The 72089-nt window shown below is 41.7% G+C and overlaps 1 protein-coding gene across 1 annotated transcript; it reads left to right on the top strand.

Annotated features, from left to right (window-relative positions):
- Nucleotides 1–27464: 27464 nt before the first annotated feature.
- LOC110732137 lies at nt 27465–46046 on the top strand. Its single transcript, XM_021912055.1, has 8 exons — nt 27465–28068; nt 28925–29061; nt 29148–29421; nt 29498–29628; nt 29731–30287; nt 38806–39233; nt 42852–42973; nt 45660–46046. The coding sequence occupies exons 1-8, from the start codon at nt 27465–27467 to the stop codon at nt 46044–46046; spliced, it is 2640 nt and encodes an 879-aa protein (XP_021767747.1).
- Nucleotides 46047–72089: the final 26043 nt, after the last annotated feature.

A 72089-nucleotide genomic window follows, 5' to 3' on the forward strand; every position in this document is an offset into this window, starting at 1 on the left:
AGGAGTTTGATTATGGAGGAACAGGGCAAAGAGAGAGATAGAGAGAGTAAAAGGGAGGGAATTCAAATAGGATCGAAGAGAGAGAAAGAAGAAAGAGAGGGAAGGTTGGTAACTGGGACCCAATAACGGAAAATATGACAGAAGCTTAACGGAGGTACTGATATCTACAGTTTTGATGTTTTTGAGGTACCAATTTAAAATAAAATTTTAGATGGGTACTTAATTCAATTATCCCTATATTTGAGGTACCAAAATCCAAATTTTCGTTTAATTAAAGAATGGTTCTTGGGAATTATTTTGGTTACATGCACTTTAAAAATTTTATTTAAGTTAGACTTGTTTAAATTTTTTTTTTGCTCAAACGAATTATTTCTAAAATTAATTTAGAATAAATAATTATGTCATGCAAAATTGGGATCAAAATCCCTAGGCTGTGGCACGAATAACGAGGCAACACATCACTTGACTAGCCGAGCTGCATAGCAGCCCGCATGTGGCTGCCAAGGATGCAGCCCCGAGCTTGCGTGCGAGCCGATGCATGGCTACTGCTTGCTGCCAGCAGCATGGAGCTCCAGCACCACGGCGCAGCAGCAGCAAGGTGCTGTGCACGCCTGTGCGTGCTGCCTTGCGTGGCTGGCCGTGGCTAGTGCAAGCACGAGCATATCGTGCATCGCTTGGGACTTGGTGCATGCATCGTGTAATTAGGGGTATGCGTAGACGTTGCTAGAGAAGCAATGTAGTGCAATGAATTCGTTCAACATGGTCATTAAGGGCCACGTTATTGATGTGTGAAATTTCGGTGATGTGGGCGGTGTAACGCTTGGCGACATCGGGCTTACTCCCACGTTCATTGAGCATCTAACGGTTGTGCGAAATGTGAGCACTCCATGCGAAATGTGAGCACTCCATGCTTAAAAATTGTCGTTTTAATTATTTTATTAATCTAATTTTTTTTAATTATTTTACTAAATTTTGGAGGCTAGGCCTCGGTTTTGAGCGGCATTGGCAAAATTTATTTTGACAAATTTTGGGAAATACCGCCTTAATTAATTGGATTAATTAAGTTGGATGCGGAATTTAGTGGGAGCTTCAAATGTTAATTGCGCTTATTTACATAATCGGTTAAAACAACTTTGACTAGTTTTAATTAGGCGTGTTAATTGGATTAACCACCTAGATTAATTACTAGTTCACGGGTGTTTATGCATTGTTACTTGTTTATCATTGTAAAATGCATGGGCCATTCACAAACAATGAATGGATGAATGGAATGTTTATTCTCTCACAGGTTTTATGAAATGGCAACTAGTGGTGCCCGATTAGGATAGAAAATACGGACTGTGCTTCGTGATGCATTTTTGTAAATCTAAATACGGTCTGCATACCATTGAGTATTTTTGTACCTTAATATTTAGATTAGTCCTAATCGTAGATACTAGTAGTTGCAGTTAATTATGGTCAAGTCTTGAAGATGGAGGTTCTTGAAAGACGTAGCCATGAAAGTTACAATGAAGACCTTTTGAAGATTAGAAGATCTCAAGGGGTCATGCAGGTTCTTGAAAGACGTAGCCATGAAAGTTTCAATGAAGAACTTTTGAAGATTTGAAGATCTCAAGGGGTCATGCTAGTTGCCAAATACATCTTTATTTTTGTTTTTCAATATATATATATATATATATATATATATATATATCTATATATATATATATATATATATATATATATATATATGTTGATGTATATGAATTATATGTTAGATGCATGTTTAGGATTTCGAATGTTGTGATGATTAATTAAGTTCACTTAAATCAACCAACATAGAAACCCTAGGTCCCTAAATATTGAGTAAAAACTTGTCATTCCAAAACAACACTTACCAGCCGAACGAGGGTTGTGGTGGGCTATGACAAAGCGAGGCATCACTACCTCTCCTAGTAGCGTAAGGCATACCGGGTATGCAAGTTGGTTTTGGTTGTACTCAACGATATGAGTGATGGAGTCCTAACATGTCGTGGTAAAGTGAATAAATTGTTCAACCAAGAGCATTAGATGCGACGATTTATTCAACCAAGAGTGGCTTGGAGCCATTAGCAAAGCGTTGCTTACCTTAGGAGATTGAGTGTTAAGACAAGCCAAAGCATGCTTAACCACTCTTTGTTTCTTTGGATCTTGGAATCGACTTATTCTCACCAAATTGGGGGCAACTTTAAATGTGTGAATAAGACGTTTTAAATAAGTTTGATTAAAAAGCATGAATTCAATCTTATTTTAATTTCATGAATGGTTTTTCATTTTCAAAATTATTTCAAATGTAGAATCATGTCTTCAACTATCGACAACAATCTAATGTTACTAGAACTTCCTGAGAAATTATCATTTAGCTTGAATTTGGTAAACTTCAAGGAATGGGAATAGGAACTCCGTTTGACGCACCGCAATTGCTACCTAGAGCATATCTTGGATACGCCCATCCCGAGTTTCTACTTAAAAGGGATTATGAGCGATATGGCTCATGAGGAGTGGAGTTATGATTGCAAGAGAGTCTCTCAACTCATGAAAAACTCCATTCTGGAACAGTGGAAGAATAAACTCTCTAACTACCTTCCGGATGTACTTCTCAAGGCTCTAGAAGATGTGGTCAATTTGAGGGTAACAAAGAGAGATAAGGGCAACTATGATGGACTCGTGGAAGAAGTTACTATGTCATTGTCTAACATGAGAATCAAGCCACCGCAAGATGGATGTCTTAGCAAAGAAAGGCAAGAAGTATGGGCTAGGGTCTATAGTGCAAGACTTAGACCCGAGATGCCACTTCAAGCCCATGTGCAAAAGATGACAAGGTTATTTAACCATCTGGAACTGATTGGTAAACCGGTTAAGGATGAGCAAGCGACTTATATTCTTTTAAGCTCACTCCACTCGGGGTATGTTACAATTAAGATGCGACTTAACAAAAATTGGAACAAACTGTCCTACAAGGAAGTTGTCCAAGAGCTCCAGAAAACCTATTCTTGCAAGGCGGCTACGTTTTCTCTAAGGCTCAAGAAAAAGGAGTTCAAAAACAAGGCAAAGATGCGCTGCTTCTATTGTAGTAAGCGAGGCCACTACAAAAGAGAATGTAGCGAGTATCTGGAAGATGAGGCAGGAGGAAAGATGGCCTCAATCTCAGATATCATCCACACACTTGAAAATAAGCAATTTATAAGGTATTTGATACCGGAAAATTGACTCATTTTATGCACTTATTTTAGGAACGAAATGAGCGGTGTTTTTTCAAGTGGTCGTGAGTACACAAGTGGATGAAGAAGTAAATCTACCATACTTGTTAAGTTTTATCTACCATACTTTGATCTTGCGACGTTGCATGTCATTTTAAACCTTGATCAGAAGACCTTTTGTTTAAATTTCTTTTTTATATTGATGGAAATTACACATTCTGTGTGTTTAGACAAAATTGTTTATGATAATACCAAAAGAGCTAAGACCATATAGTCAAACCAAACTTACTTGTGGCATTGTCATCTTGGCCACATTAACATCAAACGCATCAATAGACTTCTTTAAGAAGGTGTTCTTGACTCTTTCGATTTAGAATCGTTTGAGAACTGCGAGGGACGTTTATTATGCAAGATGATTAAGCAGCCATTCTCCAAGCTAGGAGAAAGGGCAGGATACTTATTAGGTCTTATACACACTGATGTGTGTGGACCAATGAGCTCAACCACAAGAAATGGACACCGATATTTTATCACCTTCACAGATAACTATAGTAGATATGGTTATGTCTACCTAATGTCGCATAAATCTGAATCGTTGAAAAGTTAAAAGAATTTCAGAGTGAAGTTGAAAATCAGCTTGGCAAGAAAATCAAAGCCCTTCGATCGGATCAAGGTGGTGAATAGTTGAGCCAAGAATTCGATGACCATCTAAAAGAAAAAGGTATACTTTCAGAATTGACACCTCCAGGAACTCTACATTGTAACGGAGTATCCGAAAGGTGAAATCAAACCTTGTTAGACATGGTATGATCAACAATGGGTCGTAGTGATCTTCCTATCTCTTTCTTGGGACACACACTTCTAACTGCAACACTAAAACTGAACCGTGCACCATCAAAAGCTGTAGAAAAGACTCCATATGAATTATGAACAAAGAAACCTCGTAGGTTGTCTTTTCTAAGGATATTGGAATGCGAAGCATATGTCAAGAAATTGATTTCTAACAAACTTCATCCCAAGTCAGACAAGGTTTACTTTGTGAGCTACCCAAAAGAAACCAAAGGGTATTACTTCTACAACAAATCGGAGAACAAAGTGTTTGTTGCTGGCGATGGTGAATTTTTGGAGAAGGAACACCTTTCCAAAATGACAAGTGGGAGCAAAATCGAACTCGACGAAGTTCGTGAGGATGAGCAACAAAATCAGAATGATAGTCAAAGTGCTCAAACAGCATCTGTTGACGCAGGTCAAAATGATCAAAATTTGTAAAGTCAAACCGACAATGCAAATGCTTAATCCATTACCCTACGCAGGTCTCAGAGGCTGAGATCTTAACCTGATAGATATCTTGGTTTAGTATTAACCGAGATCTCAGTGGAAATCCTGATTATTAATGGAGATGAACCGGCAACCTACAAACAAGCGATGGCAAGCACCGACTCTACTAAGTGGCATGAGGCCATGAGATTTGAAATGGATTCTACGTTTGAAAATAAAGTCTGGGACTTGGTTGACTTACCCAAAGGTTATACACCTATCGGATGTAAGTGGATTTTCAAGATGAAAACGACAAAGATGGAAATGTATTCATTTACAAAGCTAGATTGGTTGCAAAAGGTTATAGACAAGTTCATGGTATTGATTACGATGAAACCTTTTCACCAGTCGCAATGCTTAAATCCGTTTGGATCCTTCTAGCGATTGCTGCATGTTATAACTATGAAATATGGCAGATGGACGTGAAAACCACCTTCTTAAATTATATTTTGGAAGAAATTGTGTACATGACATAGCCAGAAGGTTTTGTTGACCAAAACAATGCTGGGAAGTTTTGTAAGCTTAAGAAGTCCATTTATGGACTAAAGAAAGCTAGCAGAAGTTGGAATCTGCGATTCGATGAAGCCATCGGTAAGTTTGGTTTTATCAAGAATCCAGATGAATCTTGTGTTTACAAGAAGGTCAGTGGGAGTGACATTGCCTTCTTAGTCTTATAAGTCGATGACATATTTCTCATTGGAAAAAGCATATCATTGTTAGAGTCTGTAAAGGCCTGGCTTGGAAAATGTTTCTTAATGAAAGACTTAGGAGAATCTTAGTACATACTAGGCATCAAGATCTATAGGGATAGATCAAAAAGGATGATTGGATTGAGTCAAAGTACTTATATTGAAAAGGTACTTGCTTGATTTAGCATGGAAGAGGCCAAGAAAGGTCACCTGCCAATGTCACATGGCATAATCCTGAGCAAGAAGAAGTGTCCACAGACACATGATGAGCAGGAAAGAATGAATCTGATTCCATATGCTTCGCTTATTGGATCGATCATGTATGTCATGATATGTACCAGGCCAAATGTATCGTATGCCTTGAGTGCTATGAACCGTTACCAATCAGATCCAGGAGAGGCCCATTGCAATGCGGCCAAGAATATCCTAAAGTACCTGAAAAGGAACAAGGATAAATTCCTGGTGTATGGTGGTTCGGAGGAATTAGTTGTTGATGGTTATACCGACGCGAGCTTCTAGACAGACAGAGACGATTTCAAATCGCAATCTGGATATGTGTTCTGTCTAAATGGAGGATCTTTCAGTTGGAAGAGTGCCAAGCAGAGTACAACTACAGATTCTACAACTGAAGTCGAGTACTTAGCAGCTGCTGAAGCAGCTAAGGAGGCTGTTTGGATTCGTAAGTTCATTGGTGAACTTGATGATGTACCCTCCATAAAGGGTCCAATAGCCCTCTATTGTGACAACAATAGAGCTATTTCTCAGGAAAGAGAGCCAAGGGAACATAAGAAATTCAAACATGTCAAACGACGGTTTCACATGATTCGAGAATTGGAAATCAGAAGGTGAAATTAGAATTCGCAAATTTGGAACGGATGACAATGTAGCCGATCCACTGACTAAACCTTTGCCTCAAGTGAAGCACAACAAGCACATTTAGGCAATGGGAACCAGGCATGTAGGAGACTAGCTTTGATTTCCTTATTTAGTGTTTTAGTTAAACTTTTGAAGATTTAATGTAAGACACTAAGAAAAATCATTCAAGTTTTGGAGTAATATAAATTTTATGCAATATTTTATTACTCCGTTTTCTATTTAATTGTTGTTTAGGATTAAATAATGAGTCCATTTGAATCTCAGAATATTCAAAATAGGGTATCAAGACCAATCTTGGTAAGGAAACACCTATTAAGTGAATGTTGAATATTATAATTGAAAATTGTCCTTAATCGAGGTCATTTAAACAATGGACGATTAATGACCAATTGAGTTTAGTGTGTAGTCTGATTTATAGCACCGTTTCTTGTCTACGAGGACATGATTGTCATAAATCATTTGCACAAGTATTGGTTTAGAACCATACTTGATCGACCTATGAGAATACTTTAAGAGATTAAAAATCGTCATAAGTATACTTCTCATTATGGTTATCGGAACCTATTACCTTGACCATGAGTATTATGAGTTCTCTTGTTTGAGTACTAGTCCGTTTTGATGTTGTCAAACATCTACCGTAATAGGGGATTATAACGGCAACACTCGGGCGGCTAGATCCTCTTAGTAAGAGGAGCTACATTACAAGACTGGGAATGTCCCCCTACTAAAATAGGGAAGATGTCTTTGTTGTATACAATGCCTCTCGTAGAGCGAGACTGTAAAAATGCATGGCCGTGCTCGGATGGATTTTAGAAATCATTTGTTTATTGACAGTCGGACTTGGAATCGAGAAACACTTCTGGACGTAATAAGGATGACAAAATAATCTTACCTTATAGTTCATGAAGAGACATGAAGTGACATAGGAAAGGGGTTATACACTAAATGCTCACTTGTCTGGAAGGACGAGAGGGAGATTAAAAGGAATGGTGTCCTTCGAACATGTGTATTATTCTGATAGCGGGTTCAGAATTATTAAAAAGCTAATATATTCAGTAAGGTCAAGTGATCGGAATGCCTTGGTGGAGGCCGCTTCCGATCAGTAATATTAATGTATAATTAATATTAAAGCTTAATCTTGACTGAACCCTTCAGGTCATACCCAAGAAAATATACGAATCGACTCGACAAATTAATTAAGAAGAAATTAATTCGTCGCCCGAGTGTTAAATATTTAGACGTCGAAAATTCGATCTTTGAGCGTCGAAACTGAGCATCGGAAGTCGAGTAAAAAATAGTAAAAGACGAGACAACAAAATTAGTAATAAATCAACAATGACTAAAATACCCCTAGCATCAGAATCCCGAGTGCTAGGGGATTAGGCAAGCTCGCATCCCGCACCATGTACGAGGCTTGCTAGTGAGCCACGGCCAGCAGCCCGCAAGCGTTAAGTGGCTTGCTAGCGCGCGCTACTGCTAATAGCCCGTAAATGTGCGTGGCTAGCTAGCAGCGCCCATCGGCAGCAGCAGCCCGCACATATATGCGTGGGCGTGTTGGGCCGAGAAGGCAGTAGCTAGTAGCCCGCGTATGTGGAGCTAGACTGGGCCGAGTGCTAGGGATAGTCATTGGGGATGCATGTGAAGGGAGTGTGTTTGTGTGAGGACAAGTGGCACAAGGAAAGGAAGGATTGGGGAGCAAGTATGGTCCCCTCCTCTCCAAGTGGTCCTCACTTCTCTTTACATACAACATGGACACTTGTTGATTTATTACTTGCTTGCCTATTTAATTTATTTTAGCTTTAAATTAAATGGTGGAATTTCATGATCCCGCATTGATGGGATTGAAATTCTCACTCCCACTTTTCCCTATAAATACCCATGTTGAGTTTTGGAGAAAAGTGCTTGAGTGGGAGTTAGAACGAGCATTGCATTTTGGCAAAAACTCTTAAACTCCATTAACACTTGGGTTTTGGTCGGACCTTGCTAACTCTATGGTAGCGGACCTAAAAAGTCAGTGTTTGTTCTTTGTGGATGGATACCGTTGGAGACTCGGTATTTTTAGAGCTAAAAGTTTTCAAGTAAGAGCCCATTGGGTCAGGCGAAGCACGTGTCAAAGGTAAATTCCGATTTTATCCTTTTATGTTTATTTGTTATGCTTAATGGTTCTTTGGGTCGGGGTTGTTTCCGCGGTAAGTTGGTCTTACAAAACCCCAACTCATATTAGTGTGCGCTTTATATGGTGAGTGCAAGTGACATGCTTTGACTCTTGTGTAAGACCATGGGACTTAGTGCCTAGAGTCGATTAAGGACTTAACGAGGTATTATTATTAATAAAATAATCGAATTGATTAGCAATTTTTTTAATTAGACACATAGTGATGACTCAAGCAATATACCGAACTGACGCCAAAGCAACAGGACTGTCACCGCACTTTGCAGTGTAGCGCCAGACGACAGAGCTGTCGCCAGGTGCTGCACAACACAGTGTGGCGCTGCAGTCCAAATCGTGGCGCCATTGCTGGAACTTTGATCAGGGACTGCTTTTGGTATTATTATTCTACAGGGTATGCCTAATGTCGTACTAAGTCAATTCTTATTAATTTATTAGACTTTATGTACTCAAATTAATTATTTAATTAATTAGGCAAAGTTCTTTTAGTCATTAATCAGTTTATTTATCCTTAACACAAGTCAATCAAACGGTTAGGAAAAACTCATAGAGTGTGCACAACAAATAATGCACAATTTGTCAAGTAGGCACAATATGATGCAATGAGTTCGCAACCTAACCATAGCTCTAGTTCTCTAAAGTTCGGGATATGGGTTAGTCAAAGAGGGTCCATGGTTAATTATCCGGATGCATCGCGCGGAACTTACCTTTTGAAGGGTTGACGCGAGTGGATGGGACATTGCGAGTTAAAAACTCGCTTCCATGGTATTGTGAATTTAACATTCTTGGATGTACCCTTTGTTTCACAAAGCGTTCAATCAGGTAGATGGAGCATGAGTTCCCAAAGGGTTATGTCCATATGTAGAACACATATGGGTTTCAGAAAAGTGAGAAAAATTCAATCAGGAAGTAGGATCGAGCAAATAGTGCTAAAAACTGGTTAAAATTAGAACTCATATTTGTGGCTCGGTATTGGAAGAACTTGGCGCCAGCGAACAGAGGCCGACGCCGCGATTTAGCTCTAGCGCCTGGCAATAGGAGTATCGCCTGGGGCTAGAGTTCAATTCTCGATGACATACTCTGTTTTCTGACGCAAGTTCCTACATGCCGTAGCAGCTTTTTGTGCTCGATAAAATTTTCCAGTTTCGCAGCATTATTTCGATCCTAATTGTGAAAGACATTCCTCAATTTCCTACATGTAAAATTCCTAGTTTTTAACTCATTACGGATGGTCTTTCTAATGAGATCTTTTTTATGCATATGACAATAATGTTAATCAAAATTATGCACATGAAATACTTAGATCTTTTCGAGTCTCATCCACTCATTTTAAATTATTACCAATATAAATTTTAGGAATTAAAATAGAAATCCTCCCCAGTGGAGTCGCCAAAAACTGTAGGGAATATTTCAAGCATTACCCCAATCTTGAACCTCACTATTATCATACACTTAAGCATAGTGACGTCAAAAGGGAAGGAAGCTAGAGCAAAAGAGTCGCCAACAAGTTTTAGAAACTTCTAAACCGTTCACGAGGTGAAGGTTACACCGCTTAACGATCCAGGAGATCGTTAACTCCAATAGGTCTGGAACCATGATAGGAAGCTTGGGGATAAAGGTACAAATCAAACCTAAAAGAGATTGAACCTGCCCTAATAATAGGCCTCTACTTTATTCTGATTGTATTCATGTGCGCTTTCTGACTAACATGCAATTCAATAGGTTTAACCCTAAACCTGTTTATCTATGTTGGTTAAATATTAATGCACAACAAACTATTATTGGCGGTCACTTGAAGTATAATCAAATTAACCTTAAACAAGATTAATAATTATCTTATTAGGCGTGATAAAAAGTATCAATTCCCTTTAAACATGCATAAAAGGTGTGATCAAGCAACAACAAATAAAATATACATCAAGCAACATAATATTTATCATAATAATAATAATCATGAAAATAATCATGTTAAAGCATAATAATAGCAAGATCCTATGCATGATACTAACAAGATTAATAACAAACCCTAGCATGTCACTAAGCATTAAAGATCAATAATATAGCCCTAACATGATACTAACATGCTATTAGGAAAGAAAATAGGAAGCATCGCAGGAATCTTAATAAGCATATTTGATATTAGAAATTATAGTTATTATCCTAAACATGATATTAGGAATCAAAACATCCTAACATGACACTAGGAATCAAAATAACAATTTAGACATGATTTCTATATCATAATACCAATAAAATCAATTAAAGCACGTACTTGGATGCCTCATACCTCTTTCTAATAACAAAATACACGCGTTAGTAACTTCAAGGAAAATAATAAAAACAAGCAATTAATTAAATAATTGAAATAGAGATTTGGGACCAAACCCTCAGAAATTAAAACCTTTCACGTCTTGTGAATGCATAATTTTGTATGCAAAAAGGCTAGTTTAGAAAACAGAGAGAGAGCGAGAGAGTAATCAAGAAATTCTTGATGAGATGTGGTGATGGAAAATGGAGGTTTTAGGTAGCTATTTATAGAGAAAATCAGCTGGATGTGATAAAAAAGAATCAGAGTTTCGAAAAGAATAAAACACGATCGCAGCGCCAAACATGCGCGTGGTGCCAAACGCTGGATTCTAGCGCCAGACGCCACGTATGGCGCCAGGCGCTGGTCCTGTTGTCGGAGCTGGAAATAAATTTCTACGCGTTTTCTTAATTTGATAAAATTTAGCCGTACGAGAGGGCAAAATCGTTTTTTCCTTAAAAACACTTCTTTTATTCTGATTAAAACTCTTAAAAGTCTACTAAAGTCAGTTTATCAATGCTAATTAAATTAGGAATGAAAAGAACATTCTAGAAGAATCTAGAAGACTATAATCAATTCTAATTGCATTAGGAATGATAAATAAATATTAAGCCCTCTTCCAGATCATTGGGTCGCATATTGTAGGAAATAATTTCAAGCCTTTAAAAATCCCCTAGCTTGAACCCCACTGTGATCATACACTAAAGTACGGTGGCGTCCAAAAGGGAAGAAGATAGAGCAAAAGAGTCGCTAACAAGTTTTTAAGGAACTTGTAAACCGTTCATAGAATGAAGGTTACACCCCTTAACGATCCAAGAGATCGTCAACTCCATAAGGTCATGAACCAAATAAAGGTTCGGGGATGATGGTTTAAATCCAACCTAAAAGAGATCGAACCTGCCCTAATAATAGGCCTCTACTTTATTCTGCTCGTATTCATGTGCGCTTTCTGACTAACATACAATCAATAGGATTAACCCTAAACCTGTTTAATCTATGTTGGTTGAATATTAATGCACAAACAAATCTATTATTGGCGATCGCTTGAAATTATAATCACAATTAACCTAACAAGATTATTAAATTATCTTATTAAGCGTGGTTGCAAATACAAATTCCCTTTAAACATGCAATAAAAGGTGATCAAGCAATAACAATATAAAATAATATGCATATCAAGCAACATAATAAATAATCAATAATTAATCATAATCATAATAATCATAAATATTAGGAAGAGTATAGGAAGCATCGTACTTTTAATCATACTTAATATTAAAGATACCCTAGACATGATACTAGGAATCATAAATAACAATCTAAGCATGATATCTACATCATGATATCAATTAAACCATTAAAGTACTTACTTGGATGCCTCGTACCTCTTTCTAATTACAAAATACACGCGTTAGTAACTTCAAGGAAAATAATAAATCAAGGCAATTAAATTAAATAATTGAAAGAGAGATTTGGGACCAAAACCTCAGAAATTAAAACCTTTCACGTCTAGGGCGAAGGCAACTTCGAATATGGCTAGGTGTTTCTAGATCTTGTGAATGCGGAATTTTGTATTTTAAAGCAAAGTATTAAAGGAAGAATGAATGTTAATGAAAGTTGATGAAAAGAGATGAATGAATTCAAAGAATTTGATGAATGATTGAGAGTTGACGAAGACTTAAGAATAAAGAGAATTGGTGAATGATAGATGTAGATGATGAATTTTGTGAATGAAGAGAGTTGATTATTGGCAATTCATAAAGTGATTGTTGATGAATGAAACCGAAGTTTTTGATACGATATTTATAGAGAAAATCATCCAAAAAAGATAATTTATCAAAACTGAGTCTGAAGATCGCAAAACCACCTTGGCGCCAGCCCTGGCTCATTGGTGCCAAGACTAGTGGCTAGCGCCAGGTGCCAATGGCTGGCGTCTGACGTTATTCCTGATTCCAGGCGCCAAGGCCAGGGGTTGGACGCCAATTTGGATTTCAACGCGTTTTCGAAAATCTGATAATTTTACTGTACTGGAAGATAAAATAATATAATTTCAGTCGAAAATGCTATTAAATCTAATTAAAACTCTAAAGAATCCTAATTGAATTAAGAATTATAAGACCTTCTAGAATGTTCTAGAAGACCAAAACCATTCCTAATTACATTAGGAATGATAAATCATATTAGGCGCTCCCCTAGATCATTGGGCCGTACTTAAAGCTCAAACCGGGCCCAGTTTAGTAAATTGGCCATAACTTCCTCAATATTCATCTGAATTGGGCTTATAATATATCGTTGGAAAGGTCTATGCAAGCCCCATCCAACTACACCACTATTGGACCCATATCATGGATCAACCAAACTGGATTGGCTGTTTTCTTAAAATAAAGTTTTCAAAAACAGGGAGAAGAGAAAAGAAAAGAAAAGAAATAAAACTTTCCGCAACACTAGACCTTTCCACACTTTCGTTTCATTCAATTATGATTCGACGTGAAAGGCACTCATCACTGGGTTTGGTTTTGGGGAGACACAAATGGGTGTCTACAGAAGCCCCCACTTTGACTGAGTTTTGAGAAACGCAAGTTTCGAAAACGAAAGTCAAAGTAGCGATAGGGACGGAGAATGATTCAGAATGTTCTGCGATCCTAAATCAATCTTATAACGCCGATACCTGTAAAACTAGCATTAGTTAAACAGATAGAAGAGTTAAGAAACGCGTATCTTTCACCATCGAGCACACGTCTCTGAAAGTAACTGATTGTTGCTGTTGCTGTTGCTGTTGTTTTGACGACCTCCTGCAAGCCAGAGAATGCCATCCCGCTTGAAAACCGCTATGCCTTGTAACTGCTTCCAAATTAGAAGATTGCTTCGCCTGAAACTACCTTCCTCCGCAATGATAATATTCCACATCCTAGGGAACATCATCGAAGATTATTTCTCTTGAAACAATCCTCATCCGCATTGATAACATTCCACGTCCAAGGGAATACTATCGAAGATTGCTTCACTTGAAACAATCCTTAGTTTTTTTTTTGTGACAACCCTCCAAAATCTAGGGAACGCCATCTTGCTGTTTGTTTTGACGATCTTCCATAATCTAGGGAACGCCGTCGATCAACGTTGCTACATCTTGAGCCTTTTCTTGAATCATAGTGACAACCTTTCCAATCATAGCAAAAGTCGTCGAAGACTGCCCATCTCGTGCTATCTTCTCAAATCTCGGGTGACATCCTCCACAATCTTAGCGAATGCCGTCGAAGACCGCCCATCTTGTGCTACCTTCTCAAATCTTTGGTGACAACCTCCACAATCTTAGCGAATGCCGGCGAAGACCTCCCATCTCGTGTTATCTTCTCAAATCTTTGGTGACAACCTCCAGAATCTTAGCGAATGCCGTCGAAGACCGCCCATCTCGTGCTATCTTCTCAAATCTTTGGTGATAACTTCCACAATCTTAGCAAACGCTGTCGAAAATAACCTTACTTGAAGTCATCCTCAAATGTTGCGATAATATTCCAAAGAAAATTACCGAAGACCAACACTTGTCGATCTTTAAAGCTCGCTCGAAATTTGCTTCCGCTATGCCTGTACGTCGGCGCTTTCGTTGCTTTGAACCTATACGTCGGTGCCTTTTCTGCTTTTGTGCCAATGCCTAGGCGCTTTAAGCTAAGTGAGACGATCTTCCATCAGGTCAATCACTTACTACGATTCTAATCGAGCCGACTACTAATCATGTCAAATTGCTTATAGGGGCTAACTGGCGTACCAAGGAACCCAAAATACATTGCAGAAAACTAGCACAACCCCAACAGGTGGCTGGCTGCTTTGGCGTCGCTGAAAATCAATCAGCGCCAAACATATGGCATTAGCGCCAGGCGCTGGAATTGGCGTCTGGCGCCAAGCACAAAAAGTGACGCCAATGCCTAGGGACTGGCGCCAGCACGGATTCTTCTTTAAATTCAATTTTCCGTTTTATTTCTTGCTTTGTTTGTCGCGAACGCTGCGATAGGGTCTTCCCTGTTCTGCTGCACCTGTATTTATTTTGACCATAGAACTTTGCCAATCTTTTTAATCATCTTAGGGTTGACCTAAGGCTTAACGTTCCTTGACTCATTGACTTGACACGACTCAAGGTGTAACTTGATTCATGTGATTGACTGACTCGAGGTTGACTCGACTCAAAGTTTAATGACACATGTGTTAGACTCAAATCAAAGTGATATGGCACGACATGACTCAATGTGTACACGACTCGTGTGTGTATTGTAATGTGATCGTGCGACTCGAAAATGCAAAAAGCAAAAAATTTCCGTCAATTTTGTGGAGAGTACCGACTTTCTCCCGAAAAAGAAAGACGCGAAAAAGAAAATCAAAAGTTTGAAGATACATGTTGAATGAGCTTAGTCAAATGTTGTTCGATACTATCTCTCAAGGTTCAAGGATTAATTCATCCTAGGCTGTCTCAATGGTTGACTCAATGATGAAAGTATTTGGGTATCTTAGGCACGGAGGCTAAGCACTTCATACTTTGTGATGCAATGATGATAATGATTGATTTTGACGAAGCATGCTTCAGTGTTAAGATTTCATGACAAAGGGTTCCTAAGGGAAATATATTTGGTCATGTATGTGTGCAGTGTGTGATGGTGACACTAAAGCTTCGCCGCAAGAGCTAAATGTGTGGAAAAATATATTGAAAAGAGTCAAATGGTGGTAACTCTTAGGCTAGGTAAGCTAATAATGTAGGGATCAAGCCCCCAAGTCTAGCTCTAGATGAATAGGGATGAGCATTGGAGATCCCTTGATATGATCATGGTGCAAGTGTGTGAATGTGAATATGAATGCATGTTTATTACGGCCGCACCTCGATGTGAGGTTGCCTACGTATCCGTTAGGAATCAGGCCGAACGTAGCTCTAGCCAAACCTCGCACAAGTGTGTATACCTCAAAAAGGACTTTTTAAGGGTTGTAACGTGGTTAGGCTAAAGGCTGAAGAAGAAGGGGATAAAGGCTCAAGACCCTAGATAAGCCCCCAAGGTGTGCAACCTCGCTTTTGAATATTTGTATTTTTATGCTTGAGGTTTTCTACTTTTTTTTTTAGCTCTTTTTGCTTTAGCATTTATTTATTTTTATAAGTGTGGGCAATCCCGATCATGCGGTCTATCACTCACTTGCCATTCATGTTTCTCAGGCACGGTACCGAGCACTCGATAAGAGACGTAATCTGAGACATGTTCTTATCGAAGATATTTTCATATCAAAGACATTGGAACACTTACCCTTTTGTACACTTGTTTTGTTTTTTTTTTTATTATTGCTTATTTTTTGCTATTGCTTTCTTTTGAATTTGCTCAAGCTCTCTTTAGAATTGCATAAGTTGCACGCCATCCCATCCCAAGGTTAGGTAGATGTAGGTTGAAAAAAGAAGGGTCTATCGTTAGACGAGGCTCAAAGTGGTTTATGAAGAAAGGATGTGTAAATTTAAAGACGAAAGGAGATATGACGTGGCTGGAAGGGGTGCCTCAAATCATTGGTATACCTTGTGCTTAGTTCGACATGGATTATTTTTTTATTTTTTTAATTTTTTTTGAATGCAATGTAATGAAATGATCATATACAAGGAATTAAATGCTCATTTTATTAAGGGAAAAAGGAAAAATCTACAAAATTAATCTAAAGGAAAAAAAAATGTGCCTATGCTAGACTTATTGGGGAAAGAAAAGATGAAAATAGAAAAAGAGGCCATGAAATCTTGTCGTTGAAGCTCGCCTCTTGTCTTGTGTTGTTTGCTTTATCATCACTCGCTCTTCTTGTTAACTGGAGGCATGGGAAGCTTGTTATTATCAAACAAATGTTGGATAGCCTCCTTTAGCTTCCAACAACTCTCAGTAGTATGACCCCTACCTTGATGGTACTTGCAGTGTTCGTCTGGATTCCAACTAGGCAATCTCTTTTCAGGTGCGGGATCTTGAATAGGTCCAATGGGAGTAATAAGTCCTTTGGCATGGAGTCGATCGAAGGCAGTATCGTAACTTATCCCAATGGGGGTGAAGTCTTTCCTTAGTTGCTTCTTAGATCCTTGGTTATCTATGGCTAAAACTTCACTGAGATCAAAGGTACTGACATTGTTACTAGAGTGGGCGTTTTCGGAAGAAGAAGGATTGTCGTTCTTCTTTCCTTTCCAGACACCGTGGTTACTATTGTTCGTAGCTTTTTGCTTTGCCAGGTCATCTTCGATTTCAATTCCGATGTCATAAACGACCTTGAAAGTATTCAAATTGTGTTGATATTTTAGGTGTTGCGAATAATTTTCTTGGAGATTCTTGATAAACATCCTCACAAATTCCTTTTCGGTGGGGACTTCAATCATCTTAGCGGAAGTTTCCCTCCACTTATTAAAGAAAGAAGTAAAGCCTTCATTTTCTTTTTGTCTTAGCATCTCAAGTTGTCTATGATTGGTTTCAACTTGGATATTGCACTTGTACCTATCAATTAAAGCGTTTACTATCGATTCCCAGGTAGAGGTTTTTTCCTTGTCAAGGGAGAAGAACCATTGTTGGCAAACGGTTTCAAGAGATAGTGGGAACAAAGAGGGGAAAACCTTCTTATCGATACCCTTAATGGTCATTATAGTTTAAAAAGCTCTTAGATGGAAGTAAGGGTAATCTGTTGCCTTGAATTTACGGATGTCAGTGGCGTTGAACTTATGCGGAAGAAGTTCTTTGTCCAGCGAGATCCCTTGCGAACTCATGCCCTGAAATTTATAGTCACTAGATAGCTTGCTTAGACTCTCTTGCATGAGATCCATCCGTTATTGCTTCATGGGATCATCGACCTTAAGGGTAAGTAGCTTCAGTGTTTCAGTCATGGTTACTAATTGGTTCCTAAGCTCATTGACTTCTTCTTGAGTTGCCATTATCTTTTTAGCCTTCCTCTTTTGAAGAATCGGTTTATCAAAAAGCAAAACTTGAATAAAGAGGTTGTCCTTGATTAATCTCCCTTCTCTCCTCGACCAAGTACTGTGGGAAAGGAATTTGGGGATACTTATTGTTAATTATTTGACTCTAACTTTATTCAACATGCAATGGATGGAGGAGGTGAAGAAAGATGAAAGAATGTGAAGAAAGATTTAGATGGAGATGGAGGGATATGAAGAATTAGGAGTAGAATGTACCCCAACTCAAATGACGGAAAAGACCAACTCATGCATGAACCTAAGACATGGCCATGGTGATGCGTACTCAAAGTGTGTGGTAAGACTAGTGAGTGTAGATGGTGCGTTAACACTCGTGTCATGACCATGTGGCTAGACTATGTGACCAAGACTCGATTAATGACTCGACAAGGTTTTATTGACAGCGGAAATTAACCGAACTAATTAGCAAACTGGTTAATTAGACCCTACGTGATGACTCGACAAATAATCCGAACTGTCGGCCAAGCGACAGGACTAGCGTCACAATATGGTGATTGGCGCCAGACTTTTTAGTGAACGTCTGGCGCTACACACTATAATGTGGCGCTACAGCTTAGACTTTGGCACCAATATTGGGGCTTCGGTCCATGACTGTTTTCAATATTATTAGTCAACTGGGGTATGCCTAAAGTCGTACTAGGTCAATTCCGATTAAAAAGAAACTTTATTGACTCAAATTAATTAATTAATTAATTAATTAGGCAAAGTTCTTTAAGTCATTAATTATAATCTCAACACAAATCAACAAACGGTTAAGAGGAACATAGAATATATATGCACAACAAATAATGCACAATTAGTCAAGTAGGCACAATATGATGCAGTGAGTTCGCAACCTAACCATGGCTCTAGTTCTCTAGAGTTCGGGATATGGTTTAGTTAAATAGGGTCCATGGTTAATTGTCCAGATGCACCGCGTAGAAGCCTAACCGTGAAGGGTTAACGCGTGTGGATAGAACACCGCGAGTTTTTCGAAAAAACTCGCTTCCATGGTTTGGTGAATTCAACCTCTCAGATGTACCCTTTGTTGCCTGGAGCGTTCAATCGGGTAGATAAAGCATGAATTCCCAGAGGGTTATGTCCATATGTAGAACACATATAGGTTTTAGAAAAGTGAGAAAAAATTCAATCAGGAAGTAGGATCGAGCAAACAATACGAAAAACCGGTCGAAATTAGAACGCATATTTCTAGCTCGGTATTGGGGGAAATTGGCGCCAGCAAACAGAGACTGGAGCCAACTTTTAACTGTAGCGCCTGGCACCAATACTAGCGTCTGGTGCTACGGCTAAAATTTTGGCGCCAAGCTCTTGCCCCTGACGCTACTTCCCACATGCCTCAGCAGCTTTCTGTGCTTAATAAAATCATCCAGTTTTGCGCGGTGTTATTTCAGTCCTAGTTGTGAAAGACATTTCTCAAATTTACTACGTGTAAAATCCTATGTTTTTAACTCATTACGTATGGTCTTTCCAATGAGAACCTTTTTATGCACATGAAAATAATGTTAATCAAAATTACGCACATGAAATACTTAGAACTTTTCGAGTCTCATCCACTCATTCTAAATCATTGCCGAAACAAATTCAGGAATTAAAATAGAAATCGTCCCCAGTGGAGTCGCCAAAAAACTGTAGGGAATAATTTCAAGCCCTTAAAAATCCCACTAGCTTGAACCCCACTGTGATCATACACTAAAGTACGGTCGCGTCCAAAAGGGAAGAAGATAGAGCAAAAGAGTCGCCAACAAGGTTTTAAGGAACTTGTAAACCGTTCATAGAATGAAGGTTACACCCCTTAACGATCCAAGAGATCGTCAACTCCATAAGGTCATGAACCAAATAAGGGTTCGGGGATGATGGTACAAATCCAACCTAAAAGGGATCGAACCTGCCCTAATAATAGGCCTCTACTTTATTCTGCTCGTATTCATGTGCGCTTTCTGACTAACATACAATCAATGGGATTAACCCTAAACTTGTTTAATCTATGTTGGTTGAATATTAATGCACAAACAAATCTATTATTGGCGATCACTTGAAATTATAATCACAATTAACCTAACAAGATTATTATTGGCAATTTTGTGAATGAAGAGAGTTGATTATTGGCAATTCATAAAGTGATTGTTGATGAATGAAACCGGAGTTTTTGATACGATATTTATAGAGAAAATCATCCAAAACAAATAATTTATCAAAACAGAGTCTGAAGATCGCAAAACCACCTTGGCGCCAGCCCTGGCTCATTGGTGCCAAGACTAGTAGCTAGCGCCAGGCGCCAATGGCTGGCGTCTGGTGCCATTCCTGATTCGAGGCGCCAAGGCCAGGGGTTGGACGCCAATTTGGATTTCAATGCGTTTTCGAAAATCTGATAATTTTACTGTATTGGAAGATAAAATAATATAATTTCAGTCGAAAATGCTATTTGATCTAATTAAAACTCTAAAGAATCCTAATTGAATTAAGAATGATAAGACCTTCTAGAATGTTCTAGAAGACCAAAACCATTCCTAATTACATTAGGAATGATAAATCATATTAGGCCCTCCCCTAGATCATTGGGCCGTACTTAAAGCTCAAACCGGGCCTAGTTTAGTAAATTGGCCATAACTTCCTCAATATTCATCTGAATTGGGCTTATAATATATCGTTGGAAAGGTCTATGCAAGCCCCATCCAACTACACCACTATTGGACCCATATCATGGACCAACCAAACTGGATTGGCTGTTTTCTTAAAATAAAGTTTTCAAAAACAGGGAGAAGAGAAAAGAAAAGAAAAGAAATAAAACTTTCCGCAACACTAGACCTTTCCACACTTTCGTTTCATTCGATTATGATTCGACGTGAAAGGCACTCATCACTGGGTTTGGTTTTGGGGAGACACAAATGGGTGTCTACACATATAAATATCAAACTGGGCACAGTTTAGTAATTTGGCCATAACTTACTCATTATTCATCGGAATTGGGCTTATAATTTATCGTTGGAAAGCTCTTTTCGAACCTAACCTAACTACACTATTGTGGAACCCTTGCTATGGAAAGAAACAAACTGGATTGGATGTTTTCTTATAATAGGTTTTCAAAAACAGGGAGAAAAAAAAGAAATAAAAACTAAACGCAACACTAGACTTTCCACACTTTCACTTTATTCGATTATGATTCGACGTGAAAGGTACCCATCACTGGGTTTGGTTTTGTGGAGACACTAATGGGTGTCTACACTTAGGAATAAATTAGTGAATTGATATGTTATGAGGAAGAAATAGTACATGTTTCAGGTGTACTTCGATGGGAATATCCAAACCACTAACTGCATTGCTGGAGTCTCGGGCTGCCTGCTGGGGTCTCAGAGTGCCTGTTGGGACCTCTGGCTGAACCTCGAGAAACTCCGTCAGCACCACTCGAGGTCCTTCAAGAGAGAGAACGTAATATGCCCTCGGGGGTGGTTTTGAGGAAACCCCCTCCGATGGCTAAGTAAATGTTTGCCTTTTAGGAGAGAATAAAGCTTAATATGCTTAGAGATAGAGAGAGAGATTGATCAACCCCCTTTATGTGGCATATGTGGGTGTATTAATAGTGTATGATAACCGTAATTTTAGTGGTCAGCCTGTGGCCGACTTACTATGTCGGGCTGGCAGCCGGGAGCCTGTGACTGACTTACTCTGGTCGGGCTGGCAGCAAGGAGCCTGGAGCCGACTCACCCTGGTCGGGCTGGCAACTAGGAGCTTGGAGCTGACTCATCCTAGTCGAGATGGCATCCAGGAGCCTAGAGCTGACTCATCCTAGTCGAGCTGGCTCACCTTGGTCGGGCTGGAAATCAGGAGCCTGGAGCTCACTTACCCTGGTTGAGCTAGCAGCCGGGAGCCAAGAGCTTGGAGCCGACTTACCTTGGTCGAGCTGACAGCCGGGAGCCTGGAGCAGACTCAATGGGCTCAAATGGTACTCGAGGTGCGCCATGCCTAGAGGGGTGGAGAGCCGAAAATTGTTCAGCAGGAACTACCATATACAATTAGCCCCCTAGAGATGGTATGAGGTGACTCATGCCAATTTTCTTTGTCGTCCTCCGCCCCTTGAGTGAGGCCGGAAGCGAAGGAATAGCTCAGCAGGAGCTATCCCGTACAACTAGCCCACCAAGTGGTGCTATGAGGTTTCTCATGCAACTTGTTTTGAGGTTGTAACCTTATCGGTAATTACTCAATAGGTCGTTTGACGAAGGTCCTTCCATACAACTAGCCCCCCCAAGTCTTAGGAGTGTTTTCGCGGTTCTAAGACTTATAGAGATGTGTTGCCAAATGATAAAGTTGTCGTTGTTTACACAAAGAACTGTAATTACCAGCTTAAGCAAGGAATTTCTGTTACTCCGGTTGAAAACCGAGAAGTTACGGGTTGAATCAAGAAGCTTTGATTACTCTCACAGAAGTTTGAGAAATTACGAGCTTAAGCGAGGAATTTCGATTACTCCCGCTAAAGATTGAAAAATTATGAGCTCGAGCAAGGAATTTCGATTACTTCCGCTGAATCTTGAGAAATTAGGAGCTTGAGCAAGGAATTTCAATTACTTCCGCTGAAGCTTGAGAAATTATGAGCTTCAGCAAGGAACTTTGATCACTCTTCGCTACACGTTGAAAAATTACGAGCTGAACTTAGGCGAGGAATATTTATTACTCCTTAGTGAATGCTAAAAAAATACAAGCTAAGCTTAGGCGAGGAATTTTTATCACTCCCCGCTGAATGCTGAAAAATTACGAGCTAAGCTTTGGCGAGGAATATCTTCACTCCCCGCTGAATATTGAAAAAATTATGAGCTAAGCTTAGGAGAGGAATTTTGATCATTCCCCGCTGAATGCTTAAAAAATCACGAGCTGAGCTTAGGCGTGGAATTTTTATCACTCCCTGCTGAATGCTAAAAAATTACGAGATGAGCTTAGGAGAGGAATTTTGATCATTCCCCGCTACATGCTGAAAAAATCACGAGCTGAACTTAGGCAAGGAATTTTTATCACTCCCCGCTGAATGTTGAAAAATTACGAGCTAAGCTTAGGCGAGGAATTTTTATCACTCCCCGCTGAACGCCGAAAAAATTACGAGCTGAGCTTAGGCGAGGAATTTTGATCATTCCCCGCTGAATGCTGAAAATATCACGAGGAATTTTGTCTTGGCCATGACTTTTTGCGTATGCTCCTTACTTAACTTATGTAAGGGCTTATGCAATGGTCTTCTTTCAACTTGTTTTGGTTGTGACCTTTTTCTTGTGCTCCTTACTTAATTTCTTTAGGGGCTTAGGCAATGGTCTTCCTTCAGCCTGTTTTGGCTGACGTGCTGAGGAATCGAGTGGAGCAGAAGCAAGAGTGCCTTGGTGCAATTCAACTATATCCTTTTTTTCCTGCAAGAGTGTCAAAGAGATGTACCTAAAAGATCCTTGGTACCCCTCATTGATTCTTTGCGATGTGGAACGAATAGCTATCTTCCTGCTCACACTTAGTTTAGGGAGCGAACTTTAAACTAGAGCTGACAAAACTAACAAGACAAGATAGCTGGACATGACCCATACATGAAAAATCGGGTTAATTTTAAACATAGCTACGAACATGACACGACACGACACTGTTGACAGCTCTAGAAAATACATGTCGTCCCCTTTACAGAAGAGAGAACAGTGAGGAATTGTTGCTGCTTGTTGTTGTAGACTTCAATCAGCTGAACCTGATTAAGACCAAGTCTTGGCTGCTGCTTTTAGTGTGACATGGTTAAGACCATGTCTTGGCTGAATTTTGACATGCTCATGCTGGACTTGGTTAAGACGAAGGCTTGAATGCTTTCTTCATTTTTAGCCTTACATTGAGCTGTAAATTCATTGGATCCCCACTTTGATGAGTAAGAATTGATATCATGTTTCTCACTTTGATGTGTAGGGGTTCCCTATCTGTTGTCACTTGACTTGGTTCTATTTTCTGCACTATGTCACCCAGTAATCCTTTATGTCTGTTATACACAGATATTTGGCATAAAAGAGCATTAGTGTAAATAAATAAATTATAGAGAAGTCAATGAGCTCCTCTTTGAAGGAACTTTAAAAGGGAAGAAGCAGTTTTGTGTAGCTTAAGTCATTCTTTTTCGGAGCAGAAGTAGTGTTTTGGAACATAATTGATTGTTGTAAAACTTGATTTGTTAGTGATATGACTCGGAGGGAGTCATTCCACATAACAAAATCCCCAAAAGATGGAGCCCTGCTAAGTTGCTCCCCTACATCTAGCCCCCCATGTCTTAGAGATGCTACAACGGTTCTAAGACTTAAAGGGGACTTATGATTTGTAGCAGCCTGGAGGTGCATTACTCTCTTTTTGCTAGTGCTGAGTTAGATGGCTTGGCGTACTTGAAAAATTTTGACTACCTTGCTGAAAACTTTAGTTTTTTGCTGAAAAGTCTAATTGGCTTGCTGAAGATTTTAACTTTCCAGTTGAGACACCAAGTTACTCTGCTGAAAATTTTCATTTATCTGCTTAGAAAATCCGGCTAACTTGCTGAAAAATCTGATTCTTCTTGCTGTGGAACTTTGTTTCCTTGCAAAAATTTCAAATCCTCTTCTGAGCAGATTACTAACTTAGCTTGCTGAAATTCTTATTAAATGTTGGAAAATCTGGCTGCTTCTTGCTGAGATTTTGATTTTTCTTCTGGAAAATCTTATTGTCTTACTGAGAATATTGAATTTTCTACTGAAAGTTCTGATTTTCTCGCTAAGGATCAAGTTTATCCTTTTGGGAATTTTGATTTATATACTGAAAAAATCATAATTGCTCCGATGAAGATTTTATGTTCTTATCAAAACATCTGAGTATCCCTCCATAAAATTCCAATATCTCGACTGAATAATCTGGCTGCAGAATTCAAAGTTGTACTTTTTCTGTGCGAGAATCAAACTACCATGATGAAAAAATCTTGGTTTTTCTGACTAGAATTTTCAATTACCTCGCTGAAAGTTTTGACTCTCCTACCGAAAAATCTTACTATTGTGGCAGATGGATATTCAAATTGGAGAATGATTTTATGCACAGCTATGATGCTGCTATAACAGTTGTTGTGCGGCTTCATTTACTGCTGCTGCTGTGCATTCGACTCTTGATTACTTGGATATAACTTGTTTAGGCGGATACGCTTATTATCCTGAGCTTTTTATTGAGTATTCCATCTGTTGCAGGTTTACAAGGTAATTCCTTGATGTGATTGTAATCTTTACTCTTACCTGAGCTGCTGCAACGCCTGCTGTTAGGTGCTCTGTAAAATTGGGAATTATTTGTGTTGCCCTTATTATTTTTGTTGCACCAAGATAAACCAATTTAATTAAAGAATGGTTCTTGGGAATTATTTTGGTTACATACACTTTAAAAATTTTGTTTAAGTTAGACTTGTTTAAATTTTTTTTTGCTCAAATGAATTAGTTCTAATATTAATTTAGAATTAATAATTATGTCATGCAAAATTGGGATCCAAATACCGAGGCTGTGGCACAAAAAACGAGGCAACACATCACTTGGCTAGCCCCAAGCTTGCATACGAGCCGATGCGTGGCTGCTGCTTGCTGCCAGCAGCATGGCGCGCCAGCAGCATGGCGCGCCAGCAGCATGGCGCGCCAGCAGCACGTCGCAGCAGAAGCAAGGTGCTGTGCGCGCTAGTGCGTGCTGCCTTGCGTGGTTGGCCGCGGCTAGTGCAAGCACAAGCACATTGTGCATTGCTTGGGACTTTGTGCATGCATCGTGTAATTAGGGGTATGCGTAGACGTTGCTAGCGAAGCAATTTAGTGTAATGAATTCGTTCAACATGGTCATTAAGGGCCACGTTATTGATGTGTGAAAGTTCGGTGATGTAGGCGGTGTAACGCTTGGCGACACCGGGCCTACTCCCACGTTCGTTGAGCATCAAACGGTGTGCGAAATGTGAGCAATCCATGTTTTAGTGCTAGGCACTTAGACACTTAGGACTATGTATTTTTGCTTAAAAATTGTCGTTTTAATTATTTTATTAATCTAATTTATTTTAATTATTTTAATAAATTTTGGAGGCTAGGCCTCGGTTTTGAGCGGCATTGGAAAAATTTATTAACAAATTTTGGGAAATACCGGCTTAATTAATTGGATTAATTAAGTTGGATGCGGAATTTAGTGGGAGCTTCAAATGTTAATTGTGCTTATTTACATAACCGGTTAAAACAACTTTGACTAGTTTTAATTCGACGTGTTAATTGGATTAACCACCTAGATTAATTACTAATTCACGCATGTTTATGCATTGTTACTTGTTTATCGTTGTAAAATGCATGGGCCATTCACAAACAATGAATGGATGAATGAAATGTATATTCTCTCAAAGGTTTTATGAAATGACAACTAGCGGGGCACGATTAAAATAGAAAATCCGGACTACGATCCGTGATGAATTTTTGTAAATCTAAATACGGTCTGCGTACCGTTGAGTATTTTTGTACCTTAATATTTCGATTAGTCCTAATCGTAGATACTAGTTGTTTTGGGTGTTTTTGTCTCTCGGGAGAGTTACGACACGAAGACTGATCCGGGATGACCTGTACCTGCAAAACAAACGGAGACACCGGTTGGGTGGTGCTCCGCCTACGACGCACAAGTTAGAATCTTGAAGGGAGGAAAAAAGGTGCGGAAATTTAGGTAGGGATCTGCTCGGATTCCAAGCTCAAGATATCTCTATCAAAGAGTAAAATGTGTAATAAATGATCAAAACGTGTCCTCAAAATGAGGGACATCTCCCTATTTATAGGGTCTTTGGAAATTGTGCCCCTGATTAGGTTACGGAACCCTAATCATTGGTGGGCTGCGCCGTTTTACGGCGTCCTCGGGATTTGGGCCTGAAGGCCTCCATTTTTCTTTTATTTCTGAAGTGACACGTGTCAAGCAAGGATTGGTCCACTTTGGGCCATCCTGAGGTGACACGTGTTGTTTCGGGGTTTTTTGTCCCTCGGGAGAGTTACAACACTGAAACTGGATTCAACTGAGGACGCCTGTACCTGCAAAGCAAATGGACCTCCAGATGGTTGGGGGTCCGCCTCCGAAGATTAAGTCAGCAAACGTTCGGAAATAAAACGTGCGGAAGTAAAGTTATCTGCTTGGATTCCAAGCTCAGGTAAAGTGAGATAAGTGAAGTATTTTCTCGTATTGCGTGTCAAAAATTCTCTCCCTGTCATAAATGACATAATGTCCCTATTTATAGGGTCCTTTTGAAAAGTATGCCTTCCTAGGATCTGGTGGCCTAGTAATTAGGTCACGCCGTTTTGCGGCGCCTCGGGATTTGGGCCTTAGAAGGCCGCCATCCCAGGGCCAATGCCTGAGTGACACGTGTCACTGTGCCCAATGGATTTTGAAGCACTTTTTGTGTGACACGTGTCGCCACCTAAATGGTCCCTGCTGGACCTTCAGTCCACGTAGGACGGAGAAGAGTCCACCCTCAACGTGCCATCATTCCATAGGTCCAAATGGCACCTATACGGAGGACACGTTGCACTTTCTGATTGGGCCACCTGGCCGGGTATAAAATACCCAAATCATTTGCCTCTCACAGGGGTCACGTGCATTGCACGTGACTCCTGTGACAGGTGTCAGTATCTGAGTGGTCAGATTCGAAAATTTACTGGAGGGAAAAAATTAGGGTTTTACCCCCCTATAAATAGTGAGGTTTGACCCCCCCTCTTGGATTCACACCTTGGCGAATCTCTGGAGAATCTTGGACTTTTTGACTTAAAGAATCTCAAAATTCCCTAAGCGTTTTTCAAGCATCCGACAGTCGGCTACCAGTCCGACCGTTCTTTAGTCAACCAGGCGTCTTTCTCCCTTCTTCTAAAGGTAACGCCTGTATTTTCTTTTTACTCTTCATTTTTTCTTTGTTTTCGAAAAAATGGCTCCCCAATTGCATGCAACACGGCGTAGGATAATGATCAGCCGGTCACCGGGGACGGTTGAATCTAGAACTAGCAGTGCCGAATGCTTGGCCAAAGACCCTGCTTTGCGAACTTCTCCGAATCCGACCGTTTCCGTGTCTGTACAGGACACTATGGCCAGAATCAGAAGAACATCAAGGCAGTGTAGCTCCAAAGGAGTTTTCTACCATTCGGATGGGTCGACTGTTTTTTCAGACGGCTCAATAAGAGTGCCTCGAAGTGAGCTGTCGGAACACCCTGACAGCCCTTCCTATCTTCCTCCTACCCCCACTTATTACCATTCGCCCACATCTAGTGGAACTCCCAGTGATGGAATCCTGGGGGAGGCGGATGAAGAATATCAACCCTGGCCTTCTGGACAGGCGCCGGAAGAGAGTCTAGGGGAGGACCCCGCTGGCACCAGTCAGCGGTCCCCTAGTTCTGATGAGAGCTCTGGTGACGAGTCGGCCTCGTCATCTTCTACAGAGAATGCCTCCGTAACTTCAGAGGAGGCTAGATCAAACATAGATTCCGCCAAAGAGTCCCTGGCAGTGGATAGGGGGGAAAGCTGGGCCGAGCCGAGTGCTTCCAGGCGCTTGGAGAGAGCCCCCTACTATCAGCATGTTTCGCCAGGCAGGCAGAGCGCCATAGCATCCGGCCTTGCCAATTTTAGGCGCAAGGTCGTCCTAGGCTATGGCTACACTTTGTCGGTCCATAACGAGGGCGACACCATATTCTGGCGGAGCCTGGCCAGCTATCAAGACAAAGCATTCAGCTGCTATGAAGTGGCCTTCCAGGCTGGCCTCCGCTTCCCTCTCTATCCGGTCGTGGAGAGGATTTTGGACGAATACCAACTAGGTATCTGGCAACTTGTACCCAACTCCTAGATCAATATTCTGGGGTACGTTTCCGCCTATGAGATGCTGCAGGTGGAGGCGAGCTTTGAAGCGTTCGCCCAAATGCACTATCTGAGCAGGGCGCCTGCTAGAGGCGGTGAAGGCTGGTACACCTTGACCACTTGCAAGGGGTACATGATGGATGTTGGCAAAGAGAACAAGTGGAAAGACTAGAGGACTAAGTTTTACATAGTCAAGTCTACCGACAGCCGCCTGAACCAAAAGTATAACAGGTGGAATAAGGATCCAACTCTCCTAGCAGGCAGGAGCGCATTGCCGCCAGTTCCCAGGCGGGCAAAGGAGGAGATCATGGACGCGGGGTTGTTTACCGTGTTCGTGTGGACGAATGATGAGGGGGACAAGGAGGTCACCCCTCAATGCTATCTCCCTTTGTACAAGTGGTTTGAAGAAGGGACATTCTTAGCCGCCTGTGGGCTAAGTTCTGAGATGCCGAGTGGTAGTCGGCCGTCTGTTTTATATGCAATTTACTTTTGCTTTTCAGTACTTGTTTAATGACGCTAATCACTTGTTCATTTTTGCAGACAAAGCAATGGAAAAGCTCTCGGCCACAAGGAAGCCGGCTTTATCTGCTACTCGATACAGTTCGAATGTCCTAAACAGGGCAGAAGTAACCACTCACACCAAAGTGGACGAGCAGAAAACTGGCGGCACCTCTAAGGTAGAAAATTGTTATACTTTCATTTCTGACCAATATTAAATTTGCCCGAATGATTTCTAACTTGCGTTTATCTTGTGTTGATGTAGGGTGCGCCTTCCAAATCTCCTTCAAAACAATCTGACCCTAAAATCCAAAACACCAGGGTGGGTGATGTGAGCGCATCCGGCAAGGGCGGCCGGAAGCACATTGCTCATAAGCCCAAGAAGGGCCCAGACGCCTCTTCTCTGGAAGCTGAAAAGGAGATCAGCAAACCGGATGCCCAGAGGACATCTAAGGGTGGCTTTAAGCAACCCACCACTACTGTCGGCTCAGCAGGAGAGAAGAGGAGCCTGGGGAGAGAAGAGGAAAAGAAGGACGACGGTAAAATCCATTCGCCTGTATTGTTCTTCCATTTATATGTACTTGAGTTATTTTTCTAACTTTGTCTCCTTCTCAGTTCCTGTGCAGAGGTCGACTGTAGTCCAGATGGCCAAGTCCATGCTGAGGGCGGTTTATCCTGACGACAAGGCGTCTGTCAGAGGAGTCGGCACCCTTGACTTGGATGGCATCTTGGGGAACCTTTGCGAGGTATGAGTCTTAGCTCAAAAATTTATTTATTTTTTTATTTATTTTTTTTGCTAAGTATTATTTCTTTTTCCTCCTGGTTTTAACCATTCGGCTCTTTTGCAGGCCATGCTGCGCGTCCAAGGGCTCAGGCAACCCCTCAAGGAGAAATCCAAAGAGGTAATAGTCGCTAAAGCTCGGGCCGAGTCCGCCTTGGATCAGGCTCAATTTGATATTGCTCAGAATGAGTATCTGACGCTTGATATGATGTATTCGCAGGCGGAAGCCAATATGCAGGTGAAGAAGGACCTGGACTCGGCCCGCCTACGCATCCCTTCCCTTAAGAAAGAGATTAAAACTCTTAAGGAGAAGATCGAGCCTCTTCAAGATGCCAAAGAAGAGGCCGAGAGAGCCAAGCAGAAGGTGGGCCGCCTTGAGCAGCGCCTCAGCAACCAGGAGCATCAGCTGAAGTCCAAGTTTGAGTCCGTGGCTGATCAAGAGAGAGAGGCTCTTGTTAAGAAAATGATGAGCGATTATGAAGCCATCATGCGGGACACTTGGGCGGCTGTACAGCCGGACTCGGACTATCAGATTTGGAAATCCAAATTTGACAAAGCCAGCAAAGCATTTGACGCTCGCCTTATTGAAGAGGCTGAGAATGCTGAGGCCGAGGAAAGTTCTGGGTCCGACTCTTCTGGGAGCCGTCCTCTGGTGGAAAGGAGGAGGATCAGGCGGAGGAGCAAGAGAAAAAGGATGAAGAGCAGCCGAAGGACGACAGGCCTGGTGCCACTAAAGAGGCTCTCCCCTGATCACTTAAGCTTTTATGCTTTTCTGCGGCAGAATGGCCATGTACTTTTCTTTTCCGGCCTGCGTGCCGAGTATTTGTATCTTTGCCGACCAAGGGGTCGGGTAATTTGACAATCTTTCTGGCTTTGCCAGATGACAATCTTAACCAATCGTCAGTTGGCGATTGGTCTTTTTTAATTTGAATCATTCGTCCATTTGGCTGAAGTTATCCATATTCTGTCCTTTGAACTGCTTGAATTTTTATTTTTCATTGCATGTTTTTGGCTAAGTATTATAACCTGTATACCATGCGAATGTTCTTGCCCCTGGACGGATGTCGAGTGGTTTCGGTTTATTGGATTGATTGACTTAGAAATTTTTGATACTTAGAAGAGTATGCATGGTTTCTAAGTCAATCAATCACTATGGTGATTGCCCCAAACCACGCGGTAGACGTCCATCCAGAATTGGCAAACATAAGTGTTCATTCGGCCTTTGGCTCGAACTAACTCAAATTTCCAACTTAGCTAATTTGCTAAGGGTAAACCTCCGCCTGTTCTGCCCCATAAGCAAAAACAAGCGCCTCCGGCCATAGGCGTCTTTGAGATAAAATGCTAAGTTTGTAACTTAACCAATTTTCTCTTAAAAATAATTGTCCGCCTGTCTTGCCCCATAGGCAAGGATCAGGCGTCATCCGGCCAATAGCCTCAATAAGTGCCAAGTAGTTAACTTAGCTTGTAAATATTCCGCCTGTTTTTCCCCTGAGTAATAACAGCCACATCCGGCTTTATGCCTCGCTTAGCCTCTACTTATGAAACAGTGACCATTTCTGAACTGCTCTAGATAGAAAATTCAGGTTTTTTAGATTTCACTTTCGATTAAAACAAACGATTGTGAATGCTGCCTTAGCTTGATATATTTGTAGAGCAATGTGCCACCCAAATGGGAGATGCTTCTCCTCGACGAATTCGCCCAAATGGACGTCGCCGGTTATCTAACTCATGTTGGAGCAGACTGTGACCGTTCGGTCTCTTTTTGTTTATTAACATCCGGCCATGGGCCTCATCATGATTTTATCTGGCCTTAGGCTTCTTACATGGTTACGTAAATATTCGTCAAGTGTAAACTTGATGAATTTCGTAAGAACGACTGTTCTAAAACAATCGGTTCCTTCAAAATGATTGGAGCGTCTGCGGTTGAGACAAACGCTCTACAAACGTATTGGCTGTATGTATTGTATACAAGCGACACAAAGAGCTTAAATAAAAAGACAAGTTGGGAAATGAAGGCATATTCTCATTAACAATACGTGAGATTTACAAAATTGAGGTTTTTACATTCGTACTTAGAAGTAGTACTTTTTCAAGTTGTCTACATTCCAAGTTCTAGGCAGCTGCCTGCCGTCTAGGTCTTCCAGGCGGTAGGTGCCGTCTCTTACTTTCTCATATATTCGGTAGGGGCCTTCCCAGTTAGGGGTTAGCTTTCCCTGTTCGTTCGCCCTACCGACTGCCTCCATTTTCCGTAGCACAAAGTCCCCCACTTTGAGAGGACGCTTGTGTACTCTTTTGTTGTATGCCCGAGTCATTCTCAGACGGTATATCTAATGACGCAAGGCAGCATTGCCCCTGCGCTCTGGAAGTGAGTCCAATGCTAGGCGCATGGCCTCCCAATTCGCCTCTTCATCATACAACATGATTTGAAGGGTCGGCTCATAGTGCTCATTGGGCAGAACAACTTCTGCACCATACACCATTAGGAATGGGGTTTCTCCCGTTGCCCCTTTAGCAGTCGTTCTGATGGACCAAAGGACGTGTGGTAATTCATCCGCCCAAAGGCCACCAGCCCGCTCACTTTTCTTTTTAATCTCGTCTGAGATTAACTTGTTGAAGGCTTCGACCTGGACGTTTGCTTGCGGCCGGCCGACTGATGCGAAGAAGCTTGAGACCCCCTGGTCTCCGAGCCAAGTCTTGAGTTGAGGCGTCTCAAATTGAGGACCATTGTCAAAAACCATAGACATGGGCACCCCGAAACGAGTGATTATGTTCCTCCAGATAAAGGAAATGACGTCTTTAGTCTTGATGTTTTTTACTGCCTCAGCCTCTACCCACTTGGTAAAGTAATCCACAGCCACCAATATATAGCGCTTGCCGCCTGGTGCAGTTGTATATGGCCCCAGAATGTCCATGCCCCATTTGGCAAAGGGTATTGGGCTGTGGATGGTCGTCAGGACTGTAGCCGAACGATGGATGAGCTTGCCAAACTTTTGGCACTTGTCACATTTTTTCACCATTTCCATGGCATCCGACTCCAGAGTTGGCCAAAAGTAAAGCCGCCTGGCCTTGGCCGCGAGGGATCTGCCGCCTATATGGGAGCCGCAGAATGCCGAATGAAACTCTTCGAGGACTTCCTTCCCCTTTTCAGGGGTAACACACTTCAACAGGGGTTTCAAAAAGCCAGCCCTGAAGAGCTCTCCTTGTCGCAACTTGAAGTTAGCTGCTCGTTTTTTTAGAACAGTCGCCTCCCGTGGTGAGTCTGGGAGCGTGCCGTCTGCAAGATAGGCCCGGATGCTGTCCATCCAGGTTGAGCTCCGGTCAAGAATTCCAATGTGGTCTTCCTTAGATATACTTCTTTTTTCCATGACCTCCCAGAAAACTGACCGAGGCGTTTCACAGGAGGCGGATGATGCCAACTTGGACAGAGCATCCGCCTGATTGTTTGAAGACCTGGGCACCTGAGTTAGATGAAATTCTTCAAGTGACCCAACTTCACTCTTGACCGCCTGCAAATATTTTATCATGGCCGAATGAGTGGCCTCGTACATTCCATTAACCTGGAGTACAACCAGTTGAGAATCAGAGCAGGCGGATATCTTCTTCGCCCCTGCCGCCTTGCAATACCGGATGCCGGCCAGCAAGGCCTCATACTCGGCCTCATTATTAGGACCTGAAACTTGAAACGTAGTGCGTATTCATACTTATCTCCTTCAGGAGATTGACAGATAATCCCCGCGCCACAGCCGTTTACAGTGGAGCTCCCATCCACATACACTTTCCAAACCTGGTCTGTATTGTCCGGAACAACCGGCCTTGTCATTTCGACAATAAAGTCAGCGAATGCTTGTCCCTTTATTGCCTTCCTTGGTTCGTAAGTGATTTCTAATCCTTGCATTTCAATCGCCCATTTGAGCATTCGTCCAGAAGACTCCAAGGTTGTGAGTGGCCGCTTGATCGGTTGGTTAGTATAGACCTCTACCGCATGCGCCAAGATGTAAGGTTTAAGCTTCTTGATGGCCATGTAAAGGGAAAGGCCGAATTTCTCAACCATGGGGTACCGAAGCTCCGCGTTTCTCAAAACATGGCTTATGAAATACACCGGGAGCTGGATGTCGTCTCTTTCATCTAAGAGGACAGCACTGAGGGCATGATCAGAGACAACTAAGTACATGAAAAGCTTCTCTTTAGGCAAAGGGCTGACAAGCCTCGGCAAAGAGTGCAGATGAGTTTTTAGCCTTTGAAAGGCCGCCTCTGCATCATCCCCCCATTCAAAGTTTGTCTTCTTTTTGATTGCCTGGAAAAAGTAGAGACACTTGTCGCCTGAACGGCTGAGGAATCTCCCCAGGGCCGGCAGACAACCTGTTAGCTTTTGCACTTCCTTCACAGTACGGGGCGACTGCATGTCGGTTACCGCCTGTATTTTCTCAGGGTTGGCCTCTATTCCCCTTTGGTCAATCAAAAATCCGAGAAACTTCCCAGACTCAACACCAAAGACACACTTTTTTGGGTTAAGCATGACCTTGTGCCGCCTGAGTGTGGCGAATGTTTCTCGGAGATCAGCAAGGTTATCCGCCTGCTGTTTGGATTTGACTATCATATCGTCAATGTACGCCTCTACATTCCTTCCGATTTGATTAATGAAGACCGTATTAATCATTTGTTGGAAGGTAGCAAGCGCATTCTTCAAACCAAATGGCATCACTGTATAACAGAACAACCCCTGATAAGTGACGAATGCCGTCTTTTTCTTGATCTTTTTTCCACAGGGGGATCTGATGGAAACCTGAATAGGCGTCCATGAAACTCATCAGGGCATGTCCGGCTGTTGAGTCGACTAGACTGTCGATCTTAGGCAGTGGATAGCTATCCTTTGGACATGCCTTGTTGAGGTCTGTGTTATCAACACACATTCGCCAAGTTCCATTCGGCTTTTTTACTAACACAACGTTAGCTACCCACTCAGGGAAGTTGCAAGGCCAAATGAACTTGGCATCTAACAACTTTTTTACTTCGGCAGCTGCCACCTGACTTCTTTCTTCGCCGTGGTTTCTTTTCTTTTACCGGATGGGCTTCTTTTTAGGATCCAGGGCGAGTTTGTGGACAGCGAGATCCGGGCTGATGCCTGGCATCTCCTCCACTTCAAAGGCAAAGATGTCTTTGAATTCCCTGAGCAGCTGGTGAAGGTTTTCACCCAACTTTGCAAAGGCAATCGTCCCCACCTTAACAGTCCGCTCTGGACGGCTATCATCCAGAGGGATATCAATGTGCTCACTAGTTGGCTGGGGACGAAGATCATCCGACCTTTCCCCGGCTGGTGATTGCTATTGCTTTTCTTTTTTGACCACCACCAGCTGATCAGTCTTTCTTTTCTTTCCGGCTGGTGGAGCCGACTGTTCTTCCTCGACATCGTCGAGGTCAATCATTTGCTTGCCCCGGCCGGATGCTGCGGCCGCAAGCTTGACGTCCGAGAGATAACACTCTCGAGCCGTCTTTTGGTCCCCATTAAGGGAACCAACTGTTCCATCATCCTTCTCATACTTAAGTAGCATGAGAGCAGGGATGATGACGGCCTTACACTCATTAAGAGTTGGTCGGCCAAAGATGAGGTTGTAAGACGTGAGCTCTTCAACCACTAGGAAACGGATGGTCATGTGCCGACCGTCTCCCCTGCTTCCCAGGCGGACAGGTAGGTCAATTCGTCCGACTGGGTGCACAAGTCCTCCCCAAACCCGACTAAGGTGTGGGTGACCTCCATCATGCTATCCGGTTTGTACTTGAGATTGGACAAGCATTTGAGGCTGATGAGATCAGAGGAACTTCATGTGTCAATCAGAATTCGGCCAACCAGTTGGTTGGCGACTTTACACTCAATGACAACAGGGTCATCATGCGACCGACGGACTTTGCCTCTGTCCTGTTCGGTGATGACAACTTTAGGGAAGGTGGATGTGCTAGCTGCATCCCCCTCCTCAACAGAATTGACCATCTTTCTTAGATGGTCCTTGGTACCCCGAATGGTCGGGCCACCACCGGCAAATCCGCCTGCTATGGTGTACACCGGTTCTTCATCAGTTTCAGTACTGACAGCGGGCTGGGGAGTCTTTTTCTTGGACTGCCCCGGATTAGCCTTTGAAGTCACTTTGGACTTCACATAGGACTTCAGTTGTCCTTTGTCGGCCAGACGGTCGAGCTCCCGCTTGAGACTAAAGCAGTCGTTCGTGTCATGGCCAACATCCTCATAGAAATGGTAATGCTTGTTCTTATTCCGATTTTCAGCGGAACCTTTCATAGCAGTCGGCTTTTCAAGAGTTAGCCGATCTTAATTTCCAAAAGGATGGTGCAGCAGTCCTTGTGGAATTCGTACCTTGGGACGTACGGTTTCCACTCTTTTTTCTTCTTCTAGGTCGGTTGATCAGAGTTATCAATGGCCCAAACTTGCTTTTTCTTTTTGCTCTCTTCTGGCTTAGGAGCCGGCTGAGCAGGCCGACTCTCTTTCTGCCGGTCGGACTTCTTATGGTCCGACTGCTTACTGGAGGAGCAGAGTTCGGTTGCCTGTATGTAGGCTTCCGCCTCTCGTAAGGCTCCTTGTAGGGTAAAGATTTGTTTGCGGACGAGTTTGTACTTAAAATTAGACCCGTCCTTTAGACCCTTAAAGAAGTCTGTGAAGGCGACCTCATCAGACAGCCCATGAATCTGGATTCGGACCAGATTGAACCTCCTGAAGTAGGATCGCAAACCTTCTCTATCTCCCTGTTGTACTTTTCCCAAGTCAAGACTTGTCTTTTTGGCAGGGATGTTCATAGAGAAGTTTGATGCAAACAAGAACGCAAGCGTCTTGAAGCTATTTTTGTAGCCAGCCGGCAGGTTGTCAAACCACTACTGGGCTATGCCCTTCAGGGTGGCTGGAAAGCAACGACACCATGCGACATCATCCAACCCCTGTAAATACATGAGGTGGGTATATGCCAACAGGTGGTCCTCTGGGTTGGAGGTCCCGTCATAGGCTCCAACCAGAATGTTTTTAACTTTAGCTGGCTGCACGGCTTCAGTTATTTCTCTGAAGAAAGTAGAGGGTTGGTCTCCAAGATGTTGCAGCCTAAGCTGCCAGTCCATCGGCTGATAGTCGTATGCCGCCTGTCCCCCGTAGAGGGTAGGCTGCATGTAAGGTACAACTGGCGCCTGGTACAATGGCTGTGCCATGTACTGGGCGGACTGAATCACATGCGGCCCAGACTGAACCCTTTGGCTGCTTGCTGGAGTCTAATGTACAGAATGTGAACACCGTACAGAGGTATTCTGAAAGCTATCATGATAAGTCGACATTGAAGCCGACTCTGATTGTTGGGTTCTCCTCTCCTCAATGTATTGCCGAGCGTCAGAGAACGTTTTCTTGCTACCATCTGGCTGTATGTGCCGGATGGGTTTTCTTGCGCCCGTTTCTGGGAAACGGAGCCGGTTGAGGTCAAATTGGGGCATGGCCTTCTCCTTAGGAGCAGGATGAGGAGTCAGCTAACGGTCCCTGACCGACTTCTGTTTGTCAGCTTGGGCTGGCTTCTTGGCCGACTACTCCTTTCTAGGAGTAGGCGACTTCTTTGAGGCGAGCTGCTTGATTTCACCCCTGAGGCTGCTCAGGAGTGACATTAGCTCATCCCGAGTGGTACAGGTTCTTGTGAAGCCATTTTTGAGGTACTCTCCCCACAGACGGCGCCAAATGTTTCGGGGTTTTTTGTCCCTCGGGAGAGTTACAACACTGAAAATGAATTCAACTGTGGACGCCTGTACCTGCAAAGCAAACGGACCTCCGGATGGTTGGGGGTCCGCCTCCGAAGATTAAGTCAGCAAACATTCAGAAATAAAACGTGCGGAAGTAAAGTTATCTGCTTGGATTCCAAGCTCAGGTAAAGTGAGATAAGTAACGTATTGTCTCGTATTGCGTGTCAAAAATTCTCTCCCTGTCATAAATGACATAATTTCCCTATTTATAGGGTCCTTTTGAAAAGTGTGCCTTCCTAGGATCTGGTGACCTAGTAATTAGGTCACGCCGTTTTGCGGCGCCTCGGGATTTGGGCCTTAGAAGGCCGCGATCCCAGGGCCAATGCCTGAGTGACGTGTCACTGTGCCCAAAGGATTTTGAAGCACTTTTTGTGCGACACGTGTCGCCACCTGAATGGTCCCTGCTGGACCTTCAGTCCACATAGGACGGAGAAGAGTCCACCCTCCACGTGTCATCATTCCATAGGTTCAAATGGCACCTATACGGAGGACACGTGGCACTTTCTGATTGGGCCGCCGGGCCGGGTATAAAATACCCAAATCACGTGTCATCCTCTGATTGGACCACGTGGCGGGGTAAAATTACCCTAAACACTAGTAGTTGCAGTTAATTATGGTTAACTCTTGAAGCTGGAGGTTCTTGAAAGACGTAACCATAAAAGTTGCAATGAAGACCTTTTGAAGATTTGAAGATCTCAAGGGGTCATGGTAGTTTCCAAACGCATCTTTATTTATGTTTTTCAATATATATGTATGTATATATATATATATATATATATATATATATATATATATATATATATATATATATATATATATATGAATTATATGTTAGATGCATGTCTAGGATTTTGAATGTTGTGATGATTAATTAAGTTCACTTAAATCAACTAACATAGAAACCCTAGGTCCCTAAATATTGAGTAAAAACTTGTCATTCCAAAACAATACTTACCAGCCGAATGAGGGTTGTGGTGGGCTATGACAAAGCGCGGCATCACTACCTCTCCTAGGAGCGTAAGGCATACCGGGTATGCAAGTTGGTTTTGGTTGAACTCAACTTTATGAGTGATGGAGTCCTAACATGTCGTGGCAAAGTGAATAAATTTTTGAGAGAGCATTAGATACGACAATTTATTCAACCAAGAGTGGCTTGGAGGCAATAGCAAAGCATTGCTTACCATAGGAAAAGCATGCTTAACCACTCTTTGTTTCTTTGGATCTTGGAAAAGACTTATTCTCACCAAATTGGGGACAACTTTAAATGTGTGAATAAGACGTTTAAAATAAGTTTGATTAAAATGCATGAATTCAATCTTATTTAAATTTCATGAATGATTTTTCATTTTCAAAATTCTTTCAAATGTAGAATCATGTCTTCAACTATCGACAACAATCTTATGTTCCTAGAACTTCCCGATAAGTTATCATTTAGCTTGAATTTGGTAAAATTCAAGGAATGGGAAGAGGAACTCTGTTTGACCCTCCGTAATTGCTACCTAGAGCATATCTTGGATACGCCCATCCCGAGTTTCTACTCAAAAGGGATTATGAGCGATATGGCTCATGAGAAGTGGAGTTATGATTGCAAAAGAGTTTCTCAACTCATGGAAAACTCCATTCTGGAACAGTGGACGAAGAAATTCTCCAACTACCTTTCGGATGTACTTCTCAAGGCTCTAGAAAATGTGGTCAATTTGAGGGTAACAAAGAGCGATAAGGGAAACTATGATGGACTCGTGGAAGAAGTTACTATGTCATTGTCTAACAAGAGGATCAAGCCACCGCAAGATGGATGTCTTAATAAATAATGGCAAGAAGTATGGGCTAGGGTCTATAGTGCAAGACTTAGACTTGGGATGCCACTTCAAGCCCATGTGCAAAAGATGACAAGGTTATTTAACCATCTGGAACTGATTGGTAAACCGGTGGAGGATGAGCAAGCAGCTCATATGCTTTTAAGCTCACTCCACTCGGGGTATGTTACAATTAAGATGCGACTTACCAACAATCGGAACAAACTGTCCTACAAGGAAGCTGTCCAAGAGCTCTAGAAAACCTATTCTTGCAAGGCGGCTACATTTGCTTTGAGGCTCAAGAAAAAGGAGTTCAAAAACAAGGCAAAGATGCGCTGCTTCTATTGTAGTAAGCGAGGCCACTACAGAAGAGAATGTAGCGAGTATCTGGAAGATGAGGCAAGAGGAAAGATGGCCTCAATCTCAGATATCATCCACACACTTGAAAATAAGCAATTTATAAGGTATTTGATACCGGATAATTGACTCATTTTATGAACTTATTTCAGGAACGAAATGAGCGGTGTTTTTTCAAGTGGTCATGAGTACACAAGTGGATGAAGAAGTAAATCTACCATACTTGTTAAGTTTTATCTACCATACTTTGATCTTGCGACGTTGGATGTCATTTTAAACCTTGATCACAAGACCTTTTTTTTAAATTTCTTGTTTATATTTATGGAAATTACACCTTCTGTGTGTTTAGACAAAATTGTTTATGATAATACCAAAACAGCTAAGACCATAGAATTAAACCAAACTTACTTGTGGCATTGTCATCTTGGCCACATTAACATCAAACACATCAATAGACTTCTACAAGAAGGTGTTCTTGACTCTTTCAATTTAGAATCGTTTGAGAACTGCGAGGGATGTTTATTAGGCGAGATGATTAAGCAGCCATTCTCCAAGCTAGGAGAAAGGGCAGGATACTTATTAGGTCTTATACACACTGATGTATGTGGACTAATGAGCTCAACCACAAGAAATGGACACCGATATTTTATCACCTTCACAGATAACTATAGTAGATATTGTTATGTCTACCTAATGTCGCATAAATCTGAATCGTTTGAAAAGTTAAAAGAATTTCAGAATGAAGTTGAAAATCAGCTTGTCAAGAAAATCAAAGCCCTTTAATCGGATCAAGGTGGTGAATACTTGAGCCAAGAATTCGATGACCATCTAAAAGAAAAAGGTATACTTTCAGAATTGACACCTCAAGGAACTCCACAATGTAACAGAGTATCCGAAAGGTGAAATCAAACCTTGTTAGACATGGTACGATCAACAATGGGTCGTAGTGATCTTCCTATCTCTTTCTGAGGACACACACTTCTAATTGCGGCACTAAAACTGAACCATGCACCATCAAAAGCTGTAGAAAAGACTCCATATGAATTATGGACAAAGAAACCTCCAAGGTTGTTGTTTTGGGTGTTTTTGGCCTTCGGGAGAGTTACGTCACAAAGATTGGTCCGGCTGAGCTGTACCTACAAAACAACGGAGACTCCGGGTGGTTGAAGCTCTGCCTCCGAAGATCAATTTAGTAACTTGAAAGGGAATAAAGAGTACGGAAATTAAGGTGGGGATCTGCTTGGATTCCAAGCTCAGGTGTTTCTCTTATGAGAGACAATGTACGTGTAATAAATGATTCAATGTGTCCCCAAAGTGGGGGAAATATCTCCCTATTTACCATTGGAGAATGTGCCCTTATCTAGGTCACTTGACCTAGATTTTAGTGGGCTGTGCCGTTTTACGGTGCTTCTTGGGATTTGGGCCATTGAAGGCCGCCATTTCAGAGATTTATCCAGGGGGGCCATGTGTCAAGGGGAAATTAATCCACGTGGGCCATCATGAACTCGACATGTGGCCTCCTCTCATTGGTCCACGTGTCTAGGGTATTTTTACCCTAAACATTTGCCCCTCACAGGTCTCACGTGTGTATCACATGGGGCCTGTGACACGTGTCCACCTATTAGAGGTGAACAGTAACGCATAGTAAAATTTAAATTTCAAACAAGAATTTTCCCCCCGTTTTCACCTTCTATAAATAGAAGGTTACCCCCCTTTTCTCTCACCATACTTTCATTTGACTTTTGAAAGAGAGAAAGAGAGAGCTTTTAGACAGAGATTCTCTGCCTCCATCTGCGTCAGAGTATTTTTGAGGTTCCGTGTGCTAGCAGTTCAACACACGGTTTACCAAGTGTAGCGGTTTTCAGATTATTCAAAGTTAAAGTATGGTAACCTCCTGTACCATTTTAGCTTTTCTCTTTTCCAACTTGTATACATTCTTTCTCCGCCTGTATACATAGTTTTAGAAAATATAAATGAGTTCACAATCCACACACTCGGCACTGCCTAGGATACTCAGCAGGTCCCCCGGGACGGCTGAGTCTAGAACAGGGGGTGCCTTTTCTAGACTGTCAAAACCGATGTGCTCAACCCCAAATTCCTCCCTCTCTGTGTCTGTGTAGGACACAATGGCCAGAACGAAACAGACGGCCAGAAGGTCTAGGAGCCGCCGCACTATATTAGTGCCAGCCGATGAGGTTTTCCTAGACGGGGAACAGAGGGATTTGGAGGAGAGTAGGTCTTATGAAGAGGCTCCTTCTACTTCCGGGAGCTCGGGGGTACGAGAGGTAGGCGGCGAGGAAGCCGCCTCCTCTAACGGAGCCAGCGATGCTGAGGCCGGCAAAGGGTCAAGGGCCGAATCTTCCGGCTCTGACGAAGATAACTTTGCGGCTGACTATCAGCAGCCGCCTGAGGTCGACAATCCCAACCCCAAACGGACTAGGATGCTGCCGGGTAACATTGCCCTAATTAAGAGCGGCTTTAGGGCTTTTAAGGAGAAGAACCTTTTGGAAGGGGTTGGGATATCATCGTTCCGCCGGTTGACGCAGTAATGGCCTGGAGCGATGACATTGATAACGCAGATCATTACTTTGTCTACTACGAGGCGGTCATCGAAGCCGGCCTCCGGTTCCCCCTCCACACCGGGATTAGGAAAATCCTAAAGGGGTACAATTTAGGAGTTTGGCAGCTCACCCCCAACTCATGGGTGAATATTTTAAGTTACATCGCTGCCTGCGAGCTCTAGAATATAAATCCTAGTTTTTCCGCCTTCGCTCATATGCATTATTTGAGCAAGGCCCCAGGCGGCCATGGGGCATGGTATACTTCTACTACCTTGCCCCAATATTTGATGAGTTTGGACAAAGTGTCCAAGTGGTCCGGGTGGAAGGACAAGTTTTACTTGATTTCTTCCTCAACTTTGAGGCATAACATGACACTACGCCGGTACAACATAGAGCCGGCTCTTCTAGGAAGGAAGTGCCCTCTCCCGGAGCTGTCTACTAAGGCCCAGGAACAAATAAAGGATCCGGGATTTTTTGAGACCACAACTGAGCCCATGGGGGATGGGACACACATTATAGTTCCCAAAAACTAGATCCCCCATCCGGACTTCTTCAAGGACGAGTGCTTCTTGTCCGCCTGTAGGTTGAGTCCCATGTTTCCCAAGGGTATATTACCGTATATCCGGAGTATTTGTTATTTTGTTTTTTTTATTAATACAAACTTTCCATATTTTCTTCCAACTTGAATTCTATTCATGCAGCCGACGCCTTGAAGATGGTTGATCCGGCGAAGACTCTGGCTAAATCGGCGGCGCTGCTGCGCAAAGAGGCTGCACTTGCCAAGAAAGCAGTCGTCGATGCAAAAGAGTCTAAGAAAGGCGAGGTAAGACCGCCTGACTTTATATGTGTATATATACATTTTTTTTACTAAGGCAATTTGCCGGTTGGGTATACTTAACCTTGTTCATTCTTCAGGACTCTTGGTGAAGGATAATTAGGTCGTTGGACTAACTACCCTCAACCAAACAATATTTATAAACCTACACCTACACTAAACAAGTTTAGTGGTAAGTAGAGGGTCGAACCACGGAGACGACATAAACACTATCAACACCACCACCAATTAAGCTAGGTCAAAGAGATAGGATGAATAGAACAATAAACAAAATGAGATTAATATTAAGTTAAACTAACACCAAGGGAGAGGGTCAAACATGACAATGATCTTCAATAAAGTTAGGCAATGGAAATGAGTTTACATGCAAACCAAATATTTCATATAAAGCAATACCAACAATACCATCTAACCACCTATCGGGGTCAAAGGCTTTCCCAACTTAACACATGCTCATACTATCGTCATAAGCTGTGAAAGTTAAGGTTTTTGCATAGAATCGATCACCTAATGGATATCCCTAAGTTACACTATCGTCATAACTTAGTTCAATCCACCCAATTACAACACATGATTGGCCATTCACATGGAGTAATTAGTAAAACATGGTTACAAGGTATATTTAATCACATATAACCAACATTTGTCTAGCCTAACACATTCAAGATTCACCACATGCTATCACCAATCCCTTAGTAAAGGGAATTACTCACTAATCATGAACAACTAACACAAAACCCAGCAAGAAGAACAAAGAGAAGCAATTAAACTAAACAACTACTCTAATCAAGCAAGAAATTATGAAAGAACAATAAATGAGATAGAGTTTAGAATGTTCATTGAAGTATTGAAAAGGAATCCAAAACAATGTCACTTTGCGTCTTCATCTTCTTCAATCAACCCATTGAAGCTCTTCACTTTCTCTCTCTAAAATACCCTAAATTACTCTTAATCTACATTACAAAGTATAAAAACAAAGATTAAAACTAAATCTAAGCCTAATTTATGTGAAGATTGATGGAGAGATGTTAGGGTTTAACCCCTCAAAGAAGAGAGAGAAAACCCCAAAGAAACCCACCATAGAAACTTTCAAAAAAAGGAGAGGAAGAACGTTTAAAAGACCCGTAGCTGCTCGTGCGCGCCCGCGATTTTTGCCTGCGCGCCCGCGCACTGGGATTCGCCTGGCAGCGACATTCATTTTCAAACGGCCATAACTTCTGTTCTAGGAGGCTTCTGTAGGCGTGCTACCTACCGTTGGAAAGCTATTTAAGTCTAGTTTCCAATGCAACTTGAATCGCCTCAATCCAATTTGTAGATCAAAATTTATGTCTAAAAGAGTGAATAAAAGTTAGTTTTGGAATTCATGCCCTTGAGCGCCCGCACCTATCTTAGGAGCGCCCGCGCCTAAGCCGCGTCCAAATCGCGCCTACATTCTGCCTCCAATATTTTCGACCCCAATGTTAGGCACGCCCGCGCTTGGTTTGGCGCGCCCGCGCCATTCTGAAAGCGCGACCCGCGCTGTCCACATGGCCTTGCTTGCTTGCTCCTTAACTTCCTTTGTAGCTCTTCAAATGAACTCCAACTATCCAAGCTCTTCATTCTCTAAAAATCAACTCCAAAAGCCTACAAAACACAAGGAAAAGCACAAAAACATAATAAAGAGAGAAACAGAGCAAAAGGGGTACAAACAAGGGACAAACGTAGAAAAATACCGCGATTAGAGGATCTAAATAGTGGAATAAACGCCACTTATCAACTCTGCGTAGCGAGTGCCACGATCCTTCTTCAAGCTTCTCAAAAGGTAAGGAGAGGATCAGGAGAAAGCTCCGGCTGCGAAGGCCGCCAGAAAGGACCCCCTCCCAGACAAACTCTGCTTCCAAATCCGATCGTCCAACGAATTGAGGCAAGAAACCTGCTGCGATGAAGATTTTGAGCGAAAGCTTAGAACGCTCATAGCAGAAAGCGCCGGATGCCTCTACGGCATTGAAGGGTGGCGATCCATCTAATGTTGTAGCCGGTACGACAACAATTGGGGAGGAGTAGAAGCCTGCGCCCCATCCGGATACCCAAGGTAAGGGAAGGATTGAAATACCTTGGCCACTTGACTTCATGGGATTCAAGACTAAGGTGGACCCCTCTGAGGGTTCAGTCAACAGCCGCCAACGGATGAGTGCCAACTATGCTGCCTCTTACTCATAGAGTACTACTTTTGGTGCAGATCTGACATCCGATGAGCCGGATCTTGTAGGTTTTGCAAAACGGATGGTGAGGACCCTCACCCGGTCGGAGAAGAACTCCATACCTGACCTGCATGTAGTGGACTTCGACCGCATAATGGGCCAACTGGCTGAGGTAAAAAATCCCACAACCCCAATACTTTTTCTTTATTTTAACTAAGTATATCATAATCCGGCTGCTCTTTTCTCAGGTAATGCTGAGAGTGGATGGCCTCCGGGGCCCCTTCAGGCGGAAACAAGAAGAGGCAAATGACGCCAAACGAAGGGCCCTTGAAAACCTCAACTCTGCTGAATATGCTAATTATATGTGTGATTTAAAGATTAAAGCTGTAGAGTTGAAATAGGAGGAGCTCATTCGGAGCTTGACAGTTGCGAACAATGAAGCCACCAGCCGGGCTGATGACGTTGATGAAAAGCTAAAGGATGCCAAATTTTAGCTGAAGGCATTAGAGGATGCTGATAAGGAAAACGCCCAACTCCGAGCAGACGTTTCCCGCCTTGGGATTGAGATCGTCACTCTGCGAAACAAGCAGTCGGACGAGCTCGCCCAAGAGCAAAAGCGGATGATGGAGGAGAATGAGCGAGATAATTTAGCCCGGCTAAATATCACTTGGAGCCTCCTCTACCCAGATATAGACTTTGAAGTCTATAAACTCAGGTATGATTACGCCATTGAGGTGTATGATGCCCAAGTGCTAGGTGAGGCTCCTCCGCCTCGCTTCAAGGATTGGGCTTCTGAGCAGGGATATGAAGTCTCTAATAATGAGGAGCCGGCGGCGGATGAGAAAAATGAAGGCCAAACGGGCCAAGATCATCCAAATTAGCAGCCTCCACCTAAGTCCTAGGCGGGCCTCCCCAACTTCTGCGGTAGTATGCCAACCATTTTCTTTGCCGGCTTGTATGCCGTATAATATTGTAACTTTACCAACCATGGGGTTGGGTTAACAATTTTTTTTTTGTTTCTTCACCGGATGTAACTCCGGCTAACACAACTTCTGGCCTTTGTGCCATTTTAAATATTTAATGAAGTATTCCGACTCAGTCGGTTGTTTATACCTTTTTGTGTTATTTGAATTTTGCGTATGTTTGCAATTCATTAATATTTTGCCTAACTTAAAAAGCATGCGGCAATTTGCAATCCGGGTGCTCTTGCCCCTGGACGGCTGTGTGGTTGGTTTTATGTCAAATTGATTGATTGGCTTGAAAACACTTGATACTAGGAGTAGTATGGAGTGTTTTTAGGCCAATCAATCACAATAGTGATTGCCCTAAACCAAGTGCACAGCCGGCCATTAAAGCGGGTGCTTTGAGCTTCTTACGTAGGCGGTTATATTCTGTCCGGGGTTATTACATAGCCATTACACAAAATCTTTTGCCCGAATTGGGAGAGAGAGTGCAACTTTGTAATAAATAACCTAAGTGAGAACTTCAGTCGGTGACCGTCTGATGCCTTAGGGCATCCGGTATTCGGTAACTTAATCGTTCTTTATAGATTATTCTGGTCAGACGGCTATGAGTTGACCAATTCGGTCGTTCCGTTTTTGTCATCTGCTTAAGTACGTAGAACCGACAAATAGTATGTTCTCTGCGACGATTGCACCCAAAGGGGTGTCGCCGGACGCCTTTGTCCATGTTGGGACAGGGGGTCTTATAAAATAAGAAACCATCCGACAATTTTGGACTTTCGTCTGGTTTGAGATCGGTTGTATAGCCACTAAGCGTTTTTGTGCTTAGTTTTTAATCGGACAATAGGCCAATGTTATTACAACATTGAATTTACACTAAATATCGAACTTAGTTGTTTAAACAAATAGTCTGTCTGAGTATTACCCGGGCGGACAAGCAATTATTAAATTACACTAAGTATCAAACTTAGTTAGTTAAACAAAGAGTCTGTCTGAGTATTACTCAGGTGGACAAGCAATAAAAATAGAAAAACGATTCTGCTAACATCTGAATTCTTATTAATTGACTTACTATTTACAAAAATTTACATTTCTTAGAAGTACTTTTTTTTTAAAGTTATCTACATTCAAAGTTCTAGGCAGACGCCGGTCGTCTAGGGTTTCCAGACGGTAGGTGCCATCCCTGACTTCTTCATAAATTCGGTAGGGGACTTCCCAATTAGGGGTTAGCTTTCCAGCCTCATTGGCCCTACCGGTTGCCTCCATTTTTCGTAACACAAAGTCGTCGACTTTCAAAGGATGCTTGTGCACTTTCTTGTTGTAGGCTCTGCTCATTCTCAGACGTTATATCTCATGGCGCAGGGCAGCGTTGCCCCTGCGTTCCGGGAGGGAGTCCAATGCCAGCCGCATGGCCTCCCAATTTGCCTCTTCATCATAGAGCATGATTCTGAGAGTCAGCTTGTAGTGTTCAATGGGCAAGACGGCTTTAGCACCGTATACCATAAGAAATGGGGTTTCACCGGTTTCCCCTTTGGCAGTAGTCTGGATGGCCCACAGGACATGAATTAGCTCTTCTGCTCAAAAGCCATCGGCTCTTTCAATTTTCTTTTTTATGCCGTCGGGGATGAGTTTGTTGAAGGCTTTAACTTGGTCATTTCCTTGGGGTCGGCCGACTGATGCAAAACAATGTGAGATACCCTGATCTCCCAACCAAGTCTTGAGATGAAGAGTTTCAAACTGAGGACCATTATCAAAAACCATAGACATAGGTACCCCAAACAGGGTGATGATGTTCTTCTAGATGAAAGAGATGACATCCTTGGTCATGATGTTCTTAACCGGCTCAGCTTCCACAGCCACCAAAATATAGCGCTTTCCGCCTGGAGTAGGCGTCTAAGGACCCAAGATATCCATGCCCCATTTAGCAAACGGGACTGGGCTGTGGATTGTCGTCAGATCAGTAGTCGGGCGGTGAATGAGCTTGCCAAACCTCTGGCATTTATCACATCTCTTCTCCAACTCTTTAGCGTCTGCTTCAAGAGTAGGCCAAAAGTAATGCCGCCTGGCTCTGACGGCTAGGGACCTGCTGCCCATATGAGAGGCACAATACCCAGCATGCATTTCTTTGAGAACTTCTTTCCCCTTTTCTGGGGTAACACACTTCAATAGAGGTTTAAGTAAACCCGCCTTGAAGAGCTCTGCGTATCTCAACTCGAAGTTTGTTGCTCGCTTCTTCATGACGGATCCTTCCTGTGGTGAATCAGGAAGTATGCCGTCTGCTAAATATGCCCGGATGCCATCCATCCAGGTAGAGCTTTGGTCTAGATTTCCAATGGGCTCTTTATATATGCTTCTCTTTTCAAGAACTTCCCAAAAGACCGACCAAGGCGTATCACAGCTGGCGGATGAAGCCAATTTGGACAACGCATCCGCCTGATTGTTATCCTACCTAAGCACTTGATTCAGACGGAATTCCTCAAGTGCCCCAGCCTCTTCTTTGACTGTCTGAAGGTATTTGATCATAGCCGGATGAGTTGCCTCATATTTTCCATCATACTGGCTAACGACCAATTGTGAATCAGAGTAGGCGTCAATTTTAGTTGCCCCTACTGCCTTACACATGCAGATTCCGGCTAGCAGGGCTTCATACTCCGCCTCGTTATTGGAGGCTTGAAACTTAAATCGCAGTGCATATTCAAATCTGTCCTCCTCAGGGGACTCATATATATTTCCTGCACCGCAGCCGTTCTTCGTTGAGCTCCCATCTACATACACTTTCCAAACTTGATCAATGTTATCCGGTTGCACCGGTCGTGTCATTTCAACAATGAAGTCGGCAAACGCCTGACCTTTCACTGCCTTTCTAGGTTCAAAAGGGATTTCAAGACTTTGCATTCCAATAGCCTATTTCAACATTCAGCCGGATGATCCCAAGTTAGACATTGGCCGCTTAAGGGGCTGGTCGGTGTAAATTACCACCGGATGGGCCAAATAGTACGGCTTCAATTTCTTGAAGGCCATATATAGAGCAAGGCTAAATTTCTCAACCATGGAATACTGGAGCTCAGAATTTTTTAGAACATGGCTAATGAAATAGACCGAGAGCTGAATGTCGTCTCTCTCAACAAGGAGAACAGCACTGAGGGCATGATCTGAAACAGCTAGGTACATGTATAAAACCTCTTTAGGTAGTGAACTAACAAGCCTTGGCAAAGAGTGCAAGTGTTCATTCAGCCGTTAAAAGGCCGCCTCGGCATCATCCCCCCATTCAAATCTGGTCTTCTTCCTGATTGCTTGGAAGAAGTAAAGGCATTTGTCACCTGACCGGCTGAGGAACCTCCCCCATGCCGCCAGGCAACCGGTTAGTCTTTCCGCTTCCTTGACAGTGCGGGGTGACTTCATGTCAATTACCGCCTGTATCTTCTCGGGGTTAGCCTCTATCCCCCTTTGATCAATCAGGAATCCGAGAAACTTCCCAGACTCAACACCAAAGACGCATTTCTTAGGATTTAACATAACCTTATGCCGCCTGAGTGTGGTAAAGGTTTCTCGGAGATCAGCAAGGTGATCTGTCAGCTGCTTGGATTTGACTGTCATGTTATCTATGTACGCCTCCATATTCCTCCCAATTTGATTAATGAAGACCGTGTTAATCATCCGTTGGAATGTAGCCGGCGCATTTTTCAAGCCAAACGGCATCACAGTGTAACAGAATAACCCCTAATCAGTGACGAAGGCCGTCTTCTCTTGATCTTTTTTCCACAGGGGTATCTGATGGAAGCCGGAGTAGGCATCCATGAAACTCATCAAGGCATGCCCGGCTGTCGAATCGACCAGACTGTTGATCTTAGGAAGCAGATAACTGTCCTTGGGACATGCCTTATTGAGGTTTGTGTAATCAACACACATACGCCAGGTACCATTCGGCTTCTTTACAAGCACGACATTCACAACCCACTCGGGGAATTTACATGGCCGAATGAACCCAACGTCCAACAGCTTTTTAACTTCGGCAGCTGCCGCCTGACTTCGTTCCTCGCCGTGATTTCTTTTCTTTTCCTGGATGGACTTCTTTTTAGGATCCACGACGAGTTTGTGGACTGAAAGATCCGGGCTGACGTCTGGCATCTCTTCCACTTCAAAGGCAAAGATGTCTTTGAATTCCTTCAGCATGAGGTGCAGATCTGCACCAAATTTAGCATGTGTTGGGGTTTGGTGAGTCAGACTCACCGCGGAAACAACCCCGACCTAAGGAACCAATCGCAATAATTAAAATCATAAAGCATAAATAAATAATCACAAAGAAAAGATAACGAATCTTTCCCTCGAAGCGAGTTTCGCCCAAAAACCGGGGCTCTTACTTGAAAGCTACGAGCACGTCAAGCGCCGCGCCTCCGACGGTATCAACCCACAAAAGGGCGAACACAAAATTAAGGTCCGCTACTTTGGGGTTAGCAAGGTCCGACCAAAACCCGAGTGTTATATGAGTTTAAGAGTTTTCCCAAAAATTATGGAATGCTCTTTTTAACTTCCACTCAAGCAAAGAATTCTCAAGCCATGCCATGACTATTTATAAGGAAGTATGCCTTGTGAATTTCACTCATCTTTCAATGTGGGACTTTTCACAAAAAGATCCCACATGGAAAGATTGGTGAATTCAACCCTTAGTTAAATAAACAAAGGAACAAGTAACAAGTGTCACATGGTTAGGTGTGGACCACTTTCTCACTTGGTCCCCAAGGCATTTCACATGCAATGTGAACTAACCATGTGTCACCCAACCTTAAGCCTTAAGTTGGGTTCGATTGGCCCATTTTATTTTGGCCCGTGTCCATGACCCATCAACCCGGGTCCACTGCCATTGCCACATGTGTCGCCACCGTGGCGCGCCGCCACCATGGCGCTGCCACATGGCACGCTGCCACGTGGTGGCTGCCAATGTGGAGGCTGCCAACGTGGATGCTGCCATTTGGCGGCTGCCAACGTGGCGGCCATGTGTGCTGCCACGTATGTTGTCACATGGCGTTTTGCCATGTGTGCTGCCACGTGGCATGCTCCTATTGGGCATGCATTCCTAGCCTTTCGCGTGGCTAGGATTTTACTTGTTACTTGATGCATTTTCCCGTCTCGCTAAATCCTAAATTTTGGCTCGACATTTGAGATTCTCCGACGCTCGGTTTCAACACTCCAAGCTCGAATTTCCGACGTCTAAATGTTTAAAACTCGGGCGACGAATTAATTTCTTCCGAATTAATTCGTCGAGTTGGTTCGTATATTTTGCTTGGGTGTGACCCGAAGGGTTCAGTCAAGATTAAGCTGTAATATTAATTATATTAATATTACTGATCGGAAGCGGCCTCCACCCAGGCATTCCGATCACTTGACCTTACTTAATTTATTAGCTTTCTAATAATTCTGAACCCGCTATCAGAATAATACACTTGTTCGAAGGATACCATTCCTTTCAATCTCCCACTTGTCCTTCCGGACAAGTGTGCATTTAGTGTATAGCCCTTATCCTATGTCTCTTTATGTCTCTTCATGAACTACAGAGTAAGATTACTAGTCATCTCCGTTACGTCCAGAAGTGTTTCTCGAAATCCGAGTTTGCCTGTAAATAAGTAGATGATTTCTAAAATCCATCTGAGTACGGCCATGCATTTCTCACAGTCTCGCTCTTCGAGAGGCCTTGTAAACAACAAGACATGTTCCCTATTGTTAGTAGGGGGACATTTCCAGTCTTGTAATGTAGCTTCTCTTACTAAGAGGACTCACCCGCCTGATATCTGTCTTTATAATCCCCAGTTACGGCAAACGTTTGGTGGATACCAAAGCGGACCAGTACTCAAACAAGAGATCTCCCACTACTCATGGTCAAAGGAAAAGAGTTCCGATAGTAATAATGAGAAATTACTTATGACGATTTTTTAAATCTCTTAAAGTATCCTCATAGGTCGATCCAGTATGGTTCTAAACCAATACCTGTGCAAATGATTTATATCCTCATAGCACAAGAAACGGTGCTATAAATCATACTACACACTAATCTCTGATGGTCATCAATTGTCCACAAAATATGACCTTGATTAGGGATAATTTTCGATTAAAATATTCAATGTTCACTTAATAGGTGTTTCTTTATCCAAGCCATTGACTTGATACCCTATTTTGAATATTTATTAAAATTGAATGGACTCATTATTTAATTCTAAACCACAATTAAATAGTTTTGTGTAATATTTAGAAATATTTTATTCCACTATGAAACTTCACAATGTTTCATCTTATGATTAATGGTTTTTCCCAAATGTTTTAAGAGTAGTACTCTTCATAAAACATTCATAAAAATCACACTCATATTTGATATGCTTGATTTCTTTCATGCAATTATGAATGTTGTCGTTCACTTATTGCATAGGTTTAGTTATAATTACTTTGCAAACCTTAGCATCTTCATTATCCACCATTTCCATAATAAGATGATAAAATTTTAAGAGTGTTAATGGATTACATGTGATTCAGGATTTATTGTCCAAGCAATGGCTCCCACTCATTTTTATGATTCGAGACCTTCTACTTGACAACCTACAATCATCAACGTTCAACAACGAACTTTTCCATTAAACATCTTTCCTTATTATTGCCTTTAAGGCAACAATATTCTCAACATATATTTTAGTAGACTCCCTGATGATGCCTTGCTTGGGTTTCACTCCATGCGACTCACAACGATTTGGGATACCCTAATCACTTGTGAGCGTGGAAATTTTCCTTAAATTCCCACACATTATACATGGATGCACATCCATGTTACCATTCTCAAGCCACGACACTTCTTGCCTCGTTTTTATAAATGGATTCCTTGCTAAGGATCTAATCCTTGTTAAGGTTTGTGCTTGCAACATCAAAACTCAAATTATATTCGTTTCCATGCGTCAAGAACTCATCCAACTACTTATCTAAGTTATTTGGATGTTCTTGACTATAATCTAATGATCTAATACTTGGATTAATGTCGATTGGTATTATATACGTACTTCACATGCTCTAAGAATTTAAGTCATCTGACGATTCCATATCATAGCTTTGCATTATGGATTTAATTCTAGAATTATTCTCAATTTTATTCCATCCATGTAACATTTAGCTCATACAGTTACACTGAGTCTTGCCAAATTGTTCGCTATATGATGTGGTTGAAAGTCTCCTACTAGAGTCTTTCTCGTTTGACTTAGTACTTAGCCTAGCTTATACATAGGTCAAACATTTACTTAGCTTCATACATATAGGTCGAAAGCTTTTCAAAGTCCTTCATGTTTAACATAGTAATTTCTTTTACTGATTTAAACATTTAATTAAGTCTATACCATAAAACTTAATTCCCAACATGTACTAAGTATCGTCTTTAGCTCGGTCCATTGTCGAAAATACTTTCAAATCTAAACATTTAGCATTTGATGGTTGTTTCGCAATAGAGTTCGTAAACTTCCTGTTGGACCATTACTTTTGCTCCCACTAAACTTCTTGTTCATCAGAATTTCTATGTTTCTCCATAAGTCAATCCTCTTATTAACTTTATGAGAAAACACGTTCCAATTCCTTCATGCAATTCTTCCTTTAATCCTATGACGGATTCCATGTGCTTGCTTTCAAATCTAGCATTATTTAGATTTTCAAAACCCTTAGACTATTCCATAGTCACTTCCAAAATCCTATTTTGGGTAGGCGGTTTTTGTATCTATTTTGCCATATTTCATATGTGCAATTTTGCTAGATCAATCACGAAAAGACTTGAGCATTCCGATTGGTGAATGGGATTTTATTAAAATCAACTCCTTGATATTAATTATATCCTTTACAACCAATCTAGCTATGTATGCATATACATTTCCACATTTGTTAGTTTTCTCCTTGAAAACTTATTTACAATCGATGGGTCTTTCACCTTTCATGCAAATTAATCAAGTTTCAAACATGATTTTCAAACATGGAGTCTATTTCGAATTTTCATGGTCTTTAACCATTATTCGGAATTTGGATTTGTCGTAGCTATCTTACAAGACATTTTTACTATCTAATAGTAAATAGTATGCTTGTAAGTCTTAGGTTTGTTCCTAACTTAATAGAAAATTTATAGGATTCAATCGAAGCCTTTGGTGAATTCTATACCTATACGGGGCAATTGCATCAAACACTGAGTTTTAAGGCGCTTTCAAAGCCCTTTTATTATGTTGATCTTACTCCAACATTTTTAATGTAATTAATTAATGAATTCTCTTTTAAGACACTTGTAAAGTCCTTTTGAGTATTCTTGATCAAGCATTCTCATGAATTCCTTTAAGAGATTCTCAGTTCTAGTTTGTTGCTAAGTTCGATGGTCATCGAGTTCATTTGTCTCCCACTTGTCGTTTTGGAAACGTGTTACTTTCCAGAAAGACACTACTTAGAGCAACAAATAGTTTTTGTTCTCAATTAGGATGTGGAGGTAATACCCGTAGTCTCACTTGAATGCTTAAAAAGAGACATGTATATTGTCTTTGGGTAAAAGTTCGTTGTGAAACAAACAGTTAGCTCCTACTTGAGATATCTTAGTCTTTATTGAGCCATTCAGCTCCCACTGAGTCACTTAGCTCCCACTGAGCTAGTGAACTCCCACTGAGACTAAGAGCCTTAGACATATACTTGAAAAGACTTTTAGAAGTTATTTCTATCCATAACTGAATATGGCGTCCATCCTTAGCTTCGACACATTTCTTAGTGTAACATTAGTCATTTGTGCAAATCTTTAAGAACTTTATAGGAAGGGTTGTGAACCATCATTGTTCGAGTCATTTTCAAATGACACCGAGGTCTCCATGAAGACACACTATGTTCTTTGTGGAGTTATTTATGAAAATTTCCGTTCATAACTTTGAGATAGTCACGCTTGGCTCAAGCAAACATCGCTCGATCTAATCTAGACGTTTTGATATCTTGCCAAGTCGATTATGTACTTCACTGAACTCTTGAGCTACTCAAGTCAAGTTTGTTCACATTTGATGAATATAGCCATATCCTTTCAAATTCTTTGTGAAACGTTGAAGTAATTGAATCCTCTTTAGCCTTTGGAATCAACTGTCTATACCAAGAACAATAGCTCTCCGTTTTGTCGGTTTCAACAAGTAAGACTTGCTTGTCTTAGAACGATTCTAAATCGAGCAACTAACAAGAGTCTATCTAATAGAGCCTTTGAGTACGTTCTTGTCGATGTGACATTGCTAAAGATGTTCGGAATGCAAATCAAGCCCATGACTTGAACTTAGTGAGTTTATCATGTTTAGGGAAATGTTTGTTTATAATCAGGCATTCTTGACTCAATGCTTTGATAACCATGCCATTCAAATAAATCTCGCAACTATTTCTCATTACTTTGAATGTAAGTCTCTCCGTGTGTAAACGGATCAATTGCTGATTATGGGACATAATAACCATTACTTGTTCCAGCCTTTGGCTTTAAAAGGTCTTTAAACAAAACATACGACCTTACAACTGATGTAGCTCTTCTTGCTTCATTCTAATCTTGTAAGTCGATAACTTAGCTTAACTTCAATAGTTTAAGGTCACTATCATAGTGGAACACTCAAGCAGTATCCGATACTTGTGAAGATAACAAATTGCTAAGTTAACTACAACAACATGATTCATGAGTTGAAATGAAATCTAATTCCTTTTCTTCGTTCCTTCTTTCCTATATTTCTTATCATACAATATCTTATAATCATACTTTAAGAATCATTTCTTTAAGTACCTTGACTCTTATACTTTGTTAGGCATAATCAAGCACCTAGTGCGCCGTAAAACAAAGTTCCATCTTTTCCATTAATTCTTACTCGAATTACTACATCAATGAGTCCTACTCAATTATGTATGATGCGAAAGGATACATTGGTTGTCAATCTTGAGATTGCAACTAAATTCCTCATGTTTTATCAAAACTACCTAGTATTTTGTATACATGATGTCCAACCGTCCTTTCGGACTTAGTTATAAAAGTCATTTATGAGAATTGTATTTTAGAAATGCTTTTCCTGTCTTTGAGATCTATTCTCAAGGATTTCCTTTACCAATCATGGAAACAATATTATTTGATTTAGAATACTATAAATATAAGTGCTAAGTATAAACATTTATCAAGAACATAATAAGTTTGAAATTTAATAGCATTCATGCAAACTTCAATCTTACTAAACGTCTTATTTACGCATAATAATTGTCCCTATTTGGCGAAAATAAGGCGATTCCAAGATCCGAAGAAACAAAGAGTGGTTAAGCATGCTTTGGCTTGTCTTAAACACTCAATCTTCTAGGGTAAGCATTGCCTTGCTAATGGCTCTAAGCCACTCTTGGTTAGACAATCGTTGCATCTAATGCATCTTTGACGATGTATCTCTTTTGCCACGGTATGTGAGGACTTCTCACTCATACCGACGACCAAAACCAACGTGCACACCCGGTGTGCCTTATGCCCCTTGGAGAAGTGATGGAACCTCGCTTTGGCGTAGCCTACCATCACCATCGTCCGATTAGTAAGTGTTGTTTTGGAAAGGCAAGTTTGACTCAATATTTTTATTAGGGACCTAGGATTTCTATGTTGGTTGATTTAAGTGAACTTAACTAATCATCACAACATCAAGAAAACCTAAACATGCATCTGACGAATAATTCACACACACATATATATAAGCATAAAATATAGAGCGAAATTATAGATGCATATTGGCAACTAGCATGACCCCTTGAAATCTTCATATCTTCAAAAGGTCTTCATTTGCAATTCAAGGCTTTGTCTTCCAAGATACGCCGTCTTCAAGACTTAACCAAACTATGCAAAAATACTTAACAGTGCGTAGACCGTATTTAGATTTAGAAAAATACATAACGGCACGTAGTCCGTATTTTCTATCCTAGTCGGGTCCCACTAGTTGCCATTTCATAAAACCTGTGAGAGAGAATATATATATATATATCATTCATCCATTCACTATTTGTGAATGGCCCATGCAATTTACAAATTTAAAACAAAGTAAAATGCATTTAAACAACGTGCGCACTAGTAACTAATCTAGGTGGTTAATCTGATTAACACGCCTAATTAAAACTAGTCAAAGTTGTTTAACCGATTATGTAATTGACTTCATTAATAATTGAAGCTCCCACTAAATTCCGCATTTCCTTAATTAATCTAATTAATTAAGTCAGTAGCACCCAAACTTGTCAAAATGAAATTTTGCCAATGCCGCTCAAAACCGAGGCCTAGCCTCCCAATATTTTAATTAAAATAAACAAAATTAATTAAAATAAGTAAACCGGCAAAATAATTAACATCAAGCCTTACTACGGCTAGTCACCTCACCGCACCAAGCATACGCACACGCCAAAAAACGAACACACGACCCACGGCACACGGCCGCGAGCTGCTGCCACGGCACAGCCGCGCGTGGCTGCTGCTGCTGTGCGTGGCTGCTGTCGCGCGTGTGGCCACAAGCAAGGCGGCTCTGCCACCTTGGCAGCCACATATGGGCTGCTATGAAGCCCGGCTTTGCGTGCCACGACCTCGGGATTTGATCCCTTTTTGCGAGACAACAATAATAAATTCTAAATTAATTTTCGAACTAATTTAGAGAGCAAAATAAAATTTTAAACAAGTCTAACTTAATAAAATTTTCAAAGTGCAAATAACAAAAATAATTCCAAGAGCCATTCTTAATTAAATTGGTTTAGCTTGGTGCAACATAAAATTGAGGCAATTTCTCACTTTCAATTTAATCAATTTAAATTAAACTTGAGAATTTGACAAAGTAAAGGGAAGTTGGAAAAATATGAACTTTAATGTTCAAATGAAAATTCCAACATATAAATTTTTTGAATCCTTAAAAATTATATCTTCCAACATGAAGATAACCAAATTTCTATCACAAAAATCGAAACTTTATGTTTCCAATCAACTCAAAATGATTAAAACATCAAAGTTTAACACAAAATAACATGAAATTTAGTGGTTTTTAAAGTTTCAATCACTTATCACAAATAAAGATTGAATCTTTAACACTTAGGAAGCCTCAAAAAAAAAACTTTCACACTAAAAAGCAATTAGTTTGCAATTATGTGAAAATAAATCAACCTTTAAGCATCAAATACTACCAAGTAAGTGTGCTTTAAGGGGACATAAAAATGCAGAAAATAATGCAAATAATCAACCATATAATCAACAATTTATGCCATTAATTTCAAGGTTAGAAAAGACTTAAAATTTTTCATCAAAAATGAAAAAACCCCTCGAAAAAGGCATTTCTGGTCAGAATTTGGCCAAACTCGACATTAAAACGGGATTAAAATAAATAAAACCGAGCTACTAATCTAATTAGCAACTTAAACCAGAAAATTAAGCCAAAATAAACCTTGAAAAACAAGAATATAAAAATAAATGAGCGGGGCTCCGATACCGCTGTTGGGGTTTGGTGAGTCCGACACGCCGCGGAAACAACCCTGACCCGAGGAACCACTCGCAATAATTAAAATCATAAAGCATAAATAAATAATCATAAAGAAAAGATAACGAATCTTACCCTCGAAGCGAGCTTCGCCCAAAAACCAGGGCTCTTACTTGAAAGCTACGAGCACGTCAAGCGCCACGCCTCCGACGGTATCCACCCACAAAAGGGCGAACACAACATTAAGGTCCGCTACCTTGGTGTTAGCAAGGTCCGACCAAAACCCGAGTGTTATATGAGTTTAAGAGTTTTCCCAAAAATTATGGAATGCTCTTTTTAACTTCCACTCAAGCAAAGAATTCTCAAGTCATTCCATGACTATTTATAAGGAAGTATGCCTTGTGAATATCACTTATCTTTCAATGTGGGACTTTTCACAAAAAGATCCCACATGGAAAGATTGGTGAATTCAACCCTTAGTAAAATAAACAAAGGAACAATTAACAAGTGTCACATGGTTAGGTGTGGACCACTTTCTCACTTGGTCCCCAAGGCATTTCACATGCAATGTGAACTAACCATGTGTCACCAAACCTTGAGCCCCAAGTTGGGTTCGGTTGGCAAATTTTATTTTGGCCCGTGTCCATGACCCATCAACCCGGGTCCACGGCCATTGCCACATGTGTCGCCACCATGGCGCTTCCACGCGACACGCTTTCAACGTGACACGCTACCACGTGGCACGCTGCCACTAGGCGGCTGCCACATGGCGTTTTGCCATGTGTGCTGCCACGTGGCATGCTCCTATTGGGCATGCATTCCTAGCCTTTCGCGTGGCTAGGATTTTACTTGTTACTTGATGCATTTTCCCGTCTTGCCAAATCCTAAATTTCGCCTCGACATTTAAGATTCTCCGACGCTCGGTTTCGACGCTCCAAGCTCGAATTTCCGACGTCTAAATGTTAAACACTCAGGCGACGAATTAATTTCTTCCGAATTAATTCGTCAAGTTGGTTCTTATATTTTGCTTAGGTGTGACCCGAAGGGTTCAGTCAAGATTAAGCTGTAATATTAATTATATTAATATTACTGATCGGAAGCGGCCTCCATCCAGGCATTCCGATCACTTGACCTTACTTAATATATTAGCTTTCTAATAATTCTGAACCCACTATCAGAATAATACACTTGTTCGAAGGACACCATTCCTTTCAGCATGAGCAGTTGTCCCAACCTTAACCGTACGCTCTGGACGGCTATTGTCCAGAGGTATATCAATATGGTCTACAGCCGGTTGGGGAAGGAGCTCTGCTGACCAGTCCCCGGTCAGTGATTGCTATTTCTTCTCTTTTTTCACCTCCACCAGCAGTGGTGCCTTTCTTTTCTTTCCGGCTGCTAGTGGGGCTGGGTCGGCATCCTTGACATTGTCAAGGTCTATTGATTCCTGGCCATCTGAGGCCACATTATCTTTGACGGCTGAGAGATACCACTCTCGGGCCGTTTTCTTATCCCCATTCAAGGAACCAACAGAGCCGTCATCCCTCTCATATTTGATGGGCATGAGGGAAGGGATGATTACAGCCTTGGCTTCGTTGAGGGTTGGCTGGCCCAGAATAATGTTGTAGGCAGTCATCCCTCTCATACTTGACGACCAGGTGTCGCACTTTTACTTTCTCACCCAGCTGGATTGGTAAACCAACCCTTCTGACTAGGTAAACCATTCCACCCCCAAAACCAACGAAGGGATGGGTAACCAAATGCATGCTGCTGACATTGTATTTCAGCATTTGCAGACACCGGAGGCTGATGATGTCTGATGAGTTTCCGGTGTCAATAAGGATTCGTCCAACCAGTTGGTTGGAAACCTTACATTCACTGACAGTCGGGTCGTCATGCGGATGGCGGACGCTGCCCCTGTCCTTCTCAGTGATCAGGACGTCTGGGAAGGAGGAGCTAGCAGACGCCTACTCATCCTCATATTTGTCCATCTTTTGAAGATGGCTCTTGGTGCCCCGGATGGTAAGGCCACCGCATGAGAACCCGCCTGCTATTGTGTAGACCGGCTCCTTGTCAGTGTCCGAACTACTAGCAGGCTGGGGTGTCTTAGACGACTGCCCCGGATTCTTCTTATTAGTCCCCTTGGACTTAGAAATTTAGGACTTTAACATCCCCTTGTCAGCCAGAAGGTCCAACGCCCGTTGAAGGCTGAAGCAGTCATTGGTGTCATGGCCAACTTCCTCATGGTATTGACATAATTTGTTTTTGTTCCTTGATTGAATGTAACTTTTCATTGGATTCGGCTTCTCTAGGGATAGTCGATCCTTAATTTCCATGAGGATGGAGTTGCAGTCCTTATTAAACTCGTACTTAGGAACGTACGGTTTAAATTCTTTCTTCTTCTTCTGAGACGGCTGGTCAGAATCACTAACCGTCCAGACTTCTTTTCTTGCTCTCCTCTTTCTTCTTCGCCGGCTGAGCAGGCCGGCTGTCTTTCAGTTTGTCAGACTTCTTGGAGTGCGACTAATTACCAGGCGAGCAGAGGTCGGTTGCTTGTATATAGATTTCCGCCTCCCTTAAGGCCGCCTGTAAAGTGAAAGCCCCTTTTCTGACTAGGTCAAACATAAAAGTCGACCCGTCTCTCAAACCCTTGAAAAAGTCTGTAAAATCTACCTCATCTGAAAGTCCTTGGATCTGAATTCTAATCAGATTGAACCGCCTGACATAGAAGCGCATCCCTTCTCTCCCCCCCTACTTAATGGTGCTCAAGTAAAGACTTGTTTTCTTAGCAGGGATGTTCATTGAGAAGTTGGAAGCAAACAGGAAGGCAAGCTTCCTGAAACTATCGATGGACCCGGCTGGCAGGTTGCTAAACCATTGCTGGGTAATGCCCTTCAACGTAGCCGGGAAGCATCGACACCAAGTGACATCATCCAACCCTTGTAAGTACATGAGGTTGGTGTATACCATGAGGTGATCTTCTGGGTTGGTGGTACCGTCATAGGTACCTACCAACACATTTTTAACCTTGGCCGGTTGTGCCGCCTCGGTTATCTCCCGGGTGAACGCAGAAGGTTGTTCACCAAGGCGGAGCAGACGAAGCTGCCAGTTAAGTTGTTGGACATTGTTATATGTTGCCTGACCTCTAAAGAAGGTCGGCTACATGAAGTAAGGTGGATACTGACTGTTGACCTGAGAAGGTACATACGGTGTAGTCCCAATCATCTGAGGGCCAGAATGGACGGTATTACCGCCTGTCTGGCTCTCATGCAAGGATAGTGCATTCCCTGCAGAATTGTTGTTGAAGCTGTCTAGAAAATTCGACGTAGAAGCCGACTGAGACAACTGTTGATTCCTCTGGCAGGTGATGACCTCCCGGGCATCAAGAGTTTATTATTTGCTTCCCACCGGCTGTTGAGTTTGGCGGGGATTGTTGGTATTCCTCTTAGGTAGAAAACTTTTGGACCAATCAATGGTCCCGGCTGCCTTCTCCTTTGGATGAGGAGTTGGCTGTCGATCTCTGACTAACTTCCCCTTTTCTAGAGGAGTCTTCTTGGCCGACTGACCCCTACTTGGGCCAGCCCGGCTCTTAGTGATCAGATCTTTGATTTCACCCTTGAAACTTGTCATGAACCTTATTAGTTCGTCTCGGATGACAGGAGCTGATCCAGCTGCCGTGTGGGTTTCCTCTTCCGGCTGCACAGGAGGTCGATTTGTACCCGCCTGGGTGGCACCCCGCTCTAGAGTGTCTTTGGGACGGATGTGCTTGGTTATTAGAGAGCCATCATCGGCTGTATGGGTTTCAACCTGAGGATCTTCATCCTCCTGGTCTGTGAAAACTTCCGGGCAATCGCCCAGATGCTTAGGGGGTGGTACAGACTCTTGAACCATCCTCGAGGTACACTCCCCACAGACGGCGCCAAATGTTTTGGGTATTTTTATCCTTCGGGAGAATTACGTCACAAAGATTGGTCCGACTAAGTTGTACCTGCAAAACATCGGAGACTCCGGGTGGTTGGAGCTCCGCCTTCGAAGATCAAGTTAGTAACTTGAAAGGGAATAAATAGTACGGAAATTTAGGTGGGGATCTGCTTGGATTCCAAGCTCAGGTGTTTCTCTGATGACAGAGAATGTAGGTGTAATAAATGATTCAATGTGTCCCCAAAGTGGGGAAATATCTCCCTATTTATAGGGTCATTGGAGAATTTCCCCTATTTAGGTCACTTGACCTAGAATTTAGTGGGCTGCGCCGTTTTACGGCGCTTTTTGGGATTTGGGCCTTTGAAGGCCGCCATTTCAGAGATTTATCCAAGGGGGGCCATGCGTCAAGGGGAAATTAAGCCACGTGGGCCATTCTGAACTCGACATGTGGCCTCCTCTCATTGGTCCACGTGTCTAGGGTAATTTTACCCTAAACAGTTGTCTTTTCTAAAGATATGGGGATGCGATGCATATGTCAAGAAATTGATTTCTGACAAACTTCATCCCAAATTTGACAAGGTTTACTTTGTGGGCTACCCAAAAGAAACCAAAGGATATTACTTCTACAACAAATCGGAGAACAAAGTGTTTGTTTCTCGCGATGGTGTCTTTTTGAAGAAGGAACACCTTTCCAAAATGACAAGTGGGAAAAAAATCGAACTCGACGAAGTTCGTGAGGATGAGCAACAAAATCAGTATGATAGTCAAAGTGCTCAAACAACATCTGTTGACGCAGGTCAAAATGATCAAAATGTGCAAAGTCAAACCGACAATGCAAATGCTCAATCCATTACCCTACGTAGGTCTCAGAGGCTGAGATCTTAACCTGATAGATATCTTGGTTTAGTATTAACCGAGATCTTAGAGGAAATCTTGATTATGGATGGAGATGAACCGGAAACCTACAAGCAAGCGATGGCAAGCACCGACTCTACTAAATGGCATGAGGCCATGAGACCTGAAATGGATTCCATGTTTGAAAATCAAGTCTGGGACTTGGTTGACTTACCCGAAGGTTATACACCTATCGGATGTAAGTGGATTTTCAAGCTGAAAACGACAAAGATGGAAATGTATTCATTTACAAAGCTAGATTGGTGGCAAAAGGTTATAGACAAGTTAATGGTATTGATTACGATGAAACCTTTTCACCAGTCGCAATGCTTAATCCGTTTGGATCCTCCCAGCGATTGCTGCATATTATAACTATGAAATATGGCAGATGGACATCAAAACCGCCTTTTTAAATGATATTTTGGAAGAAACTGTGTAAATGACACAGCTAGAAGGTTTTTTCGACCAAAACAATGCTGGGAAGTTTTATAAGCTTAAGAAGTCCATTTATGGACTAAAGCAAGCTAGCAGAAGTTGGAATCTGCGATTCGATGAAGCCATCGGTAAGTTTGGTTTTATCAAGAATCCAGATTAATTTTGTGTTTACAAGAAGGTCAATGGGAGTGACATCGCCTTCTTAGTCTTATAAGTCGATGACATATTTCTCATTGGAAACAGCATTTCATTATTAGAGTCTGTAAATGCCTTGCTTGGAAAATGTTTCTCAATGAAAGACTTAGGAGAAGCTTAGTACATACTAGGCATCAAGATCTATGGGGATAGATCAAAAAGGATGATAGGATTTAGTCAAAGTACTTATATTGAAAAGGTACTTTCTCGATTTAGCATGGAAGGGGCCAAGAGAGGTCACCTGCCAATGTCACATGGCATAGAAGCAGTGTCCACAGACACCTGATGAGCAGGAAAGAATGAATCTGATTCCATATGCTTCGCTGGATCGATCATATATGTCATGATATGTACCAGGCCAGATGTATCGTATGCCTTGAGTGCTTTGAGCCGTTACCAATCAGGTCCAGGAGAGGCCCATTGAAATGCGGCCAAGAATATCCTAAAGTGCCTGAAAAGGAACAAGGATAAATTCCTGATGTATGGTGGTTAGGAGGAATTAGTTGTTGATGGTTGTACTAACACGAGCTTCTAGACAGACATAGACGATTTCAAATCGCAATCTAGATATGTGTTGTCTAAATGGAGAAGCGTTCAGTTGGAAGAGTGCCAAGCAGAGTACAACTACAAATTCTACAATTGAAGCCAAGTACTTAGCAGCTGCTGAAGCGGCTAAGGAGGCTGTTTGGATTTGTAAGTTCATTGGTGAACATGATTTGTACCCTCCATAAAGGGTCCAATAGCCCTCTATTGTGACAACAATGGAGCTATTGCTCAGGCCAGAGAGCTAAGGGAACATCAGAAATTCAAACATGTCAAACGGCGGTTTCACATGATTCGAGAATAGAAATTAGAAGGTGAAATCAGAATTTGCAAAGTTGGAACAGAAGACAATGTAGCCGATCCACTTACTAAACCTTTGACTCAAGTGAAGCACAACAAGCACGTTGAGGAAATGGGAATCAGGCATGTAGGAGACTGGCTTTGATTTCCTTGTTTAGTGTTTTAGTTATATTTTTGAACATTTAATGTAAGACACTAAGAAAAATCATTCAAGTTTTGGAGTAATATAAATTTCATGCAATATTTTATTACTCCGTTTGCTATTTAATTGTGGTTTAGGATTAAATAATGAGTCCATTTGATTCTCTGAATATTCAAAATAGGGTATCAAGACCAATCATGGTAAGGAAACACCTATTAAGTGAACGTTGAATATTATAATTGAAAATTGTCCCTAATCGAGGTCATTTAAACGATGGACGATTAATGACCAATTGAGATTAACGTGTAGTCTTATTTATAGCACTATTTCTTGTGCTATGAGGACATGATTGTCATAAATCATTTGCACAATTATTGGTTTAGAACCATACTGGATCGACCTATGAGAATACTTTAAGAGATTAAAAATCGTCATAAGTATACTTCTCATTATGGCTATCAGAACCTATTTCCTTGACCATGAGTATTGTGAGTTCTCTTGTTTTAGTACTAGTCCGCTTTGATGTTGTCAAACGTCTGCCGTAATAGGGGATTATAACGGCAACACTCGGGCGGCTAGGTCCTCTCAGTAAGAGGAGCTACATTATAAGACTGGAAATGTCCCCCTACTGAAATAGGGAAAATATCTTTGTTGTATACAAGGCCTCTCGTAGAGCGAGACTGTAAAAATGCATGGCCGTGCTCGGATGGATTTTAGAAATCATCTGTTTATTGACAGTCGGACTTGGAACCGAGAAACACTTCTTGACGTAATAAGGATGACGAAATAATCTTACCTTATAGTTCATGAAGAGACATGAAGTGATATAGGAAAGGGGCTATACACTAAATGCTCACTTGTCCAGAAGGACAAGAGGGAGATTGAAAGGAATGGTGTCCTTCGAACATGTGTAATATTAATGTATAATTAATATTACAGCTTAATCTTGACTGAACCCTTCGGGTCATACCCAAGCAAATATACCAACTTACTCGACGAATTAATTCGTCGCCCAAGTGTTAAATATTTAGACGTCGGAAATTCAAGCTTTGAGCGTCGAAACCGAGCGTCGGAAATCGAGGAAAAAATAGTAAAAGACGATACAAAAAAATTAGTAATAAATCAACAATGACTAAAATACCCCTAGCATCGGTATCCCGAGTGCTAGGGGATTACACAAGCTAGCATCCCGCACCATGTGCGAGGCTTGCTAGCGAGCCACAGCCAGCAGCCCACAAGCATTGCGTGGCTTGCTGGTGCGTGCTACTGCTAGCAGCCCGCAAATGTGCGTGGCTTGGTAGCTGCGCCCATTGGCAGCAGCAGCCCGCACATATGTGCGTGGGCGTGCTGGGCCGAGAAGGCTGCAGCTAGTAGCCCGCGTGTGCGGGGCTAGACTGGGCCGATTGCTAGGGCGGGTCATTGGGGATGCATGTGAAGGGAGTGTGTTTGTGTGAGGACAAGTGGCACAAGGAGAGGAAGGAGTGGGGAGCAAGTATGGTCCCCTCCTCTCCAAGTGGTCCTCACTTCTCTTTACATACAACATGGACACTTGTTAATTTATTACTTGCTTGCCTATTTAATTTATTTTAGCTTTAAATTAATTTGTTGAATTTCATGATCCCACATTGATGGGATTAAAATTCTCACTCCCACTTTTCCCTATAAATACCCATGTTGGGTTTTAGAGAAAAGTGCTTGAGTGGGAGTTAGAAAGAGCATTGCATTTTGGTAAAAACTCTTAAACTCCATTAACACTTGGGTTTTAGTCGGACCTTGCTAACTCTGAGGTAGCGGACCTAAAAAGTCGGTGTTTGTTCTTTGTGGGTGGGTACCGTTGGAGACTATGTATTTTTAGAGCTAAAGCTTTCAAGTAAGAGCCCATTGGGTCGGGCGAAGCACGCGTCAAAGGTAAATTCCAATTTTATCCTTTTTTTTTATTTGTTATGCTTAATGGTTTTATTAATTGCAAGTGGTTCTTTGGGTCAGGGTTATTTTCGCGGTAAGATGGACTTGCCAAACCCCAAATCATATTAGTGTGTCCTTTATATGGTGAGTGCAAGTGACATGCTTTGACTCTTGTGTAAGACCATGGGACTTAGTGCCTAGACTCGTTTAAGGACTTAACGAGGTATTATTATTAATAAAATAATCAAATTGATTAGCAATTTGTTTAATTAGACACATAGTGATGACTCGAGCAATATACCGAACTGTCGCCAAAGCAACAGGAATGTCACCGCACTTTGCAGTGTAGCGCCAGACGACAGAGCTGTCGCCAGGTGCTGCACAACACAGTGTGGCGCTGCAGTCCAAATCGTGGCGCCATTGCTGGAACTTTGATCTGGGACTGCTTTTGGTATTATTACTCTACAGGGTATGCCTAATGTCGTACTAAGTCAATTTTGATTAAATTATTAGACTTTATGTACTCAAATTAATTAATTAATTAATTAGGCAAAGTTCGTCATTAATCAATTTATTTAGCCTTAACACAAGTCAAACAAACGGTTAGGAAAAACTCATAGAGTGTGCACAACAAATAATGCAAAATTTGTCAAGTAGGCGCAATATGATGCAATGAGTTCGCAACCTAACCATAGCTCTAATTTTTGTTATTATGGTTTAATCTAATTTCTGTTTACTTTGATTGTGTATAATAAATTCTATTTAGTCCAATGTTATTCCGCCAATTTGAATTCAACATAAAAATACAAATTTTAAATACGAATCGTACGTATGAAATGTAATATTTTTTTTTCAAAAATACAACAAAGAGACCCGTTATCTAACGTAACAGGTTTCACTGATACCACCAAAGAGACCCCCTATCTTAGATGACGGGTCTGTTTACCTTCTAAAATATCAATTCCATACCTTACCTAACATACCCCTTATCTCTAACAACAGGTCTTGTTGTTCTACTAAACAGACCCCCCATTAGAAGGGTCTCTTTATCAAAGAGACCCCTGAGATAGAGACCCGTTCAAATGAGGTCTCTTATGCATATTTTAACGGGTCTCTTTTCCTATTTTTGTAGTAGTGTCTAGTTCTCTAAAGTTCGGGATATGGGTTAGTCAAAGAGGGTCCATGGTTAATTTTCCGAATGCATCGCGCGGAACTTACCTTTTGAAGGGTTGACGCGAGTGGTTGGGACATCGCGAGTTAAAAACTCGCTTCCATGGTATGGTGAATTCAACATTCTTGGATGTACCCTTTGTTGCACAGAGCGTTCAATCAGGTAGATGGAGCATGAGTTCCTAAAGGGTTATGTCCATATGTAGAACACATATGGGTTTCAAAAAAGTGAGAAAAATTCAATCAGGAATTAGGATCGAACAAACAGTGCTAAAAACTGGGCAAAATTAGAACGCATATTTCTGGCTTGGTATTGGAAGAACTTGGCGCCAGCGAACAGAGGCTGACGCCGCGATTTAGCTCTGGCGCCTGGCAATAGGAGTGTCGCCTAAGGCCAGAGTTAAATTCTCGGCGATAGACTCTGTTTTCTGACGCAAGTTCCTACATGCCTCAACAGCTTTTTGTGCTCGATAAAATTTTTCCAGTTTCGCGCAGCATTATTTCGATCCTAATTGTGAAAGACATTCCTCAATTTCCTACGTGTAAAAATCCTAGTTTTTAACTCATTACGGATGGTTTTTCCAATGAGATCTTTTTTATGCATATGACAATAATGTTAATCAAAATTATGCACATGAAATACTTAGATCTTTTCGAGTCTCATCCACTCATTTTAAATTATTACCAATATAAATTTTAAGAATTAAAATAGAATTCCTCCCCAATGGAGTCGCCAAAAACTGTAGGGAATATTTCAAGCATTACCCCTAACTTGAACCCCACTATAATCATACACTTAAGCATGGTGGCGTCTAAAGGGAAGGAAGCTTGAGCAAAAGAGTCGCCAACAAGTTTTAGAAACTTGTAAACCGTTCACGAGGTGAAGGTTACACCCCTTAACGATCCAGGAGATCGTTAACTCCAATAGGTCTGGAACCATGACAGGAAGTTCGGGGATGAAGGTAAAAATCAAACCTAAAAGAGATTGAACCTGCCCTAATAATAGACCTCTACTTTATTCTGATCGTATTCATGTGCGCTTTCTGACTAACATGCAATTCAATAGGTTTAACCCTAAACCTGTTTATCTATGTTGGTTGAATATTAATGCAAAACAAAACTATTATTGGCAGTCACTTGAATTATAATAAAATTAACCCTAAACAAGATTATTAATTATCTTATTAGGAGTGATAAAAAGTACCAATTCCTTTTAAACATGCATAAAAGGTGTGATCAAGCAACAACAAATAAAATATACATCAAGAAACATAATATTTATCATAATAATAACAATCATGAAAATAATCATGTTAAAGCATAATAATAGCAAGATCCTAGGCATGATACTAACAAGATTAATAACAAACACTAGCATGTCACTAAGCATTAAACATCAATAATATAGCCCTAACATGATACTAACATGCTATTAGGAATGAAAATAGGAATCATCGCAGGAATCATAATAAGCATATTTGATATTAGAAATTATAGTTTTTACCCTAAACATGATATTAGGAATAAAAACATCCTAACATGACACTAGGAATCAAAATAACAATCTAGACATGATTTCTATATCATAATACCAATAAAATCAATTAAAGCACTTACTTGGATGCCTCGTACCTCTTTCTAATAACAAAATACACGCGTTAGTAACTTCAAGGAAAATAATAAAAACAAACAATTAATTAAATAATTAAAATAGAGATTTGGGACCAAACCCTCATAAATTAAAACTTTTCACTTCTAGGGCGAAGGCAACTTCGAACTTGGCTAGGTGTTTCTTGGTCTTGTGAATGCGGAATTTTGTATGCAAAAAGGCTAGTTTAGAAAACAAAGAGAGAGAGAGAGTAATCAAAAAATTCTTGATGAGAAGTGGTGATGGAAAACGGAGGTTTTAGGAGGCTATTTATAGAGAAAATCAGCCGCATGTGATAAAAAAGAATCAGAGTTTCGAAAAGAATAAAACACGATCGCAGCGCCAAACATGCGCGTGGTGCCAAACGCTGGATTCTAGCGCCAGACGCCAGGTATGGCGCAGGCGCTGGTCCTGTCGTCAGACACTGGAAATAAATTTCTACGCGTTTTCTTAATTTGATAAAATTTAGCCGTACGAGAGGGCAAAATCGTTTTTTCCTTAAAAACACTTCTTTTATTCTAATTAAAACTCTTAAAAGTCTACTAAAGTCAGTTTATCAATGCTAATTAAATTAGGAATGAAAAGAACATTCTAGAAGAATCTAGAAGACTATAATCAATTCTAATTGCATTAGGAATGATAAATCAATATTAGGCCCTCCTCTAGATCATTGGGTCGCATATAAATATCAAACTGGGCACAGTTTAGTAATTTGGCCTTAACTTACTCATTATTCATCGGAATTGGGCTTATAATATATCGTTGGAAAGCTCTTTTCAAACCCAACCCAACTACACTATTATTTAACCCTTGCTATGGAAAAAACCAAACTGAATTGGTTTTTTTTTCTTATAATAGGTTTTCAAAAACAGAGAGAAAGAAAAGAAATAAAAATTAACCGCAACACTAGACTTTCCACCCTTTCACTTCATTCGATTATGATTCGACGTGAAAGGTACTCATCACTGGGTTTGGTTTTGTGGAGACACTTATGGGTGTCTACACTTAGGAATAAATTAGTGAATTGACATGTTATGAGAAAGAAATAGTACATGTTTTGGGTGTACTTCGATGGGAATATCCAAACCACTAATTGCAGTGCTGGAGTCTCGGGCTGCCTGCAGGGGTCTCAAAGTGCCTGTTGGGACCTTTGGCTGAACCTCGGGAAACTCCGTCAGCACCACTAGAGGACCTACGAGAGAGAGAACGTAAACTGCCCTCGGGGGTGGTTTCGAGGAAACCACCTCCGATGGCTAAGTAAGTGTTTGCCTTTTAGGAGAGTATAAAGCTTAATATGCTTAGAGAGAGAGAGAGATTAATCAACCCCTTTTATGTGGCATATGTGGGGGTATTTATAGTGTATGATAACCCTAATTTTAGTGGTCAGCCTGTGGCCGACTTACTCTATCGGGCTGGCAGCTTGGAGCCGGGAGCCTGTGACCGACTTACTCTGGTTGGGCTGGAAGCCAGGAGCCTAGAGCCGACTCACCCTGGTCGGGCTGGCAACAAGGAGCTTGGAGCTAACTCATCCTAGTCGAGCTGGCATCCAGCAGCCTGGAGCTGACTCATCCTAGTCAAGCTGGCTCACCTTGGTCAAGCTGGCAGCCGGGAGCCTGGAGCTGACTTACCCTGGTCGGGCTGGCAGCCGAGAGCCAAGAGCTTGGAGCCGACTTACCTTGGTCTAGCTGACAGCCGGGAGCCTGGAGCCGACTCAATGGGCTCAAAATGGTACTCGAGGTGCACCATTCCTAGAGGGGTGGAGAGCCAGAAATAGTTCAGCAGGAACTACCATATACAATTAGCCACCTAGAGATGGTATAAGGTGACTCATGCCAACTCTCTTTGTCGTCCTTCACCCCTTGAGTGAGGCCGGAAGCGAAGGAATAGCTCAGCACGAGCTATCCCGTACAACTAGCCCCCTAAGTGGTGCTATGAGGTTACTCATGCCAGCTCTTTTGAGGTTGTAACCTTATCGGTAATTACTCAATAGGTCGTTTGACGGAGGTCCTTCCATACAACTAGCCCCCCAAGTCTTAGGATTGTTTCCGCGGCTCTAAGACTTAGAGAGATGTTTTGCCAAATGATAAAGTTGTCGTTGTTTACGCAAAGAATTGTAATTATGAGCTTGAGCAAGGAATTTCAATTACTCCTGCTCAAGGTTGAGAAATTATAAGCTTGAGCAAGGAACTTTGATCACTCTTTGCTACACGTTCAAAAATTACGAGCTGAACTTAGGCGAGGAATATTTATCACTCCCTGCTGAATGCTAAAAAATTACGAGATGAGCTTAGGCGAGGAATTTTGTTCATTCCCCGCTACATGCTGAAAAAATCACGAGCTGA

The sequence above is a fragment of the Chenopodium quinoa genome, unplaced genomic scaffold, assembly GCF_001683475.1.
Source record: "Chenopodium quinoa cultivar QQ74 unplaced genomic scaffold, ASM168347v1, whole genome shotgun sequence".
NCBI classification, from domain to species: Eukaryota; Viridiplantae; Streptophyta; class Magnoliopsida; order Caryophyllales; family Amaranthaceae; genus Chenopodium; species Chenopodium quinoa.

Bases quoted from the DNA above. Each gene is read 5' to 3' on its own strand.
- LOC110732137 (XM_021912055.1), top strand. From the start codon at position 27,465: ATGGCTCCCCAATTGCATGCAACACGGCGTAGGATAATGATCAGCCGG. The intron at 28,069-28,924 runs GTGCTTCCAGGC...TCATTTTTGCAG, and splicing joins GGAAAGCTGGGCCGAGCCGA to ACAAAGCAATGGAAAAGCTC. The intron at 42,974-45,659 runs GTAAGACCGCCT...GCCAAATTTTAG, and splicing joins AAGAGTCTAAGAAAGGCGAG to CTGAAGGCATTAGAGGATGC.